The 69,066-nt window shown below is 49.3% G+C and overlaps 4 protein-coding genes and 1 long non-coding RNA gene across 7 annotated transcripts; 4 read left to right on the top strand and 1 right to left on the bottom strand.

Moving 5' to 3' along the window:
- The first annotated feature begins 1,695 nt into the window (after window positions 1-1,695).
- Window positions 1,696-7,442, top strand: Fam83c (family with sequence similarity 83 member C). The gene is made up of 4 exons (XM_052722389.1): window positions 1,696-2,166; window positions 4,636-4,803; window positions 5,233-5,357; window positions 5,677-7,442. Exons 1-4 carry the CDS (start codon window positions 1,696-1,698, stop codon window positions 7,112-7,114), a joined length of 2,202 nt encoding a protein of 733 aa, XP_052578349.1. The 3' UTR covers window positions 7,115-7,442.
- A 2,126-nt stretch (window positions 7,443-9,568) lies between these two features.
- On the top strand, window positions 9,569-16,217 carry Eif6 (eukaryotic translation initiation factor 6). 2 transcript variants are annotated; one of them, XM_052722608.1, is made up of 7 exons: window positions 9,569-9,693; window positions 9,875-10,013; window positions 10,137-10,222; window positions 11,839-12,014; window positions 12,503-12,679; window positions 12,873-13,054; window positions 15,948-16,217. In XM_052722608.1, exons 2-7 carry the CDS (start codon window positions 9,907-9,909, stop codon window positions 15,955-15,957), a joined length of 738 nt encoding a protein of 245 aa, XP_052578568.1. In that variant the 5' UTR covers window positions 9,569-9,693; window positions 9,875-9,906; the 3' UTR covers window positions 15,958-16,217. The 2 variants fall into 2 exon arrangements, with proteins under 2 accessions (XP_052578568.1, XP_052578569.1); XM_052722609.1 differs by having other exon boundaries at window positions 9,629-9,722.
- Window positions 16,218-16,703: 486 nt separating this feature from the next.
- Window positions 16,704-17,674, top strand: Mmp24os (MMP24 opposite strand). The gene is made up of 2 exons (XM_052722610.1): window positions 16,704-16,837; window positions 16,916-17,674. Exon 2 carries the CDS (start codon window positions 16,919-16,921, stop codon window positions 17,072-17,074), a length of 156 nt encoding a protein of 51 aa, XP_052578570.1. The 5' UTR covers window positions 16,704-16,837; window positions 16,916-16,918; the 3' UTR covers window positions 17,075-17,674.
- Mmp24 (matrix metallopeptidase 24) lies at window positions 17,620-60,961 on the bottom strand. Of its 2 annotated transcripts, none has more exons than XM_052722606.1 (9): window positions 60,782-60,961; window positions 44,262-44,410; window positions 39,285-39,401; window positions 37,149-37,453; window positions 28,546-28,707; window positions 25,881-26,095; window positions 23,713-23,851; window positions 21,834-22,100; window positions 17,620-20,276 (listed from the first exon to the last, which is right to left on the bottom strand). In XM_052722606.1, exons 1-9 carry the CDS (start codon window positions 60,944-60,946, stop codon window positions 19,939-19,941), a joined length of 1,857 nt encoding a protein of 618 aa, XP_052578566.1. In that variant the 5' UTR covers window positions 60,947-60,961; the 3' UTR covers window positions 17,620-19,938. The 2 variants fall into 2 exon arrangements, with proteins under 2 accessions (XP_052578566.1, XP_052578567.1); XM_052722607.1 differs by having other exon boundaries at window positions 20,095-20,276; window positions 21,817-22,100.
- On the top strand, window positions 29,464-33,969 carry LOC128100444 (uncharacterized). The gene is made up of 2 exons (XR_008214794.1): window positions 29,464-33,337; window positions 33,652-33,969. It is a non-coding gene; the product is annotated as an uncharacterized LOC128100444 (long non-coding RNA).
- Window positions 60,962-69,066: the final 8,105 nt, after the last annotated feature.

Raw genomic sequence — 69,066 nt, 5'->3', positions numbered from 1 at the left:
CCTTGCTGTGTGTCTGCCCATTCTCTGAAAGGACCTTTGAATACTCAGCCCCAGTGGAGGGGAGCCTGGCTTTTACCAGGCTCAGAGCTTCCCTGGAGTTCAGTGTGCTGGAAATGCAGCTGTCTACCTTAGCCCACCCCTCCTGGTGCAGGGGCGCAGCTGTTAAAACACTGGCTAAAAAGGCAAGTTCCAAGCATGGCTGCTGATGTGGTTCAGTGGGTAGAGCGTTTGTCTAACGAAGCCCTGGGTTAGAACCTCAGCACTGTATAAACTGGGCATAGTGATGCATGCTGTAATCCCAGCACCGGGGAGGTGGAGGACTGAGGACCAGTAGTCCATGGTCATCCTTGGCTACACAATGAGTTTAAGGCTAGCCTGGGCTACATGAGACTTTTTTATTTAATGTATTTTGCCAGCCTATCTGCATGTCTGGTTCCCACAGAGGCCGTAAGAGGATGTTAAACCTCCCGGAACTGGGAGTTACAAATGTGCCACCATGTGGGTGCTGGGAAATGAACCCTGGCCTTCTGCTAGAGTAACAAGTGTTCTTAACCTCTAAGCTAACACTCCAGGCCCAAGACTCTCTTTTAACAAAAAAGGCACACTCCCATTTAAATGAAAATGTCTTTACAAAACCCAGTACCACGTAAAATGACTATGTGCCAATTAAAAAATCATATTAATAAAATAGAAAAAAAGTCAAGCTCCAACTCTGCCAGTCCCGGAACTTCTGGTATATTCAGAGTGGATGGAGCATGCAAGGTATGTATTTTTACAGTTTCTACTGGGGGTCAGAGTGAGGACTCCTAATCCAGGTCCTTGGAGGATGGGCTCAGAATTGGATTGAGGATGCTGTGAGCACCATGGTTATGGCAGGAGAGGGGGACGTGGTAGGAGATAGAGACCCAGGTGGGAGACAGATGGGTGTTGATGCTCCTGGAGTTCTTATACATCATTCCACCCTCACTGGGGGTCTTACATGTCTGTGGACCAAGGCGTGTACACTACCTACGGTGGTATGTTTGAGGGTTATGGCCAGTTTCTATGTTAGTGTTGGGTTTGTTTTCATGTATTTGGTTGAAATGTGTGTGTGAACCTGTAATCTACATCTGCATGCTGGTCAGTTGTCTGTGTGTTAGCAGATCTGCGTGTGTGTCTCGAGTCATTCGTCTACCATGGTCTGTGTGTGTGTGAATGTGTGTGTCCTTGAACACCCCTAACCCGTGTGTGTGTGTGTGTGTGTGTGTGTGTGTGTGTGTGTGTGTGTGAGAGAGAGAGAGAGAGAGAGAGACAGACAGACAGACAGACAGACAGATGTAACCTCTGCTGGTGGCCGAGGGTCAAGGTCGCAGGTTTGTGCTGTGTTCCCCTGTAAGGAGTGCCTGGAGAAGAGCCAGCAGTATGCTCTAAGGGCCTGGCACTGCCACTTCCCCGAGCGGGCGAGTCCCAACAGCAGACAGACAGGTGGGGCTGACCCAACAGGTTCCTAAGGCCAGGGGCGATGGGGCGGAGCATGGTTCAGACTTAGGGTGGCAACAGTTTGGGGGCCCTGCCACACACTTGGGGCTGGCAAGCTGGAGGCAGTACCTTCTTTCTACAGCAGCCAACCCAGGTGCAAGCCATGGAGCCTCGGGTGGGTAGGGCACTAGATGGACGCACACATTCGGCAGCCTAGTGCCCGGAGGGACCCAGGGCATGGCAGGACCCCTGCGGAGCCGGGTGGAGGAGCTGAAGCGGCCCTGGTGGAGGGAGAGCTCGCCCCTGGTGCTCCAGCACAGTGAGGCTGCAAGGCTTGCTGCGGATGCCCTCCTAGAGAGGGGTGAGGCTGCCTACCTTCAGGTCATCTCTGAAGAGCGGGAACTGCCCTTCCTGAGTGCCCTGGACGTGGACTACATGATCAGCCATGTGCGTGGAGTTCCCGAGCTCAGTGAGGCCCAGGGGTCCGAGACCTTAGGGCATGACCGCCTCAGCATGCTCTCTGAAGTTACCTCAGGCACCTACTTCCCCATGGCTTCTGACTTAGATCCCCCAGACCTGGACCTGGGCTGGCCCGAAGTGCCACAGGCCACAGGTTTCAGCCCCACCCAGGCGGTGGTTCATTTCCAGAGGGACAAGGGCAAGAGCATCAAGGACCTGCTGCGATTCCTCTTCAGCCAGGCCCACACGGTAAGGGCCTCACCTCTTCCTTCATTTCACAGACACGGATGTGGCTCACAGGGGAAAGGGGATCAGTTTGAACCACACAAAAGCTTAAGTGGGGAACTGGGACTAGTCTCTGGCCTCTGTTAGATCCCCAGCTGCTAGAGGATGGGCGGGCGCTTTCTTTTCCATTGGCACTCATGAACATTATTAATTAAGCATAGAACAGGGCATAGGACTCTGGGACTTCACCCCTGGGAGTGCAGGTGAAATTATTGGAAGGAAAGAAAGAGAAAGGAGTCTATCACCTTCATCAGATTCTCAAAATAAATACATTAATTAATTACAATTTATTTTTTGTTTGTTTGTTTATTTATTTTTGAGACAGGGTTTCTCTGTGGAATGGCCCTGGCTATCCTGAAACTTCTTTTGTAGACCAGGCTGGCCCTGAACTCACAGAGATCCACCTGCTTCTGCCTCCTGAGTGCTGGGATTAAAGGCATGCGCCACCACCACGCAGTTTTAAGATTTGTTTTTATTTAATGTTCGTGAGTGTTTTGCCTGTCTGCATGTATGTGCACCATATACATGCCTGGAGTCAGTGAAGGCCAGAGGAAGGTGTTGAATCCCATGCAACTAGAACTACCTACTGTTGTGAGCTACCATGAATGCTGGGAATCGAACCCCAGTCCTCTGGAAGAGCAGCCAGTGCTTGTTCTTAAGCACTGAACTAAGTTTTATGATCTCCCAGACTAAGAACTCAACCATGGTAAACATCTGAGCTACAGCCTTGACTTACAAAGAAAGAAGCTGAGGCCAGAGAGGGGCTAGAAGAAAGTATCCTAGAGAGGTTGTGGAGGTCTGGGAGGGAGGTTTCTGACTCTACCCGGCATGGCTCAGCTTATCCCCAGATGCCTATCAACCCCTGCGCTGCAGCAACAGCTGGGCCTGAAGCAGGGCCTTGGGCACTGGCACATGGGTTTTGGCATGGGCTAAGCTTTTAGTTTGGCACTAAGGAGGACTGAAGAGTGAAAGCCGCTGGGCTTGGGGACATTAGGAAGGGGCAATCACATCTGGGAAGCCCCTGGCCTCGGAGCAATATAGCTTCACTGGTGGAGGCCTGGCTCCTACTCAGATGAGGGAATAGCTATGAAAACCCCTGGCAGGGTTTGAGATGAGTTAGACTCCTGCTGCAGAGACGAAGAGCCAGGGTCCCACCAGCACCTCCAAAGCCCTGCTAGCAAGCTTGCCTGTGCCCGAGGCACAGGAGGGCTGAGTTTGATTGGCATCGAGCACGGGGTAATTAGCGAGGTTGTTGCTGTTGTCATCGCTGTCCCCCTTTGATCTGCTTCCCCCCACACTGGCTAGACCTGTGCTTCATACGAGAGAATCCCCAGTGCCCTGCCTGCTCACCTCCAATTAGACTTTCTGCCCCTGGGCTAAGAGTCGGGCTGCTGGACTGAGCTGCCACCCGCTCTGAGTGACCTCCGAAGTGTCTTCTCTCCCCGTAGCCCGTAGCCCGGTGTTGTCCGTTTGCTGAGAAGGCAGCAGGAGAGGGGGAGGCATGGTTAGTGAGCTTCTGCTGGGTGTCCAGTCCAGCGTCTTCACATTTATCTCTTGTAACTATGAGATACGCTCCATTTAGCAGACAAGGAAGCTGAGGCTCCCTAGGTGAGCCCAGGACTCTACTTCTAGGAAGTGGAGGAATGTGGATTTGAACCCACTTCCTTTTGGCTCCAAGCTGCAGGGGTAGGCTCTGACCCTCCTGCTCCTAGGCCCTTTGTAGGACAGAAGACTCCCACAGTAGACGCACACGATGGGAAGAAGGGGTGCCTGGAGGCTTAAGGAATACCCTGTATGTTGGAGGCACACGCCCCAGCCCTCAAGTGAGTGGAAAGCCTGGGTCCCCTTAGCGCAAGCGGAAGTAAAGGAGCCTGTGAATATATAGTACACTCGAGACCTCTGCAGCTTCACAAGCAACTGAGGTTTGGTAAAAGACACAGAAATCCAAGGACTGGATTGCAGCTTTCTCTGTTGTAGGAGAGCCTCAGACAGTCCTAGGCCAGAGCAGAGCTGGTACCAATGAGGATTATGGGGGAACAGGCCTGGAAACTGGGGTCTGCTTCTGACTCCTGCCTTCTCTGATCCTCCAAAGAGCAGAGCTTTAGACTAACATAGTTGATCTATGGACATCTCTGAGAATCTGTTACCATGTCCACAGGAAAAATCCTCAAAGACTTTCAAACAACCATCGGTTCAAGACAGTCAGTTTTCCCTGTGCCCAAGCTAAGAATGCCAGGGTAAGGCAGGCATGGTGGCACATTCCTGTAACCCCAATAATCAGGGGGCTAAGACAGGAGTGAGCTCAAGGCCAGCTTGGATTACTAGGTTACAGAATTTGACCCTGTCAAAAAAAAAAAAGAATCCAATTCCGGTGTTGCGTCCTGGCTTTCAACCCCATACTTTTCCTGGGACCGAACATTCTGCCTCCTTCAGGTGGTGGCTGTGGTGATGGACATATTCACTGACATGGAGCTTCTGTGTGACCTGATGGAGGCCTCCAGCCGACGTGGCGTCCCTGTCTACCTCCTTCTGGCTCAGGAGCACCTGAAGTACTTCCTGGAGATGTGTTATAAGATGGACCTCAATGGGGGGCACCTGGTGGTGAGTATGGGCTGAGGGCTTCAAACATGGGAAGAGGAGGGAATTGGGAGCGCAGGAGGACCAGCTCGTAGTCAGTGAGCAATAGGGGAGTCAGCTGGAGCTGCTGGTAACAGTTCCTTTAACTGTGTGGGACCAGACACCCTTGGGTCACAGACACGGCCTGAGCGCCGCTTTATACTTTGTTCTTCAATTTATTTTTATTATTTTAAATTGTGGGTATGTGCGTGTGAGCGCAGGTGCTCATGGAGGCCAGAGGCGTCAGACTGCCCTTGTGCCGAAGTCCTAGGGAGCTGTGAGCCACGTCACAGGAAGAATCTGGAATAGAACTCAAGGCTTCTGAAAGAGTGCTCTTAACTACTGAGTCTTCTCTCCAGCCCGAGTTCCACTTCCCTTCCTAAGCTCACCAGCCTCCCTCTGCTCTTGGCCCAGAACATGCGTGTGCGGAGCACGTGTGGAGACACATACTGCAGCAAGGCCGGCCGCCGATTCACCGGGCAGGCCCTGGAGAAGTTCGTCATCATTGACTGTGAGCAGGTGGTGGCAGGCAGTTACAGGTGAGGTGATTAAAGGGCGAGGGGCCTGGGGCTGTGCCATGCTCTAGTAAGGGCATCGCAGACCTGCCTGCTTTGAATTTCTTCCATCTATCCCTTCAAACATGTATGAGGCACCTGCTGCTGTGTGCTAGGCACCCTGCAGGGCAAGGGGTAGATGGGAGCCCACTCTACTTAATGCCTTGGCATAGAAAGTAGCTACTGCACATGGGAAGCAGAAGGACTTCGGAGACCCTCATCCCTGACCCAGCTCTAGTTATGACTCCTGCTGAGCCCTGGACTCTATGCTTTGACTCCTGACTCTGGCCCCCTCTGTCCCTAGCTTCACCTGGCTTTGCAGTCAGGCCCACACCAGCATGGTGCTGCAGCTGAGGGGCCACATTGTGGAAGACTTTGATCGCGAGTTCCGGTGTCTGTATGCTGAGTCACAGCCTGTGGAAGGCTTCTGTGGCAATGAGGATCCACTGTCTTCCCGGCTACCTCGTCCTCAGCCTGTGACCCTGGCCTTTGGACCTGGAATTCCAAGTGCGACAGGCTCCTCCCCCTCCAGCAACAGCCTCAGCAGCATCAAGCACTCGCCTCTTCTGGGCCGTTCTTCCTATCTGGCTCTACCAGGAGGTGGTGGCTGCAGTGACATGGGTATGGGGTCTTCATCTCCAGGTCCTGCCCACCATGAAGCTGGCGGCCCACCATCCTTGTACCGTCAGCTTTCAGATCCCAACCATAGCTCCACTCCTGGACCCTACAGGGCCAACCTGAGCAAGCTGGGGGCATCTCCATGGTCCCAGTCTTCTCCTGCCCTCAACCACTGTAGTGCCAGTCCCTTGACCCTGGCAGTGGGGTCACCTCTGCTCCCATGTTCCCGCCCCCTCCTCCACTTTACTAGGGGGGTCCCAGCACTGTCCCGGCTTCCAGAGAATGGGCTCCCAGCAAGTCAAGAGCCCATTCTTCCACGAGGTCGCTGGGTACCTGGCACAGCTCTGGAGACTGTGGAAGAGAAGAAGATGATATCTTTGAGTCAGAGCCATGATCACCTGGATCTCCTTGTCCCCTTCCCTAAAGCAGGAGAAGCAGGAGGTCCCAATTCTAGAGTTACCCCCAATTCAGGTTCCCTTCAGCATGGTGAGCAGGCCCTAGATGATAGGAGATTGTCCCTGAGCCACAGCTACAGCCAGCTGGATCTCCTGTCCCAGGGCCAGGGTGTCCTTGAGTCAGGTTCCCTCAGACAGGGTGATCTGGGTCAGGAGGATGACAGGAAGCTGTCCTTAAACCACAACCATGGCCAACTGGACCTTCTGCCACAAAACCCCAAGGCCCAGGCCTCTAAAATACCCCCTGATGCCAATTCTTCAGCCAGGCCTGGCAAGCAGAGTCTAGATGAACGACGGCAGACCCTAGGTCACAGTCAGCTGGACCTCATCACCAAATTTGGCCCATTCCGGAGTGAGGGGCCTGGACCCAATGGTCCCCCAGAACCAAGCCCAGTTCGCATTGCCGGAGTAGGCTCTGCAGATGAGAAGCGGCTGACTCTGGGCCACAGCAAACTGGACCTCATCACCAAGTATCATCAACTACAGGGTGCCAGGCAGAGACCTGAGCCAGGCCTCCCGGGAGCTCCCATAAGTGGCCATCAAAATGGTAATAACAATGACCTATTTGCACCTGAGAAACGGCTGACCTTGGGCCACAGCAAACTGGACCTCATCACTAAGTATAACAAGTCCAAATTCAAGCAGCTCCGAAGTCGCTTTGAGTCCTAACTCTGGTCCTAGCAGGGACAGACCCTCCCTCCATCCACAGAGTTGACATGTTCAGGTTCAAGACGGCAGCATGAGAGTATAAAGCTGGGGTGCCACATAAGGAAGTCAGGCATCTAGCAGCCCAGGTCAGACACTCCCTGGGCTCAAGACTCTTCTACACACACCATAGGCATACATACAAACAGAACCCAGAGTTACCGAGTGTTTTCTGTATGTCACTGGGGCTGGGCACTTCACACCTTATTCTCATTCTCCATATCCTCTACATGGACCTCTTGTGGGCATATAGCTATACTAAGTATTATCTCCTCCTCGATTTTTTTTTTAAAGTTTTGGAAACCAGAACATTTATCCTATGACTGACTGAAATCTTCTAGAATAACTGGATGCTGCAACAGCTGCCCTCTTGGCTTTTGGTGTTGTGCTTTCACAGAATCCGTATCTGAATCTTCACTAGACAATTTTTGGGTGCCTCATCCACCTAGTCCCGGTAGCATGCCATCTCTTAGCCTTGGCACTCCGGCTGTCCTTTCTTCTGCACCTGGCAGCGGAGCCGCATTCACCACAGGTGATTTCTGAAGGTGGCAGGCTTCAGAGCCACAGCAGCAGTACAGTGTGTGCACCTTATTGTGATGCTTTCCAAAGGATGACCTTCCTTTCCTCGTCTTCTTTCTGCCACAGAGGCCAGAGAGTCTGGAAGGTATTCTTCCCGATTTATAAGTATGGGAGCTGAAGTCCAGAATTTGGATGGTTAATTTGGAGGCAGAGCTAAGTAAAGGACAGGGTGGGGAACTCTCCCAGTCCAGGTGCCCCTGGCTTTTAACATGTATTTTGTTTGCACAGACCCAACACACAGTATCTGTAGTTCCTGTACACAAAATACAGACACTACAAGGATGCCCCAGGTGCCCATACAGTGTACACAGAACAGTGACTAGGTATAACCATAGATGCACAGTGAGTACACACAGCTCTAGGTGATGAGCTCAGACAGAACTTCAGTTGCAAGCACTTAGCCTCGTTTGCCTAAATGAATGGCCACAGAAAATACATGCATTCAGTACACACTGCTGAAACCCCTTGAGATTCACAAACTACAAATACACGTGACCCCCATCCTAGCTCTGCTTGTAAAGCCCTGCTCTGAACTTGCTACAGAGCTGAGAGATTGCAATCTTGAGGGCTACAGCTTATATGCACAAACCACAGAAAACATGGCAGAGATGTATCATATGACGGAGAGTCATGGAGATGGTGGAGCAATGGGGAAAGTTTCTCAGAGAGAAGCTGACTTTGAGGCAGGTCTTGAAGGATGGGGTTAGGGACAGAGGCAGACGCGGGAGAGAGTTAGAATTCTTGGTAGAGTAAGTCGGATGGAAAGAGGGCTCAGTGAGCTAGTCTGGGGTAAACTGAGGAAGATAAGCAGAGCATGTGGACGGACACTTAGGACACAAAAACAGGCCACCTTGCTGAACGTCTCTTGAAGCTCAGGTTGCAATTGGTCGTGGGCCTTTCTCCTGAACTCACCACCCGCCTGAGACAGGGCATGCTACCAATCAATAAAGGCAGATGTGGTTAGACCCAGTAGCGACCTGATGTGTTCGAAGTTGTGGGATTACATGATGGGGATGGGGGAAAGGCAACATTCAGGCCCTTTTCGGATTAATAGCGTTCCTTGGAGAAGACTGAAAGGCATTCGGGTCTGAGGTAAGGGGTTCTTAGCTTCTTCCTTCTTTGCTGTGGCATTCTGGGACACCCTGAGGATGTCTGTAGATTCTACAATAGATGAGTCAAGTTTAATCTGTCTATGAAAACGGGCCACACCACTATCCCCAGGGCAGATGGTGGCTGCTGGGGTGTGTGTGTGTGTGTGTGTGTGTGTGCGCGCGCGCGCGCTAAACTTCGTAAGAACACATCAAGGAAGCAAGTCATAACTCACATCTTTGTCCACCCTAGACCCCCTTCTCCAGTCTCCCCAACACCCAGCTTCACACATCTCCCCCTCTTTCCTATATCTTCTTCAGTCTGTTTCCTATGGCTCTCGGCATGCCCTCTCCAACCACTTTGTCCTGGTCTTGGTTCTCCCTACTGGACGATCTCCTGGGTGATTTAATCCTCGGGATTTAATCCTCAGCCCCTGACTCTCGCCTCTGCTCCAGCTTCTCATTTCCGTCCGCGTGGCCAGGCTGGGATCATCCCCTTTCCCAAACCGGCCCCTTCTCCCTCCGGCCTTATTCGGTAAACACATCCCTCATCAACCCATCTTCAGCCAGACAACACTGGTTCCTCTCCCTCGAACATTCATCTGCCCAGCCTCAAGTCTGGTTGATTATTCCTTCTAAAAGACCCACTAGCGAGGGAAGCCAACAGCCGACGGCGAGAACACCATGCATAGGAGGGTTGGGCGGAGCCAAACCAAACCACTAGCAACCATAGAGTCCTCCTAAAGGGTGGGGCTAGAGAGGCCGCCAGCTTGGCTTGGCTCCCGCGCGCTCCCGGAAGCCCGCCCCGGGAGGAGGCGGAAACGGAAAGCTAGTACGGGAGAAGTAGTTCCAGCGTGTGGAGATTGGAGTCGTTTGGTGAGCTGGTGGGACGCTGGGCGGCAAGGGTCAGTTCGGGGCCCCGAGGCGGGAGGATTTGGGGCAGGAGAGTCAGGAGGGATCCCGTGGGCGCGACCCGGGGTCCGAGGGGCCTGAGAGGGCGGGGGTCTGAGGAAGCGAGGTGGGTTGAGCCGGCTCCTGAGACGACCTGTCGCCCCAGATCCCGCAGTCGCGCTGCCCCCAGCTTCTTTCATGGCGGTCAGAGCGTCGTTCGAGAACAACTGTGAGGTCGGTTGTTTCGCCAAGCTCACGAACACCTACTGCCTGGTGGCCATCGGAGGGTCGGAGAACTTCTACAGGTGAGACGAGAGCTCCTGGTCCTGTGGCGGGGTGGGGGGAGGGAGGGAAGGGAAGGGGTGCTGGGGGCGAGAGGTCCGGCAGAGTGAGGGACCCCAGGAACCAGCGACTCCGTGTTTCTGCAGTGTGTTCGAGGGCGAGCTCTCCGAAACCATTCCCGTGGTGCATGCATCCATCGCCGGCTGCCGAATCATCGGGCGCATGTGTGTGGGTAAGGCAGGTGGAAGACGCCGAGGGACGAGTGGAGCCTCGAAGCACTATGAGTCAATCATTAACTCCTGGACCTTACTTACCCCAGTGATCCAGGGATTTCCAGGCTTTCAATCTCGGTGGACTCTGGAGTCTGTCAGGGGTGGGTGGGACTCAGTCTAATTGCAGATCAAGAATGCTAGACTTCGTGAGAGGAGTCATAGCAAAATAATATTAAGTGCTTTGATTCTTGATCTCATTTTTCCTTCACAGTAATACTGGAAAGTAGGGATTGCTTTAGTTAGACTATTGAGGAGACACACTCAGAGGTATGTGACTCACCGTGTTCCACTCCTAGGGTGGAGGAGGATTTGAATCCCGTCTCTTTCATGCCTCTGGTTATACACAAGTTGCTTCATGGTTTTGAGCATTAATTTCTGCCTCAGCAAAATCCCTAAGATTCCCAGGTCATCCTGTTTCCAGCTACATTTAAATCTTGCATCTCTGAATATGTCTCTTGAATGGCACTTTCACACTTTGACCTCCAAGAACCGCTGAATGGCCTCCAACCTTCATTTCTTTTTCTTTCCCTTCCATGTTGGCCTCGGTTGCACTGTCCCTGTAGCTGAGAATGACCTAGAACTCCTGATATACTTGCATCTGAAGCGTGATCCTAACAAGTTTTGGGATTAGTATGTGTGTTTCATTGTGCCTAAGCAGTCCTTTCTTTAACCTGCCTGTCCACCTTTTTTTTTTGATTCTACACGTTGGGGCTATCCAGACCTTTATTTACCTTTAAAAAATGTTTAAGCATAGCATGGATGATGACTCTACTTAGTTTCTTATTTACTTCAGCACTCAGATCTTTAATAATGAGAACCTTTAGCCATGTCCTTTGGATATGAAACAAATTCTGACACGATTTGGGAAATTTTACCTGGTCTTTGGTCTGAGTTAATGAAAGTAACTTGAAGTTCAGAACTGTGGTTCCTAAGGCTAGGCAGAAGTTTAACTGTAGATGTCATAATGTGGTGTAGTTCCTTCACGTTGTTGAATGCTTTGTATAAACATTCTAGTATAAGGAGTATTTAGACAGTTTTTAGTTTGGTGTCTTACGAATAGTACTACTCTGTAAATATGAACATACGTACATATTTCTATTGGATATATAATACCCATGAGTGGAATGAAATAGTCACAGGGTGTGTGACAGTTTAGTGTCGTAGATGATACCAGTAATTATCTGAAGTAGATGGCCATTCATTGTACACTCCTGTCAGCATAGAGTTCTGGTTGTTCCATGTATTATTGCTATCACTTGATGGTCTTTGAACAATTTTAGCTATCCAGGTGGTATGTAATGGTAGCACAATAATGCCAAGAGCCTTCCTTGCTAGTCCTGAACTCCCCACCCCCATAGTAGATAATGATAAGGTGGGTGATGTTTGTTGGGATAGATTCTCAGCCATCTGAGGCCTGTCCAGGGGACCTGTGGTTCATATGTGGATCTGTAGGTTGGGGTTTGAGCTTAGAGCTCTCCTAGAAAAGCTAATTGGGTTAGAATGGGAGATATCCCAGGAAGCAGCTCCTATGCTCATGGTTTATCTTTATCCCACCTTACAATTTTGTTCTCTTTAGGGAACAGGCATGGGCTACTGGTACCCAACAACACCACGGACCAGGAGCTGCAGCATATCCGAAACAGCCTTCCAGATTCGGTGCAGATACGGAGGGTGGAGGAGCGGCTCTCAGCCCTGGGCAATGTCACCACCTGCAATGACTATGTGGCCTTGGTCCACCCAGACTTGGACAGGGTGAGGTGGCAGCTTGGTCTGGAAGTTACAGGACTAGCCTAGCTAATAATGGTTAGCCATTATTCCTCCAAGGCAGGAATTAAGGGTTTCACTTGTATATTTCCTGTTATCTCAGCACTCAAGTTTCTTACTCTCATGGGAATAGTATAAGGGCCTTTATCAGTATCAGGCTGGGGAGGGCATTAATCCTTCAGCGTTGGGGAGAGTGGCCTATTCAGTCTTGGACCATGGGCCATGAGAGTTGGTTGACAGTTGAGCTAGGGTATGTATTAGTGAAAAGGGTGACATGGAGCCAAGACTCATGTTTCTCAGGGCTTGCCTAGGTTTTAGGAGCTCCAGGCTAGGCCTAGACTCTTAGCCATACCCATGTCTTACTCAGTGAGGCTTCCACGTGCAAATGTGTAGTAAAGACTCAGGGTTGCTTAGAGAGCCCCTGGATGTTTGGCTTACATGTTCTGGATCCTGGGCACAGTACCTTTGGTCAGCAGGAGACAGAAGAAATCCTGGCTGATGTGCTCAAGGTGGAAGTCTTCAGACAGACCGTTGCTGACCAGGTGTTAGTAGGAAGCTACTGTGTCTTCAGTAATCAAGGAGGTCTGGTGCACCCTAAGACTTCAATCGAGGACCAGGACGAGCTGTCCTCCCTTCTTCAGGTTCCCCTTGTGGTAAGCATTCCTGCCTTCTGACCCCTGTCTACTAGATGCAATCTCTTTTGTCAGTCCTTGGGAGTCTGGGTCATTATCTTCCCTGGTTTGGGACTGGGGCCTTGAGACACGAAACTTTGGGAGAAGAGTCCTCACTTGAAGCAAGAGAATTTGCTTTGGTGCCATGACTTATATTGAGCTCAAACCTCTGCAGGCAGGCACTGTGAACCGAGGGAGTGAGGTGATTGCTGCTGGGATGGTAGTGAATGATTGGTGTGCTTTCTGTGGTCTGGACACAACCAGCACAGAGCTGTCGGTGGTGGAGAGCGTTTTCAAGCTGAACGATTCCAAGCCTAGTACCATTGCCACCAGCATGCGGGATTCCCTCATTGACAGGTAACTTTGCCTTGTTTTGTTTTTGTCTTTCGAGGCAGGGTTTCTCTGTGTAACCCTGGCTATCCTGGAACTCAGAGATTCACCTGCCTCTGCCTCCCAAATGCTGGGATTCAAGGTATGCGCCACCATGCTCAGCTCACTCTGTCTTTGAGAGGAGAGGAAGAAGCATCCTTGAATGAGAGCCATGTTGTGTTTGGGAGGTTTTCCCCAAATCTCGAGTGAATGTGCATACCGACTTAGAGCATCTGCTCATACTCAGTCTTCCTTGAAGACTGGGCTCTCTAGGCAGACCTTTCCTGTATTCATCTCTTTTGATTTCTGACCATGTTTTTGCATTTGAATTTACCTATGTGTCCGTTGTCTCCAACTGGTGGCCTAAGCCCTGAGATAGAAAAGAGCTGTTGGCTAGGAAAGCTTCCTCTTAATCACTGGGGAGACCCTAGATTGCTAAGGGTGCGCTTAAACAGGTTGCAGGTGGATTTTTGTATCGAAATCATGGTTTAGACCAGTGGTTCTCAATCTGTATTTTTGTATCGAAATCATGGTTTAGACAAAGGGTTCTCAACCCCTTTGGAGGTTGAATGACCCTTTCCCAGGATTGCATATCAGACACCCCCCCACCCCCAGCCCCCGAGAGACAGGGTCTCTCTTTGTAGCTTTGGCGCCTTTCCTGGAACTCACTCTGTAGCCCAGGCTGGCCTCAGACTCAGAGATCCACTGCCTCCCGAGTGCTGGGATTAAAGGCGTGCGCTACCACTGCCTGGCGAGTATCAGATATCTTGCATATCAGATATTTTTATTATGATTCATAACAGTAGCAAAATTACAGTCTTGAAATAGTAACGAAATAGTTTTAGAGTTGGGGGTCACCACAACATGAGGATTTTTAAGGGTCACAGCGTTAGGGAGGTTGAGAACCACTGGTCTAGACTTGTGGATTAAAAAGCTAACCAAGCTAGGCATGGTTGCTCACTGTCATCACTTGGGAGGCTGGGCCGAGACTTGACTCTTATCTGGAAGAGCAGCAGGGGCAGGTGCTGGGTACTTTGGCCTCCTTTCTTTCAGCCTGCCAGGGACCTTTCTTAGGGCATGCCATGCCCAACTAACAGACACATCTATGAGAATAGAAAGCTTACCTCGGAAGGACTTTTACCCTTTATCCTGTTGCATCTGTTTGCACTGATGCCCACGGATAAGGCTGCATGGGGGTAATCAGGTAGGGTAGTTCTGTATCCTGTCCCTGAGGGGTTCACAGTGTACATGGGAGATATGTTTGCTATCTGTAACTTCTAGCTGTTAAATGAGAAACAAACAGTTCCTTAATTGTCCCCATATGGGCAGCTTGTGAAACTGGTGGGAAGTCTTCTGGGATTTATAGAGGTTTTATGAGTGATATTTAGTCTGCTTCAGGGGATAAGGATGTGTTTAAATATGGAGAAAAGAGTGAGGAAGAAGAACCTCATACAGATAGAGAGATGGGAAAATACTGAGTATGTGAAGGATAAACGTTTCCCTAGAGGCTGAGGGCTTTAGATTCCAGTATCAGCAAGTTTTGATTGTTAACCTGAGATTTTGAGCTTTAGTGGATGTTGGGTTGCTTGTTTATGTAGATTCTTAGTGCAAGTCTCTCAGAGGTTCTGACTGTACATGGAATACAGTCCAACTCTGTGTTTGGTTCTTTAAAAGATGGTGTCATGTGACCCAGGCTGGTGATGTGGTGTGGCTAGAGGTATGTGCCACCACACCTGGCTGTGTGCATGTGTTTAAATAAGCTACTTTGAGAAATGATGAGGACATTTTGGTACTCCCTCTGACTAACTGCTGTCAGAGCTGTTGAACAATTGAGAGCTTATGCACTCTAGGCAAATGCTGTACTGTTGAGCTACACCCCAGCCTGAGAAGTTGTTCCACAGCGTTTTATGTGCCAGAATATTAACTTGATGATCAAAACACGCCCTGTCCTTTGGAACATATAGCAAAAAACGATAGCAAAATATTGTCAATTATAGAAACGGTATTAAAGTTAAGCAGAACTGCTAGCTGCAGGCTAGTGTGTTCTGGTCGTCCTGCCTATGCTATTAGACAGTAGAAAGAGAAGGGCATTGGGAAGGAAGGGAAGCCTCCATAGTCAGTTTCCTTTGGTTTTTGGACATGTTTTGGGGAGCCCATAAGATGCCAGGTTGGCATGGGGAGGTAGTATAGTGGGTAATACTTGCTGGGTAAGCAGTATTCCCAGCACCCACATAAAAACTGGGCCTGTGCCACATGTCTGGAACTCTAGTGCTGGGGGCTCACTGGCCAGACAGTCTAGCAGAAGTAATGAGCTCCAGGTTCAGTGAGAGACCCTGTCTCAAAAAAATAAATTGGAAAGACAACTGAGAAAGACACATGACGTCAACCTCTGTACATGGCTGCGTACACAATAAGCATTCCGGTTTCATTATCAGGCAATGATTACCACCTCCAATAGGAGTGAGTTCACTTAGCCCTTGTAGAGCAGATCTGTTTTCCAGTCTAGTATTTGTGGCCTTTTGTATTAGCAGTTCTGGAAAAGGAGGCCAAAGTTTTGGCCTCAGCCTGGCCTCTGCGAGACTGGTCTGGGCACATCTTGTTCTCACCGACCTTCCTTGCTTCTATCTCTTATGTTCTGAAGCTCGAGTTTATGATCAGTAACTGAATAAATTGGAGAAAGGTGGCCCAATGAGGAAAGAATTGGTTTTACTTTTCGTACCTGGAGAGTTTAGGCTAGACCTTCATATACAGGATTTGTTGGAATCTGGAAACTTGGTGGGGACAGGTGTAGCTTCTCAACGACTGAACTAGAACAAGTCAAAGGGTGGGGCAGCATGTATCCTGTAAAACAGCTACTGACAATACACTTTTCTCTCTTCAGCCTCACATGAGTCACCTTCCATGCTGTTGTGTGGGCTCCTGCCTCTGGACTTCGGCTCATTTTTCATGCCTGAGCTAGTCTGTAACAAATACTGGCAGCAGGGCATGGCAGAGCTCACCAGAGCTGAGTAGTTGAGTGCCCAGCCCTTCTTCACCTGTGCCATCTCTTACTATTGCTACAGAAAGCCTGCCGTGTCACGCTGCTTTTGTGGCTCCTGGATGGAAGTGTGCTGTCTTGTGTCCCGCCCCATTAAAGGACTGCCTCCGACCACCCTCGGTGTGCTGTTTGTGGACATTCTGTTTGCAACACCTTTTCCAGCTCTTCCTGGGTCATGGGGAAGTTGGGTGGGATTGACATGCAGTGCTCTCCCTCAAGACGGGAGACCTGAGAGTGTGGTAGTACACACCGTTAATCCCAGAGGCAAAGGCAAGTGGATCTGTGAGATGGAGCCGGCCTGGTTACAGAGCGAGTTCAAAGACAACCAGGTATATATACCTAGTCTGGGGTTCCGTTTTAACCCATCGTCTGCCTTGCTTTCCCTGGCCTCAGAAGAATCCCTGCTCTTCTCTCTGCCTGGGCGAGCACCTTGTGAAGCCACAGGCACACAGCTTCAGTGTATTATATCCCTGTCTGACCTTGAGGAAGCTGGAGAGCGATAAGGCCAGGCTGCCTCCTGTGGTTGGCTCCAATGGAGCCTTGCTGTGCGTGGGGCGGGGCCTGGGGCCCTGGGCGGGGCTGGCCTGTCGCAGGCCGTCTCATGCTCAGCAGGCCCGCCCCTGGCGTGCGAAGGCTTCACTACGGCTCTGCGGCTGCGTCATAAAGCTGCTCCTCCCAGGCCAGGCTGCCCAGGCTGAGCTTCCGGCAAATCCGCTTTCACTTCGCTGCCTAAGGTGAGGGTGCGGTAGGGTGTTGGTGGTGGGTGGGGTGTCGCCAGCTTTGGCCTGATGCCTGATGGGCTTCTGTTACAGACCATGGGCGCTCTCCTGAGTGGTGGCCAGGATGGCCCGGAGCCTGCGCAGCCCCAGCCTCCGGCGCCAGAGGGTCCGCAGCAGCCTCTGCCCGAGCCCGGCCCCTGGGGACCACTGGATGATGTGCGCTTTCTAATCGCCTGCACATCCTGGTATTGACCCGGTTACCCCTGGCCTCTGCTCTCTTGGGCCTGGCCTGGCTTTTGTCTCTTCACCCCATGATTTCCTGTCTCACTTCCTCACTCTGGGCAGGGATTTAAGAAAGATCCTGGAGACTGGAAGTCCCACAGGGCGACCTTAGGGGACTGCTTCCCGACCCCAGACTTGTTCCCTTCCTCACCAGCCCCTAAACCAGATCATCTCCAAGCCCCTTTCCAGCTCCGCCCTGGGGCAGCCTTCCTGAACCAGAAGAACCAGGACCAGATGCAGGCCTCCTGGCTGGATCCTGATGTTGTCCAACTCTGGTTTCCCCTTCGCTAGAGCTGAGCTGCTGCAGGTGTCCCAGGTCATGGCCCCGTGTGCCCTGTCTCCAGAGAAGCCTTGTCACAGTGACCCTCCCATACTCCCGAGGTACCTGGGGGTAGGACATGTGATTGCTGAGATGCATGAGGCAACTGCAGAATACCCCAATGCACCCTTTTCTCCCTGAAGCTTCTTAAGGGCACACTTAGGCCCTGGTCCTTGTTCCCATACCCCAGGGAAAAGACACTGTATTTCTGTTTTATTTAGAAATGATTTAAAAAACATTATACAAAGGCTGATCAGTTTAAAATGTGACCGACACTAAAATGCTGTGATGTCATCCAGGCTGAGGGGAAGCTGAGCTCTGGTGGCCCCTGGTGCTTTGCCCCTCTGACTGCTCTGGCCTGGGGTGATGGACAAACAGATGATTGCAGGCAGAAGAATCCAAGATTGGAAGCCTCTAGGCTGAGCCCTCTGGGCCCGGCCCTGCATCCCTCACATTTGCAACCTGGGCTGCCTGCCTCCATCTCCTGCTCTTTCTCAACTGGTCTTGGAGTACCAGGAGCCAACAGGGAGCCTGCGGGGCCTAGAGCTTTCAAGAAGTGAGAGCACCAACCTGAGGAGAGGGAGGCCCAGAAGATAGGAATAGAAAAGATGTTATCTCAGACCCTAGAAGGGCCCCACAGATGGGAACACAGACCAGCCAGGGCCACTAGATGGCAGGGGCAGACAAGACCTCCCTGTGCTTCACCTGAGGGCAAGATGAGTGTAACCCTCAGCCTCTTAGGGCCTTCATGTGAGTGGACAGACGTGAGCTAATAAAGTGCTTCGCAAAGTATAAAACACTGTACAAACCTATGAATCACTAAATCTCTGCAGTTGTTCCCCGCCTGCCCCAGGGAGCCTGCCCTTGGCTGAAATGAGAAGAAACAGGATGATGACGGGACACATCCATACAGATAGATGCTTCTGGGACAAGAGTTTTTACTCAACAGCTCCCAGGGCAGCAGGAGTCCCTGTCTGTGCTACAGGGTAAGCTGACCCAAGTCCCAGAGGCCACAGGGCAGGGCAAGGCCCATGCAGGCTCAGAGGGCAGGGTTGGCGACCCACTAGCACCCTGAAGGCTGCCTCTTACCGCTTTTGGACTTTGGCAGCGAGCCAGCGAGCATTACTGCACCCATTGGTCATGACAAGCATGCCAGACTGGAGCAAGTCGAGTCAAAGCCTAGGAACTCCTGTCAGTGTGAAGAAGGGTCTCAGGTTCAAAAAAGAAAAAGAAAAAGAAAAGCGGGGTGGGGTAGGGAGTGAGGGGAAGCCCCAAGCTTGGGGCTGCTACCAGCTAGGAGTACCCCTTTCCTAAGAGCAGTGCAGGAAGATGGACCCAGTGAGCTGGGCTGCCAGGGTCAAGACTGGAGCACAAACACCATCTCCAGGCTGAGAGATTGAGTTACCTCAGGGTCACTGGGGATGTGGATGGAGTACTTAAAGGGCTGCCCTGGTCCTTTACTCTGAGGCTATGACAATGGTGGCCCTAGACAGAGCCATCTCTGCTTCACCTAACTAGTCAGGTTGAGTCCCCATGCCATAAAAGACAGGCTGGAGCAGGGCTGGGGACATGAATGGAAAGGGAGTAGAGGTTGGTCACAAACTCGGATCTGCCTCCAGAACCAGGAGCAGCTCCTGCTCCAGCTGTGGAGCCTCCTGAACAGGACCCCTGCTAGTATCAGGATCCTAGAGTGGCCTTGGCAGCACCGTGGTCCTTAATGCCCGGGGAAGGGCCATCACACTGGCCTCATCACCAAGACAGTCACCTCTAATTGACCTAAAGCCTCAAGTAGCCTTTGCAAAATGGGACTTTAAACAGTAGTGACAGGACATTTAAATATTCACGACATGACAGCTGGGTCCTTGGGAGACCCAGCCGGGCCACAGCCTTGCCTGCAGCATGTGACCCTAAATCCTGGGTCCCAGGGGAGACCTGACAAGTGGGCAGGTTTCCTGAGGAATCTGCTATTGGCTAGCAGGGGAAACCCAGGCTTTTGCCCACTGTGTTGGCAGCAGGGGCACTGCAGCCCTGGAGGAGAGTTGGGGAGGGGTGAGGAGACATCTGACCAGCAGGTGTTGGCAGAGGAGACGGATTGGTGGCATCTTGGGGAAGGGGGTGGGGTGAGAACTAGCGCTGGCCTGCCTCAGAGGGCCGGGTCCAGCCAGGCTTGCAGCTTCAGTACCTTCAGACACCATAGGATGCAGTGACCTCAGGGGCACCTCCTGGCATGATCCTTGCCTCCTGACAGGGCCTGGCCTATTCCTTTGAGTAGAGAGTGATCTACCCAGGCCAGCAGGCTGGCAACCGGGTGTCAGCTACCCAACTTGGGGCACAGCCACCACCACTCCCTGCCCCACACTCATCCTAGACCAATGCACCCACCACTTCAGCTACACACGAACCTGGCCTAGGGCCCTGCTGGCCCCGGTGGGCAGTGGCTAGAGCTGCCCCTCAGACCCTGGTGAGGAAGGGCCTGGCTGGCCAGACTGGGTAGACAGAGAGGGCTCTGGGCTGCTCATACCCATTCCTGGACTGGCCGCTTATAGTAGGTGACGGGCTGAGGACCCGCCTTGTTCTTGAACTGGAAGATCGTGTAGAGCAGCACCAGGAGGCAGAGGGACAGGGTGCAGGGGACAACCACAGCCACGGCATTCACGGAGCCCGGCACATCGTCGATGGTCACCATGATGTCCACATCATCCTGGGGCAGCCTCCGCTCCTTACGCCGCTCTACCTCCTTCTGCTTGCAGCCCATCCAGTCACGCAGGATGTTGCGTGGGTAGCCTGGCTCCACGCTCAGTTTCTGGTTGTCAAACTTCCAGTAGTCCCGACCTTTGTAGAAGTAGGTGTAATCTGCAGGAAAGGGAAGGGCTCAGCACCACCACTCCCGGACACTCCCCAGCACCTGCTCTGGACTAGTGTAGATCTGGGGTGCTGTGTCAAGAGAGAAACTCCACGTGGAATGGGGGGGGGGGGAGCGAGTGGCCTGCTGGCACCGAGGTGGTCGGTGAGTGCAGTACTCCCCTGATAGTGCAGTAACTAAGAAAGCAGAGGGGGCCCCAGGACATGGAGCATACCACCTGTTAGTTCAAAGGTGCCGGGAACCCTCTAAGGGATTTTGAGTAGAGCTGACAAACGCTTTAATTTATACTGCCCAGGCTGGATCATTCTTAGTCTGGAAACAGCTCTGTCATGCTGTGCCCCAGGCTTCCTATAAGGGTCAGATCAAGCCCCCAGTTTAAGGCTTGTACAGTGCCATCTCCATAGCTCCAGGGCCTCAGTTTAACTCTTGCCCCAAGCCAATGGGAGTTAAGGGGCAAAATTTCTTCTTCTGGCAGCAGACACCATCGCTCCACAATTACAGACTGGGGGGGGGGGCGCTTGATATATATCACTTTGTAACACAGATACAAGTTCTTAGGACACTTCGAGTGGCTTTGATGGCTGAAAGGAAAGAAGGCATGCAGCAGGGCCAGGCAACTCGCCAATTACTCCCAAGGCAGCTCCCTCAAGGCTCCCAGCAACAGCCTTAGCAACTCAGCCAGCCAAGCAGCTCATAGACTCTCCTCATTGGCTGGCTCCCCGGGACTTTCATTGGTCAAGGTCTTTGGTGTCACCTGTCTCTGAGGCTCCCCACCCCCCAAAGCATCCTGTTTTGAAGCCACTAAGCAGTGGTGTCTGTCCCCTGCCTTCTTTATTTCTCTTTTAGCTCTGTTGTGATGTAACTTGCTGTCACTGGACTGAGAAGAATGCAAGCCTTACAGCTTCTGTCCTGAGCCCTCCCACACAAACTGGCTCTCAGTAATGACCATGCAGCAAATGACTGAGTCCTGTCATCTTACACAAACTGAAACACTAATGAGAGGGTGAGGACAGCTATAACTTGTACATGGCATAGACCATGTGGTGGCCTTTAGGCTAGGTGCTCTCTGTAATTTACCTTATCAGTCTTTTATTGATCATTCCCATTTCACGGACAGTAGAGTGAGAAGAGTTCGATGACTTGCCCAATCTTATGAGTGGTGGAGGAGGGGTCTGTGAACCCAGCCAGCCCTGTTCAAGAGTCAGTGCTTTTAGCCAGACCAACAGGCAGTTTTGGGTGCTTGCTCAGCATCTGGTAAAGACTGACCCTCCTTTGAGTAGCTTCTAATCTGGTAGGTAGACAGACTGGGAGCTTCCTGATAGCACATGGTGAGCAATTGCCAGCCTAGCCTTCAAACCCCATGAAAAAGCACCTTTGAACCACCCCTGTCCATCACTGCAAGTTAATTTACTATATGAACATGGTCCATTTGGGGCAGTTGTGTGTTATCAAGTTACATTACTCAAATCTGGATACCCAGAGAATATGTCTGGGCCCTGAGAACCACTAAAATTAACTCCCCATTCCCACCTCAGCTTGGTCCTTACATCCTTCCTTGCTGATGAAGGCCCCTTGTGGAGCCTGCGGGATGCCCTTCCACACGGTGATGGGCTTGGGGTAGCCAGGGTCTGTGGCTCGCCGCTCCTCGCTGTAGCGCCAGTACCGTTCGCCTTTGAAAAAGTAGGTTTTGCCCACAGGTTCCCAGCGCAGAGCTGTGTCGATTCCTTCACGGGGCAGGCAGCTTCCCAACTCTCCCAAGCTGTGGGGGTACCCAGGCTCCACGGTCACTTCTTTGAACACCCAGTACTTGTCGCCTGCGGGAAAAGTACAGAATCAGCTTTCAGGAGCCACCCAGTGCTAGAAGTGCTGGCCCCCTTGCCCATCTTCATTCATAAAGTCAGAATGTATGTGTTCTTAGCCCCTGACCCAACCAATTTGGGGAGCGAGAAGCCAATCATAGATTTTGGGCAGTGGGTGCCATACATGCTACGTAGGCTCTCTGTCCTGCCGTCTTGGTTTTGTGACTCCTTTTTGAGACAGTCTTGTTTTTTATCCTTGACTAGCCTGGAATTCATTATGTCGGTCGGTCTGGTCTCAAACTTTCAGGGGTCTGCCTCCTAAGTGCTGGGATTATGGGAGTAATCACCACACTTGGCTACCCTCTTTCATTTTTGGTGATCCCTGCTGTTCTGATGGAGCAGTACCTACTCCTGCAACAACCCGGAACCTCGGTGTCTTCATTATGTTCGGAACCGGGAAGGAGCTAGTGTCAGTGGAAGTCTCCATAGACGAGCAGTCTCGGATGGAGGAAGCCACAGTTTTTGCACACATTGGTCAACTGTTAACAAACATTCCCACCTGGACCACAACAAGGCTTTACCAACCTAAGCCTGACCCCTGTGGGGAAGGTTGCCCGTTTCCCATGGGTCCACGTTCCTTTGTCCTTGACATGGCTTTCTTATGTCAGACAGTACACACCCACTCAGGACTTCAGCCACTCTTTACACATCCGCTCAGGGCTCTCCCGGAGCCTCACACTGCTATACAGACACCTGCCTCTGAGGACATAGCCCCTCACACATTTGACCTGAGCCCCACCCCCTCACATCCTGTGCTCTTCCATGGTCCCTAGCTCCTCAAGTGGGTTTTCAGAGCTCCTCAGTCTACCAGAAAGGCTCCTTTTTCTTCATCTTTCTACCTCCCAGCATCCCTAAGAAGTGCTGGCATCGTTTCTGAGTCTCTTTCCTTCTTCCTCTCTCAGTACTCAGCCACTCGTGAGGCCCCGAAACTTCTCACAGCCATCCTGTTCTCTAGCTGTGCTGCTCCTCTCTGGCCTGGGCCTCATGGGGAATGTTGTCCTCTGAAACACCCTCCCTGCCTCCCCGCATGCCACCTCTCCCATGGTTCTGTTACTCGGAAACCTGCAGTGAGTTTCCGGCCTTGGCCTGGCTTCCACGCTCCACTACATTCAGCCACGATGTTCAGTTCCCCGTATGCTAGCCTTGCATTTCACTGTAAGCTGTATCTTACCCAGCTTCGGTGGGGCCAAGTCAGGGTTACCAATGTGAAACAACTCAGAAGTGGGCTAGCCCAGGCTGGGCATGTCAGCCTCCTTTCCCTCCCCCCTTATCTCTGCCCTGTGTGGCCTGCTCTGTCTGGGCTCTTACAGAACTGAGAGCATGACCTTCCAGTGGAGTGCTTGGTGGTCTTTGTCTTACCCTGTACTTCATGTGCATGGATTTTTTTTTTTTACCCCATTTACGTTGGCACTTTCTTGACTTGTTTTCCCCAGATGATATACTTCCTACCTGCAGGGATCTGACCCTTCAGAAGTCAGTGTCTGCCCATCTGCTTCCCACGCCACCTCTTCTGGTGTAGATGGGAAAAACGAAGCTTCAAAAGGGGCACAGAAATGCCCCATGTTACCTTTGAAGAAGACAAATCTTCCATCCGCCCTTTCATAGGCTGCATCTATACGGGCAGGCAGGCCCTTCCAGAACTGCTCAATCTGCATGGGGTATCCCTCCTGTACCCGGTTATTGCGCAGGCGCCAGAACCAGCGATCCTGGGGGGAGGGTGGATGAGAAAGGCAGGTGGCAGGTCTTACCTCTGAATTTAGTGATCTCAGCCCCAGGGCTCAGGCCCAGCAACCCAACACCAACCCTGGGGCTCAGCCTCACAACCTCCCATAGAGTCTGTCCATCTGCTGCTTCCAACTCTTAAAAGAAGACAGGATGTAACTCTTCATTTAAACCTCCTGCTGTCCAAGGACTATGAGACACACAGAGCAGATGGGTGTGGGAGAGGTGTGGAAAGGCTAGAAAGGCAACTGCCAAGACCTGGAGTGGCCACAGGAGGGCAGCAGAAAGCCACTGATATCAGCTGGGCTGGGTGGGACTGGTCCGTGGGATCCAGTGTGGTAAAGGGGAGGATAAAACCCACACTTGCCTGTGAACACTTTATTGGGAGGCTCAAGGAAATACGAGTGCTGCAGTAGGAATATGGCTCACAGAAGATAGTACAGAACTAGGATATTTTTAAAAATTCATTTATGTATATGGGTGTGCCTGAGTATGTATGTGCATCATTTATGTATACGGGTGTGTGCCTGAGTGTATGTATGTGCATCATTTATGTATACGGGTGTGTGCCTGAGTGTATGTATGTGCTTCATTTATGTATACGGGTGTGTGCCTGAGTGTGTGTGTGTGTGTGTGTGTGTGTGTGTGCATGAGTCTACAGACATCAAAAGAGGGCATTGGATTCTCTGGAACTAAAAGTTAGAGGTAGTTGTGAGCCACCATGTAGGTACTGGGAACCGAACACAGGTCCTCTGCAAGAGCAGTAAGTGCTCTTAACCACTGAGGCATGGCTCCAACATTTCAAAACTTTCAGGTCCAGTTATTTTTTTTGTTTTGTTCTGTTTTTGTTTTTGTTTGTTTTGTTTTTGTTTTGAGACAGGGTTTCTCTGTGTAGTTTTGGTGCCTGTCCTCGATCTTGCTCTGTAAACCAGGCTGTCCTCGAACTCACAGAGATCTGCCTGGCTCTGCCTCCCGAGTGCTGGGATTAAAGGTGTGTGTTACCACTGCCTGGCTCAGGTCCAGTTTTTAAAATACTTTATTCTGACTTGCACAACTCTGTCTAGTCAATCTGACACATTCAGAGTCTTCAGGAAGGCCAAAGACCATGCCTAGAAACAACCAATTAGTGAGAGGCAGAACTGGGCTAGCTTACATGGCCTGATTTTGACTTAGTGCTTGAAGCTTCCTGGGGACACCTTAGGAAGGGAAATGGGTGGCCTTTCTCTGCCCCCAGTGTCATGGAGACCTGTTGTCCCGCTCCCATTTGGTAGAGGGTATTCACCAGTGGCTGGAAGTGTACGAGCAGTCAGCTTTCCGTTCTTTTGAGATGGCTTCAACTTCATTTTGCATCCAACATGGAATGACTCTGATGGGCCATTCTAGCTCCAGAACTTTCCATGAGGGGCTGAGTTGGCACTAGGTCTGTGTCTCCTCAGCTTCTTCCTCTGTCCTGACCCGCTTCCTGCTCCTCCTGCCCACAACTGTTGATTCTAAAGGTCCTTAACCAGAACCCTCCTTCCAGACTCTAGCCTGCCATGCACCATGCTCAGGTAGTCTTGGCTCCCATGGCAGGCTCAGGACAGGGAACATGATACAGCCTGGCAGTACCCGTCACTCATGCCCTGGAAGGAGCTGTAGACTCTCCCACCCCTGACCAGGCCCTGCATCTTCCTAGCCATAAATCTTCACACATCCTTTATCAGAGGAATGACTACCCCAGGTTGGGTAGCTGAGGTCTGGAGAAGGAGGGTGACTTATCCAAGGTCATAGACCAGAAACCGTCTCTAGCATTTTCCTGAGCATTGATTGGCTCCTTAGAAGCTGTCAGCTCACCAATCTTTCCTTGTCACCTTGTAGAACCAAGTTGATTAACCTGTCAGCACCAGAGAGAGACTCGGGGTCCTAGCCACTAGACTAGCTCCTGTCCAGGCCCCACAGCAGCCTGGCGATAGAGCAGGCGCCTCCATTGTGGGGAAAGGGACATCCTAGGTGGCACTGGTCCACCAGCCGTACCTTAAACACAAACATCTCGCCCCGGAAGAGGGCCACCGTGTTGAAATTGCCATCGCAGATGTTGGGCTTGGCACCTGGAGTGGATGGTCGGTCCCCCAGAGGTGGCCGAGGGGGCCTGGGCTGCCGCTCATGTTTCCTCTCAGACGGTGAGTGGATCCTGCGGACCGGGAGTGTAGGAAGGGGCCTTGTGGGCTCCAGGGGTTCGGCTGGGGGTCCTGGAGAGAGGGGCTGTGTCTTAGAGAGGGCCCAGCTCTTCCCTGCTGTCATCTACCCTTGCCCCATCACTACATAGGCAGTTCCAGGTCAAGTCTGTCCCTTCTGACTTCCTGTCTGCTCTCCTTGATTTAACTCCACCGTCTTTGAGAAAACAGATGGACAGAGCCACTAGATAGGGACCTTGGCTTTCCCATCCCCAGTCTGGAATCTTTCCCTTTTTAAGAAGAAGCTTGTCCTTCCTGAGGGCCAGTGGCGCACACCCTCCTTTCTGCTCTCCTTCACATAGTCTGAACTCTAAATTCGAACCACTTCCATTCTTCAGCCAACTTCAACAGAGCGTCAGCTCCGTTTTCCACCCAAATCACTTGCCAAGATCACCAATGACCTCTGTATTTCGGAATCCAACAGTTATCAACTCGAGCTTTGTTGACTGAGTGAATCATCTTGGTAATGCAGGTTGTGACTCAGAGGACCTGGACTGGATCCCGAGACAGTATGTCTTCAGGGTCTCAGGTGAAGCCCATGTCCCTGGTCTGAGGGCCACACATTGGAGAGTAAGATTCTGGAAACAATTTGCTTTGAACCATGTTCCTCCTTTTCCAGGGCCCTGCACTCTTGGTTCGTCTGCCCCTTGGGCCTGCATTGTTAGAAGTGCCCACCCTGCTCCAGAGACTGGGTACCCTTACAGGTCGCTTTTCTTCCTTTGTAATGCCTCTCAACTTGGGCAGCTCATAGGGGAGTTCTACAACTCCAGATCTTCAGGGAGCTCCCAGATGGACTCACTCAGATCTCTGGAGTGAGGGCTGGATGTCAGTGTTTTTTGTTTTTTTTGTAAGAATCCCAAGATGAGTCCCAAGAGCAACCCAGTTGAGCGTCACTGCTGTAAGGGCTCATCTGGGTTGCTGACTTTAAAGACCCTCAGAGTGTCCTCGGACATACTGTGTGGTGACAGAATCGTTCCATGTCTGCGCTGTCAACATAGTCGCTGCTGGCCACATGCACACATGGCTACTGAGGACTTGAAGTAAGGGACTAGTTCTTAATGGCTGAGGAACTGAAGCTTCAGTTTAACTATTATACATTTCAATTCCAATAGCCATTTGTAACTAGTAACTATGTAGTGTACACTGAAGACACCACGTGACTATCCCAGCTTTGGTCTATGGGCTGCAGACTGAGAAATCCTATTATTCTACAATTACAAAGACCAGAGCATGCCCTCGCCCCCGCCATTTTTTAAAGACAGGGTCTCATGTACCACTGGCTGGCCTCAAACACCTAATGTATATAGCAAAGGGGATGAATTTGAACTCCTGATCCTCTTGATTCTACCTCTAGAAGGCTGGAATTACAGGTGTATGCTACCATGCCTGGTTCATGTGGTTCTGGGGATCAAAGTAGGGTTTCATGTGTACCAGGTGAACACTCAGCTGCTGAGCTCCACCCCTGCAAAGTCAGAACTCTTGGCATTAGCTTGACCTGTTCCTTCTGTCCCTCATCCCCACATCTGATCGGTCAGCAGATCTCGTCCGTGCCACCTTTGAAATAACTTCTAATATTGGCTACCCACCCTACCCCTGCTGCTTCACCGGCTGGGATGCAGGGCCCTGGCTGCTGCACCTTCCCCAGAAGGTGCCTCCACTCCTGTGCTATGTTGACCAGCATTTGCTCAAGAACTGGTCTCCCATTTCAATGAACCCGAGTAGACCCTCCATGCCAGCATGACTTGTACATGGTAGCATGGTAGGCTTTCCTATCTTATTAAGACAGCAAGCTAGCTTCACATTTTCCCTAAGATCACAGATTCTGTGATCTTATTCTGATTCTAGATCTGATTCTAATACTTATCACCATTACTCAGGCAGATGTGTGACTTTCCTAGGTTAGAGGCACCCCGCAGGGTGCCTGGTCCCCATCTGGGAAAGGGAGGTCACGAGAACAGGAGGTAACAAGGAGGTGGGTGGAAAAGGGTAGAAAAGAGGGAATGAGTGGGCCTCACCTCACTTTGCCCTTCCCAGTCACAGCTCGAACCCCCTCCTTCCCCAAGGTTTCCCAGTGTGCTGGGGGACCTTATAAAAGTCAACACGGAGACACAGCAGCAACGCTGGCAATGGGCAAAGGGCCCAACCCCACACCTGCCACAGCCCATGCTCACATTAACTACAGTGGCCCACACACCTGCCACAGCCCATGCTCACATTAACTACAGTGGCCCACACACCTGCCACAGCCCATGCTCACATTAACAACAGTGGCCCACACACCTGCCACAGCCCATGTTCACATTAACAACAGTAGCCCCCACATCTGACATCGTCCATGCTCACATTAACAACAGTGGCCCCCACATCTGACATCGTCCATGCTCACATTAACAACAGTGGCCCCCACACCTAACATAGCACATGCTCACATTAACAACAGTGCCCCCCCCCACCACTACACACACCGTAAATCTTCTGGATACCCTGGAGGTCATCCTGGGGAAGTTTGAAGTTGTGCGTCTCCATGTATTGGTAGAAGGGTGCCATGATGGCACTGGGGTCATTAGAGTGCTCCAGTCCCAGTGCATGGCCCAGTTCATGCACAGCCACCAGGAAGAGGTCGTTGCCTGTAGAGAGGGACATAGGAGATACCCAGGGCACCCACCACTTAGTATTTAGTCAGTCCATTACTTAGCATATCAAACACTTAGCATATCCCCTGCTCCTGCCCCTCTGTTGGACACTGGTGACATAGAGAAATCAAACATAGTCTTTGCCTAGGTACCTCTTAGTACAGAGGGGTATATGGAAAAAAATGCAAAAGCTACACAGTATCCAGGCACTGGGGTGCTTTAACAACAGATGTGTGTAAAGATTGAGAGCTTTCTTTTTTAAAGGTACCTTTGGGTCTTGCATATACCACTGAGCAATATTTTTTTTAAAAGGTTTATTTATTATGTATAGTGTTCTGCCTGCATGTATCCCTGCAGGCCATAAGAGGGCACCAGATCTCATTACAGATGGTTGTGAGCCACCATGTGGTTGCTGGGAATTGAACTCAGGATCTCTGGAAGAGCAGCTGATGCTCTTAACCTTTGAGCCATCTCTCCAGCCCCCTCTTTTAATTTTTATTAATAGGGGCCTTGAACTTGCAACTCTCCTGCCTCAGCCTCCAAGTACCTGGGACTACATGTCTGTGCTACTAAGTCCCACTGGATTGGAGGAAGATGCTCAGGGAGGACCCCCCATGGGGGAAGCGTAAGTCTTTAGTCTGAAGAATGGATTCAGGGTTAGAGAGGAAGAGGGTGGAGTAGCATTCCTGGCAGAGATACTGCTGTAAACCAGGTCCAGGGACAAGCAGTTCATTCCACTTGGCTCTAGAACAAAGCACAAAGGGAGGGCCAGGGAGAGATGAGGTCAGCCAGGCTGGCAAGCCGGGCTCTGTGATGCCCTACAAAGGAATTTGGATCAGTTTCTTGGTCATGGGTGGGGGAGCAGGGATAGCAGGAGAGGAGGTGGGGCATGATGAAGTCACCCTGGTTACCATTGGAGAAAGGATTAGAGGCAAAGGAGACCTGAGGCAGGTAGATCAGTGGGATCAGTTCAGAAGGTGGGGTGCAGGTACTGGGGTGCCGGTGGGCAGAATCAAGGAAGCTATGGCAAGACGAGAAGTAAGTCCTTGGGGTGGCTGTTGGGTAGTCATCTTCAGGAGGTCTGGTGTGTACAGGGCTCTGTGTGGGGCAGCAGGACCCTAGTTCTGGAACTACTGGCTAAAATCAAGGTTGAGGGGTCAAGAACAGGTGGGAACCTGGTGCTGAGATTGGGACCCAGGATCCTGAACACGGAACTGAGGGGCAGGGAGGTGTGGTGGTTTTGAGCACCCTGAGATGGGACAGGTCACCTTCACTTCCAGTGCCACACCCGCAAGCTTTGTGAACTCGGGCCAACACCTCAACCTCAGTGTCCTGGTTTGTGGAAAGGAAACACCAGACCTAACTCATTGGCTGGATGAGGACTGAATAGCAAACAGGTGTGAAATGTACGGCATAGCAGGAACAGTTGCTTGGTTGCTACGGCCCAAAAGACATGAGCTAGACCACACAGAGCAAGGCCCTAGCCAGAAAGGTTGGTGGGGTTTCAGCAACCAGATTCTCTTAAAGCTAGCTCCCTTCAACTTCCATTTTAAGCCTTGGGTAGGTCAAGGCCTGACTTTGTAGATATTAAGTAACCGTAGTATTGGGAAAGAAATTGGCCAAGGAGTTGGGCAGGGCATTGGATCTGGTGCTTCTCTGTGCAGTTAGGGACTCCTTCTTATATCTCTGGCATTTGTTCTCCCCTGAGATCTGCCTCTTATCTCCCAGTCTTAGGCATTTCTGCCATCTCAAAGTCTAGGGAGGCCACCAGAATTCAGAACCTTACTGCCCATTCTGGGTCGAGTATTCCTGGTAGAGCTGCCCTACCTAAGCCCATCAAGGCCCCCAGGAGAGTCAGATGAGGATGAGAGTTATCTGGCCTTTTGAGTAAGGTCTTGGGAAAAGAGAAGAATTCTACAGGCCAGACTCAGACTGACTCTCCACTGACACCAGCAGCGTCATCCATGAAGCCACCTTTGAGCGATGGAGAGGAATGGGGGATGGGCAAGATCACTGCAAGGTTGGCCAAAAGCCTGGGTTGGCCTTCTGCTGAGAAAGGCAGGCTGACAGGAGAAAGCCAGGTTGCCCCCAGCTCCTTCCTCAGGTCCTGGTCCCTCCAGCAGCAGGGAAGCGGTGAGCTCATCGTTTAGCATCACTCCAAACAAAGGTGGTGGTTGGGGCTGGCAGAAGGCAGCTCAGCTTCCTGCGGCCTGGCCTGGCTCTGCTCCTGGCCTGCTGCTCCACCTGGACAAGCTGTTCAGGGTCTCTCTCCTGACCAGGCCTCTCCTTGGGACCATCCACAGGGACCTCAGCAGGGAGCCAGGGAGCCCCTGGGTATTCTCAGCCATTGTCCTTGGCTTGTGCCCATTGTGTGAGTAGTGAAATCCCTTAAAGGAAAGAGGCCTGTGGGTTTCTTCCCAGGACCAAAAGGAAGAGAAGAGCTGAGAAGCCAGCATCCTACTACACAGAATCAGGAGAGCTTTGGGGACCAGAGGGAAGGAGAGGGGAGGGCAGCCAGACTGAGCTTGTGAGGGAACACAGAGGGATGGGGAAGGAAGTGGTCAGCTATGGAGAAGAGCCTGGTGCCTCATGGAGAGAAGGCTTTTGGGGTCTTCACTCCCCAAAGGGTGGGAGGCAGAAAGCAGATTGGCTTCTGCAGCTCTGCCATGTCCTAGCAGTGTGGCATTTTAAGAGCTCTTCTCTGCAGCCAAGAAAATAATGGCTGCCTTCCTCATAAAAACAGGGACAAGGATTAATGAGTCAAGGTAAACAAAGTGCCATACCAGGTCCTGGCCCAGGCGGATCATTACTCATTACCACTGTTGTGTTGAGCTGTGTGAGAGGACCAGCGTCCCCAATTGTGGAAGTCTCTGGGCCCTGTAGCATGACAGACTGCTTGGCTTCTCCAGTGGACCTTGCCTCTTAGGATGGACTTCTTCGTTGGGGACCCCCATCTTCCTGACTCCAGCAGCACCCCCACAAGGCATCTCTCTTCCCCTCTGCCTTCTCATCAGCGGTGTCCCCTGCACCTAGAAGACCCTCCTTCCTCTGAAGTTCACCCCGGTGCTCATCTCCCAGGAAACCAGCCTGGCTCTCCCAGCTGGCCGAGAATGCTGCCTTCTCCACTCTGCCAGCATTTTAATCTCAGGCAGCTTTAGGTGCTGGCCACTTTCCAATTTTCATTAATTACAGCCATGGGTACGTATTCCGCCCCAAGACTGAGTTTCTTGGGGGCAGTAGCCCCAGAAAGTGGCTCAAAGTTGCCCGAGTCTGACATGGCAAGGTGACAGCATCCGGGAGGGAAAGCACCAAAACTACTGTTTTCCAAGTACTGTCCCTGGACCACCTGCTGCAGACCCCGTGGGGACTGTTAAAGATGTGGCATCTCGCTTTCACATCTGGCTCTGCCGCCTTCCAACTGTGTGACTTTCTCAATACCCCCAGCAGAGGGTCATGTTGTCATTTGTAAACCGGAAGATTATAATCCCTCCCTTCCCCACCTCCCCCGTGGGGGATGAGTTAGTGAGCTAAGTGTGGAAAGGCTCTGTCCCGTGAAGCAAGGTATGGTCATGAAGGCTCTTTCTCTAGGAAGGAATACTGAGAGCTGGGTCCCCCCTGGCAGAACTGAGTGGGTATCTGCTGACTTCACTGGTTGACTCATTTGAAAAAAATGGGGACAGAGAAAGTTCAATGAAAATGGCTTTAAGGTGTGGTGGGCTAGACTGCCCCTTTGTACACTTCAGTGGAGTAGGGAATGAGAACCACATGCACAATTCAGTGGCAATCTGGAGAGGGGTGTGTGTGTGTGTGTGTGTGTGTGTGTGTGTGTGTGTGTGTGTGTGTGTGGTGTGTGTTGTATGCATGTGTGCAGGCATGCTTACCTATGGGGGCATGCCTGTAGAAGAATTCTATTGCTCTCTACACTTTCATGTATTTACTTGAAACAGTGTCTCTCAGTAAACCCAGTGTTTGCTGTTTTGGTTAGACCAGCTAGCCAGGGAGCCCATAGTATCTGCATAATTCTGTCCCCGGTTTGGGGTTACAGACACACATTGCTACAGCTGGCTTTTATGTGGGTGTTAGGCCTCAAAACTGAGGTCCTCATGCTCGCACAGGAGCGCTTCTCCCACTGAGCCACCCCGGACAGGGTCTCTGGATCTCCAGCTGGTCTGGAACTTACTGCGTAGCCCAGGCTGGCTTCAGAACTACAACAGTCTTCCTGCCGCCTCATTCTCGTGAGTGCTGGAATTACAGGTGTGAGTCTCGGAAATCTTTTAAACCCGGGGGCAGTGAGGACTGTGATTCAGGAGGTTTGCGTCCAGATGTAGACTACACTGTTTCCTTCCTTCCTTCCCTCCTTCCTTCCTTCCTTCCTTCCTTCCTTCCTTCCTTCCTTCCTTCCTTCCTTCTTCCTTCCTTCCTTCCTTCCTTCCTTCCTTCCTTCCTTCCTTTCTTCCTTTCTATTTTTAAACAGGACAGCTTGAATCATACGTGTTTCTGATGTAGTGAACAGAACATATCAATACTACCAAGGAAAGATCCTGTCCAAAAGTGAACCTACGCCTCATCAGGCTTGCTTTGTTCTGCAATACTCAGGAATCATGAGGAGAGAGACAGGTGAAAGGTGAACTTGAGTCTTATCAAGTCAAATGACTACACTTAAGACGATGTCTTCCATGCAAGACAGGGAAATGTGGGGGTGGGCTATATTTTAAATTACAAGACTTTAAAAGAGCCATGTGTGATGTGGATCTTGTTTGGATCCTGATGCAAGCCAACAACTGTAAAAGACACTTTGAGGTAATTGGGGACACTGCCACTGGGTATTAGATTGTGAGTGTGTGTGTGTGTGTTTGTGTGTGTGCCTACAAGAGTGTGTGGGTATGTGGAGGCCAGAAGCCAACCTTGGGCATTGTTGCATCTTGTGTTTTGAGACAGGGTCTCTCCTTGGACCTGGAGCTTCCTGACTAGGCTAGGCTGCTTTGCCAGCAAGTCCCAGGCATCCCCCTGTCTCTGCCTCTCCAGTGCTGGGATTACAAGCGATTGACACCCTACCTGGCTTTTTTGTATGAGTTCTGGGAATCAAACTCAGGCCTTCAAGCTTACATGACAAGCACTTTACCAATGCTCTGGCATTAGATTTTAAGAAGTTGTTAACTTTGTTGAGTTTGATACTGATTTTGTGGTTATATTAAAATTCCATCTTTGTTAGAGTAGCAAACTAAAGTAGCCATATATAAAATGATATTATACCTGGGTCTTTCTTTCTTTAAAATACATCAGCCATGGGGCTGGAAAGATAGCTGGGTGGTTAAGAGCACTTGTTGCTCTTGTAAAGGACCAGGGTTCATTTGCAAGCACCCACATGGCAGCCCACAACCATCTGTAACTCCAGTTCCAGAAGATCTGACAACCTCTTCTGGTCCCCAGGGCACTGCTTGTGGTGCACTTGGATGTAGACAAAACACATACACATAAAATAAAGACAAAACAAAAAACCTCAGTCCCCAAATAAACGTGGAAGGGGTAGGCACAGTACGGACATTAGTGTTGATCACTGAAGCCCTCCTCAGTCTCCCTCCTTCAGAGAGTTTGAAATAATTCCATAAAGAAAGTCAACGATCAGACCGAAGTTCCCAGGAGAGTCTCCTCCCTCCTTCACTGAGTCTGTGTGGGAATCAAATGTCACATTATCCAGGTGCTCACTAAATTGCAGATCCTTTCCCCTCACTGAAGCCTGTCTTGGGGCAGTGCTCACAGCTGACCCCCCCATCAGCCAGAGATCTATGGCTGGGCTTCTAAGTGGTACCTGGTTCATCTCTGTTTTTACAGAGCAATGTCCTGACTCCTGTAAAGAGAAGACATTAACTCTCTTGGAATTTCTGTCAGAGCTGGAGGTTGTTCATTAAAGATAGGATGATCAGGCAGGAGAATATAACAATGGTGTCCATTCACAGACTCTAGGTCCTTCCCACATGCCACACACACCAGTTCTTGGGACTGGAGGCTGAGCCTAGCAAGCTCCTCAAAAGCAAGGAGTGGGCATGACTGTGGAGACCCTGGAGTTTGGCAGAAAGCGAGGCAGAGGCGTTTCTTCCTAGCACCTCCATAGGAAAATAACCCTTTGAAAATTCAGTTGAGTTTACCAGAACTAAAACTAAAACCCTTGAGCTGGTGATGCCTGGCACACAGCAGGGCCTGAAAATGATAGATTTTTTTCCCCTGACGCCTTATCAGTCGTGTCAGTCAGTCGTTTGTTGACACCACTCCAAAAATAAGAATAAGATAAAGCATGGGTATACAGAGGGCCAGGGAAGTTATCTAGGACATAGGAGAGATGACGCCTAGCCAGAGGAAATGGAGCTTCACAGGAAACAGCAGAAATCGGAAGAGGGAAGAGAACAAAGAAGCTGAACAGTCTCATAACACCCTGGGCAGCACCTTGGCCAAACCAGCTCCTGGACCAGTGCTGGACAGATGCTGGGAGAGGTGAACCCCGATTCACACAGTGGTCTGGAGTGTCCTCAGGGGAGCAGCCCACCTACGGACACCAGACATGGCTTCTGAGGGAGGAGCCGCAAACAGCCTGCCACACCCATAAACTGCACCAAGGCAAGAACAGGTGTCCTCTGTTTCCCAATCTTGATCCAGATTAAGGATCAGGATCTCCAGGGACAGCAATCCATGTTTCTGAAAAGACCCTTGGTAGTTCTCATGATCAGGCTGAGTAGAGAAACTTCAAGGACAGAGATGTTCCTCAAGACTGGGCTCTGCATTCTTAAGTTTCTAGGTGATTCTCATCGTTTGAGATCCACAGAAGCTCAGCATGGTGGCTGAGGGTGTGGAATCCAGGGTTATAATATCCACATTCAAAGCCTTGTATAACTGCTCCCTAACTCTGGGGCCTTGAATAGAATAATGTTTCTCTATGCTTTTGTTTGACTCGCTGTGAAATGGGGATGATAATACCTACTTACGTGCTGTGTGGGAGGCACTTGATAAGGACCTCGGGACCTTAACGTCCATTCGTTACTATCTGCCATAATCTGAAGGCTGAATCTCCTGCCTCTCCGTCCCTTTGACTCCTGTTGCATTTTCATGGCACCTGAGCTGCAGCCTCCAGCAGGGTCTGCCTTACGGCAGGGCTCCTTATTTAGAGCCCTGACTCTGGGTTTCGGCAGGCAGACTCTGCCTGTGCCCTTAATTAAATAGTCACATACCCCTTGGTGATTGCAGGACTCTGTACCGTGTCACACCTACATTGGAAGAGACCTTAGAGATTACTTACTCGGTCGCCCTTGTGTGCACTTCCTGTAGGCTAGGAGTACAGGCATGTACCACCACTCCTTGCTTATGCTGGGGATTGAACCCAGGGCTTTATGAATGCTAGGCAGAGACTCTACCAATTGAGCTACATCCTTAGCCCTTTCATAGCTCCTGTTGAACTAGGGTTTGAGCTCCAGCACTGCCACCTACCATTGAGCCCTGAGCTCTTCATCTTAAAAATGGACCTAACAGTTGGCACGATGGCTCAGTGGATAAAGACAGTTGCTACCAAGCCCAATGACCCACGTTCGAGCCCTTGGACCTACCTGGTGGAAGGGGTGAAAGGACTCCCATAAGTTGTCCTCCGAACTCTCCATATACACACTCACCCCACAAATAATAACTAAAGAATGTGATAAATAGATTATTGGGCCAGTGAGAAGGCTCAAGGCAGAGAAGTACCTGCCACCAGACATGACCCCCGGAGTCTGATTCCCAAGACCTACACAATGGAAGGAGAAAACTGACCTCCCCAAGTTGTCTTCTGACCTCTACATGAGAGCTGTGGCATGTGCACACCAACACAACATACACTCATACAAATCAATGAATGTAATACAAAAAATTTAAATGGGCACAACACTGTGTCCATTGCCATTTGCTAAGCAAGTGTCTTCGTTCATATGGATGAACTCTGTAATGACGAGTGGCCATCACTGCCCGATACTGACCGCTGCTCTGCGAATATCCGCAGAATCGGTGGTGCAGGGCAAGTTATCTGAGGATGCTAGAAAGGCTAGGCCACGGCTTAGAGTGACTTTGGGACCAGAACCCAACAGAGCTCAAGTTCTATTTTAAAGCCTTCTAACCTGTTTCTTCAGCCTCTGGCACATCATTTTCTTATTCATGGTGCAATCCTGCCTCAGCCCAATTACACCAACTTCTAGGTGGTCTCACCCATCTTTATGGCCCTGGTCCTGGTGGATCAAGTGTTGAATATTAACAGAGACCACAGTTCTCACTCTTTTGAGTCCTTAGTTCTTAGACAAGAAGCTCTGGAAAGTAGGTCTCTCATCAATGGTGTCTCCAAATGCATCCTTGGCACATCTTTCCCTGATAATTGAACAGCCCAGCACTGACTCCCCCACGCCATCCTCTCTTGTCCTTACCATCATGGTTGGCATTTCCTAGTGTCCAGGGCTCATCTGAATCAAAGTGAGTGTCTCCTCCAATCCCTGGGCCAGGAAAGTAGGCATGGGCGAGGAAGCCCCCTTCCCCATCAAATGGGGAGCTGTCACCATGGAAGCCAGAGGCAAAGAAGATCATGATGTCTGCCTCCTTCCGATCACTTTTGATCTCATGGTATGGCACCTCTTCAAAAGTCAGAGGGGTCACCTTCTGCCACACATCGAAAGCCTGACGAATAGCTTTCCGCGTGTCCAGCTCACCCACCTTTGGGGTATAGTTGTGAATGCTGGTGAGAGAGAGAAGGATCATTGGAAAAGAGTACAAAATCAGAGACCAGTGGGGCTGAAAGGGATGTCAGAGCCAGTATGGTCCAGTGGCCTTCACATTTTGAGTCCTAGAATTCTATTGAGAGGCCTGGGGTGGGGGGCGCTGAAGAATAGGCTGACTAGGAAGCTCATCACCCCCTCCCCCCATCACAATAGCTTGTTTTCATCAGAGTTTTATTCCTGACAAGGCTTGTGTTGCATAAGGGATTCCATCCAATGTGTAATAGAAAACTGATAGGTAGACTCCTTTAAATTTAGCTCTTTCTCTCCCAACACAGAAAATACATACATTTGTAAAAGTCACAGATATACTCCAATAGTACAGAGGCATCACAGTGGAAAAGAACTAGTCATTGCTGGGTTATCAGCAGCTGGTGTAGGGCAGCACATGACTTCATCCAACGCCTGACTTAGTTCTTTACGGTAACTGTATCTGGTGCACGGTTTTCCACAATGGAACACTACTACTTATGCGTGCTCTGTCCCAAGAAGGCCTGGGGCATGGATCATCTTACCCATTCCACGGGAAGGGAGCAGAGGTCTAGGAGGGTGGGTAATGGGAGGTAAGGTCAGAGTTGGGTTAGAAACTTTTCCCCTTCCTCTTGATCCATTCCTCGTCTTTGGAAGACCCGAGTCTTCTAACCTAGATTCCTCTTAAGTTTCCTTCTCTTTTTGAAAAAAAAAAAAAAAATCCTGTTCTGATACCTACATCTTGTCAGTAAGGAACGCCCTTACTTTAACCCTGTAATCTCTGCCTCAGTTTCTTTTACTGTACCCCAGGAACCGATCTGAGACAGAGTCAGAGTTCTGAGAGGTGCCAAGCAGAGCCCTTTCCTAGCCTGGTCCTTGCCCAAGTCTCTGTGAACCCTGGTGTCTGGCCCTGCTGTGCTGGGTTCATTATCCTTGTCTCAGCCACTGTGGGGCTTTGAGACGGCTTTGGTCTGCCCTGACTTTCCCAGGCACGGAATGACTGTTGTGACCCATGTCTTCATTCCTTACTCTCCTTAAGAAACAGCAGGCCGGGCGGTGGTGGCGCACGCCTTTAATCCCAGCACTCGGGAGGCAGAGCCAGGCGGATCTCTGTGAGTTCGAGGCCAGCCTGGGCTACCAAGTGAGTTCCAGGAAAGGCGCAAAGCTACACAGAGAAACCCTGTCTCGAAAAACCAAAAAAAAAAAAAAAGAAACAGCAGAGGCCGGGCGGTGGTGGCGCACGCCTTTAATCCCAGCACTCGGAAGGCAGAGCCAGGCGGATCTCTGTGAGCTCGAGGCCAGCCTGGTCTACAGAGCGAGTTCCAGGAAAGGCGCAAAACTACATAGAGAAACTCTGTCTCGAAAACAAAAACAAACAAACAAAAAAAAGACAAGAAACAGCAGAGACTCCGCATTGGGCATCTTGGGTGAAGTCTGTCAGGATGAAATTGGGAATCCTGCAGAGGCAGGGAAGTTTTAAGTATGAACAGTGAGCTCTGCCTTGGGTCTTTATACAGCAGAATCCTACTAAACAATTCATACCCCGTGTTCAGTAACTAAAAACTGTAGGTGTCTAGACGGAACACAACTAATTCCCAAAGGACCAGGCAAACCAGGAAACCTGAAGCCAGAGTCACCTGTGGAGGCCACAAGGAAGAAAGGGTCACAGGCTCTCAGCCTCTGGTCCTGATGTCCACAGGCCTGGCCTTTGTCCTGACCACACCCCACCCCCAGACACACCTACCACGTGAACCTCAGAGACTTGGGCAGGAAAAACAGGGTGAGCATGGGGGTCAAACCGGGGGAGGAAGCAAGGGGCACCTGTAGGTGATGTGCTTCTGCCTCCACTTCTGTCCAGTCAGGGCATAGCGCTTATTTCTCCGCCTCCTGCTCAAGTGGGGATGATCGGGGACGCCGCATCGGGGTTTCTTCATCCACCTGGGCAGAGAGAAGGCACACACACACACACACACATACACACACACACACACACACACACACACACACATTATGGTCACTGAACACTCTAGGAGGACGTTGCCCAGTCCACAACTCCAGTCTGAATGGCAGTGCACATAAGGCATTCATTTGATAGACTGACCGATTCATTAATTCATTCACTCCCAAGGGGAAACACTTGAGTTTAAGAAACACTTAAGACCCTGGAGTCAAGAGACACTTGTATGTTCTGGTTCTACCAAGGGAGGACCCCAGGCCAGGGATGAAGTCAACATGAACCCCAGTTTCCTCATCAGCATCATAACTGCAATAAAATTCTAACCCCCAGCTCAGTCTGCGGTGCTCCACATGGTCTAGCCTCTGCCCACGTGTCCAGCAGCTTGTTACCCTTCTCCTGTCAGCCAGCCACAGTGGTGTCGCACTGCTTGCTGACTGTGGTCACCATTCCTGCTCTAGAGTCTTTGCAGTGGAGGTCTGCTTTGCTTGCAGTCCTCTGTCTACAGGCGTTTGTTCCTTTACTTCATTTAGGTCTCTGCCCTTCCGAGAGAGCGTCCCTGATGAACTGCTACACATCTACAACAAGGCGATCCCAATACGACTTAACTTGTTTAACGTTTCCTTCTAGCGGTTCTCCCTCCTGGGAATGTGTACATCTGCTTTCTTGTAGACTCTTTGCTTTTCTCACCAGATTCTGAGCTGCATGAGGATAGGAGAGTTGCCTGTCTCCCTAGCGCTGGCACAGTGCCTCACATAGAAGGGGGTCGATAGTGATTTCTTAACCAACGATGGACTGACTGAGTGAGTGAATGAGAACTCTTCGACACTACCGCAGAAGAGCATGAGAGACAGGAAATGTCCTCGTGCTACAGGTGTTTAAGAAGTGGCTCGACACCCAGGTGCTCTGTAAAAACAGGTCTTGAGAGGCTGAGGCAGGAGGAACAAAAGTTGCAGGCCAGCCTAGTCTACACAGTGAGACCCTGACTCAAAAGAAAAGACGTCTCTGAGCAGATGTAGGATGTAATTTTCTGTAGCACTTGTTACATTGTATTGTGGTTTTAGATATTACTTTGTTGCTTCTAACAATGGCAGATTCTTTGAGGACAGGAAACATGTTACATTTGTCATTGTGCCCCAAAGTTAGTCTAGTGTTTGGGACTTAGTCAGTCTTGATAAACTTGTTGGTTATCAGGTAAAGGCACAGGGAACAAGCCTGGGACGTCACTGGGGATTTAAGATGGGCCCAGGTAGGAGATTTAAAAAGCCACAACTGACTAGGGCCAGACAGACCATCCTGCAGTTTATGTTCTACACCGGCCCAACAACTGACCCACTGAACTTGGCATCGCTGGAAGGGAGAATGTCTGACCTCATTCACAGCTGTTAAAAGCAGTTGCCATTGGCAATGGAGAAAAGACGGAAGGCTGTTTTAACCACATATGAAAAGCCCCTAGGGGGAACGAACTAGGTCTTACTCATCTTGGTGTGCCCCACTCACTCAGAGAGTGACCTACACTCATGGCAGTCGTGAATCTCCATGACAGCAGCAGCACACATCTGTGTAAACATCTGCAGTGCCCGCACATTCGTGTGCTCTTACAATTCTTTGATTTGAGATTGAGCTTGCTAGGTAGCCCAGGCTAGCTTCAAATTCACGATCCTTCTGCCCCCATCTCTTATGTGTTAGGATTATAAGCAGATACAACTCCACCTGGATCGCTTTTAGAATTTTTATTTTAAAGGTTTTTAATTATTTCTTTATTATTTCTGCGTGTACACGATGTGTTTGGGAGTGCTGTATGCAATGGCATGCATGGAGCCCAGAGGATGCACATGGAATCGGCCCTCTTCTACCTTGACATGGGTTCTAGGGATCAGACTCAGGTTGTCAGGATTGCGTGGCCAAATCAGGTTGTTTGGAAAGCAGAAGTCAGGGAGGCAGGCCCACCGCTGCACTGACTGGGAGGCCTGTCAATGCAGTGTAGTGAAGGAAGCCCGGGCTCATTTCCCCCTCTCAACACTTAGTACAAAGTTGAATTGGAGGAGCTATGTGGCTGGATGAATGAGTGAAGGAATAAATGTGTGACATTTTCCAAGGTAAACACTCAAAAATAGTACTTAAAATTGCGAATCAAACTTCCTTTTACTAACACACCCTGCACAGAGAAGCAAGAGCCACCCCTGATACTGCAAGGCTGAGTAATATCTGAGAGCCCTACGTCAGAAAATGGGCCCAGTGAAAGGCAGCGATTGCCCAAAGGCACAGAGCTAAGGTGGAGCCCTCTGAATTCTACCCACCCCGCTCCCATCTTGGACTAAGTGTGAACAGCTTTTTCCTTCTGTGTGTCCAGATTACTGTTCCCGTCTTCCTAAAAGAGGTGCGGGAGAACTGTGGGTAGGCAGTGCTGCCTCTTTCCTCAGTTCATTCCCTTTGTCTCCTCTTTTCCCATCCACCTGCTGGGGTTTGAACCCTGTCCAGCAGGCCTGGGGCTTTCTGGAACAGAGGAACATCCAAGGCCAGGTGGTGCCTCAGCAGAGACACCAGTGCTCCTGGCCCAGGATGCACTACTATGAAGCCTGTACAAATGCCTCAAAATAACACTGTCCTGGGAAGGAGGCTAGGACCGATAAGCCACTCACCCATAAGGCCAGGGACCAAGGATTCTGCTCACAGCCTCCTAGGAGCCTTCGGATGTACTGTCTCTGAATTTCACAGTAAGAGACGGAAGGACCAGGAAATGTTTGGATAGAATCACGGATCGCCAAGTTTTAAGTTTTGCAGCTTGGAATAATGGACTCAAGAACTTGATAGTCAAGCTCAGCACTCCAAGTCTCCCAGAGATGATTCCATCCCAGAGTAACTTGTCTGAGGGATGAACTGCTTCTTGAGCCACCATTGTGTGCATTTCCCATCCTGCCTTCTGCCAGTTCTCCGGTGTCCTCAACCAGCCCTGCCATCTGCTGCCGCCCTCACGTGGGCTCCATCTCCCCCTTTAGAAACTCATTTCTGCTCTTTCTCTGCCTTCCTGGCCTGAATGCCTCTCCCGAAACAGTTCCAATGGCTTTGTGGAGATTTTCTTTTTAGTTCAAAATTTTTTTTACTTATTTACATTTATTATTATTATTAGTGTGTATATGCCCACACACAAGGTCAGAAAACAACTTTTAGGAGATGGTTCTCTTCTTTCAGTGTGGGATCTAGGGATTGAACTGAGGTCATTAGGTTGTGTGGCAAGCATTTTTACCTGCTGGGCTCATCTTACCAGCCTATGGTTATTTCTAAAACAACAACAACAACAACAAAAAACAGCTAGGCATAATGGCCAGATACCTTTAATCCCAGTACTTGGGAGGCAGAAGAATCTCTTTGAGTTCAAGGCCAACCTGGTCTAAATCCTGAGTTCCAGGACAGCCAGGACTATGTAGAGAGATCCTGTCTTAAACAAAGCAAAACCAAACCAAAACATAATCAAGCTAGACTCATCTTTTAACATTTCTATTTATTTCTATTTTAAATATTTGTTTTATTTTTGATGGGTATGTATATGCCTGAGTGTATGTTTGTGCAGCAGGTGCATGCAGGAGACCTCAGAAGTCAGCAGAAGGTATCAGACCCTGGAACTGGGGTCACAGGAAGTTGTGAGCCACCATGTGGGTGTCAGGAATTGAACCTGGGTCTTATGCAAAAGCAATATGAGGTCCTAAATGCCGAGCCATTTCTCCAGCCCCCTACTTGTGTGTGTGTGTGTCTGTCTGTCTGTCTGCACACATGCATGCAGAATATCGTAGAGCTGGTCCTCTCCTCCCACCTTTACATGGGTTCTGGGGACCTAACACATGGCTGGTGCAACACGCTCCTTTACCCAGTGAGCCACTTCACTGGCCCAACTTTCTCCCATGAGAAACAAATAAAAACATGTCCTTTTCTGGCCACCGCCCAGTTCTTCCCCTTCCCTTTGTCCTCAGGCTTCTCAAACATCTTCCCACCACTTGCCATCTCAGCTGCTCATGTCTCCTCCCCTCATCCCCTCTGTCTGTGTTCCCACCATCCCCCTGAGCTTGGCCACAACCTCTTGATTCCTAAGCCCAGCAAAGCCTTTCAGCCACCTTTCTGTTTGAACACTCAGCAGCTAGCCCAGCTGGCCACACCCCCTCCCTTCCCCCTCTCTGGCCACTCCTTCTAGGCTGGCTTTGGGACCCTCTCCTCTCTATCCTCTTTTCGATGTCCCTCTTCTCATGGCTGGATTTATGTTCCTGCCTCCTCAGCATCTCCCTGGGGTTGGTGTGTTTCTGAGCCCTAGGATGGCGTGGCCAGATGACTGTGTTTTTCACAAAACAGCTGAGTAGGAGGCTGGGGCTAAGCACAGTGCCTGGCACATGCGGGCACCCAGCAGGTGTTTGGTAGATGGGGAAAGTGGGACAAGAACTGCCAGCCTGCAATTGCTCCACAGTTCTCTGCATCCAGTGAGCCATGCACACACATCTTAGGGCACCCCATAGGGTGCCAGAGAGAGCTCTTAGTTACTGGGGCCTGATAAGACTAGAGAGACCTTCTATAACCCACTCCCTCACTGTACTGACAAGGAAACTGAGGCCCAGAAGGGTTAAGTGACTTGTCTCCAGTCACACAGCATAAAGTTAATAGCAGAGATATGGGGGGTGGGATGGGGGTGAAGAATGAACCAGAGCTGGACCCATGAAAGGGCACTCTTTGGTATTATCTCCCAAGGAGGCATTAAAATATAGAAATCTAGGGAGGGAGGATGGGCATAGTATGACCACGACAGATGTGAACAGAGAGTTCAGAGAATTCAAAGGCACAATGTCCTATGCGAATCTTACTCGATTGTTGTCTGATCCAACACACCGGTGACTGGGATTCCGTAAAACTGCTGCATCGTGGACACTGCTGACTGCAGGGCCTTCCCGGAATGCAACGCAGATGCCCGTGACTCATAGGGAAGTAGATAGCCATAGGATTTTAACCAATTCTAAAAGACATGTGAAAGAAAACGGTGCATTAGGCTGGAGGAGGCTCCGTTCCACATGGCGGAGATTTAAACTGGGGATCATTTTACCCAAAGTACATATGGACCCACACTCTGACTGACTCCTCCACTTCACCCTGCAGATGTGGTCACGTTAACCTCCAGAATACGTACCTCTGATTGGCTCACTCCCCCACGGTCACCCTCTCATTGGCTGTCCACTCCAGAATGACGCTAACTTTGTATTCAGAGCTCTTCCCTGCCCTTTCTATTCACGACTTTGGTGCTTCCTACTGACACGAGCCCAACATGCAAGAGCACAGGGACAGCTAACTCACTGAGGTAGGACAGCCCGTGGATACCTTCCCTCCTAAAACACGCTGTGCCTGGAGTCAATCTGACAGAGCTTCACACTGCACCATATCTGTTAGCAGGAGAATACATATAGTCTTCATTGCTAAACCATCTCGCTGCAAAGCAATCCATTATAAACAATTATAAATAAGCAAAGAAACATATTCCATATATATATATAAATAATAAATGCATAGAAAAATCTATTATGTAAGAGAATTTCTTGCCTTTCAGAAATACACATTTGAAGGCTTACATAAGAATGTGTGGTATCTGCCACTGGTGCTTAATGGGCTCCAAAATAAATGCATAAATATATTTTGAGAGAGAGAAAGATAGCTAGATGAAGGAACTGCAGTCACATGCTAACAGTTGAAGATTCAGGTGAAGGGCTGTCAGTTCTTTGTCCTGGTCCTGTCAATTTCCTGAAAGGCTTAGTTGATGTCAACAGTGTGTGCGTGTGCATATGCATGTGTCTGCGTGTGTGTGTGTGTGTGTGTGTGTGTGTATGTGTGTGCATGCACACATGTGCGGAGGATTGAACCCAGACTTCTTATATTCATCTACAGCCTCAGCTCCCTCCAAAATTAAACAACAGCAACAATAAAAACCAACCTAGCTTAATATCTCTTGGTTAGAGAGTACCATGGAGGACTTCTTTTGTGCTTTTCCGCTTTCCAAGTTTTTGTTTTTAATGGAATCATTTTCTAAAAAGGGAAAAAAATGGCTGAGGATGTGACTCAGTAGTTGGGCTCTTGACTAGTGGGCACAAAGGCCCTGAGCTCAATGTCAAACACTACAGAGACTAGAAGAAGTTTGGGTGAAGAGGATCTGTGGAGGCCCAAATTACTCAAGGTCAGAGAATCTGAGCTTCCTTTACCCAGCAGAGTTGCACAAGGGGATGATTTGACCACAGGGCGTGAATACCAGGTGTTTGGAAGGGTCTGCACTTGGCTGTATCTAGCAAGGGGGAGGTCTTTTGCCTCACCCCTTGACCTTATTATAAAAGCCCTTTTGAATAAAGTTCTGGGCCGTTGGGTATTGACCCAAGTCCTCCTGAAGCCATCCGGTGTTTCTGTCTTCTCATCAACTAGGTCTCTCTTTCTACCTGATACTTTTTTATCTATCTCTCCCCAAGAGTACCCAGGATAAAATGGGGGCTGGTCCCCCACAAAGGTCAAGAGAGCAGTGAGACTGCAGGATAGCAAGGTAAAGGAGCTTACCCCACCCCCAAAGGTGAGAAGGGATGGAAATCCAAAGAAATGAGAACACCCAGGGTCCCTGTGTCACCTACAGGAAAATGAATGAAACTTCCACATTCTTAATGTGTCAGGAACACCCTCAATGCCAGACTTGCAGCCACAAAACTCAATTCTCTGCCCATCTTCAGAGGGTCATCCTGAGAACTGATGAGTGAGTGTAGGGGAGGCACCTTGGGAATGGAACTATTCCCTTCTCATGTACTCTTTGAACTTACTACATAGTCGATGATGACTTTGAACTTTCTGATCCTCCTGCTAAGATGTGCTAAGATTGTAGGCATGTGCTACCATGCCCAGTTTTATTGGGTGCTAGGGAATCAAACCCAAAGCTTTATGCATGCTAGGTAAGCACTCTATCAACTGAGTTATATCTTTAGCCCAAGAGCTTTTGTGTTTTGTTTCTATACAAACAACTTTATTGTGACTATGTCCCTTATTGTAAGCCAAATCAAATCACTTTTAGAAGGTAGCTGCCAGAACTATAAGTAAGTTTCTCTTTATTTTCACCAAAGGCAACTATAACATCTTCACTGCCTTGTGATAAAACTGATTAAAAGCCAAATTGCCAGAATAATAGTCTTGGAACATCTGCAAAAGAGCGACAACTTTACTCCTCTCATATTTGGTGTCTAAAACATGTTTTCCCTTCAGAATGATGCTGCAGAGTGTCAATACTCACAGTCCCCCACACCATTTCTCTTCTATGCCTCTGCACATACGTTTCTCTCTGCCGAGTATTCTTAGTTTGGCAAAAGCCTTTCATATTTTAATGTTCAATCCATAAATTACTACCCCTGGAAGACTTCCCAGGCTAAGTGAGTTCTCTCTCCTCGGTGCTCTCTAAACTCCTATTACAGATATTACGGATCTTATAACATTGGGCTCCAATCATTGCATATCACCATCCACCAGATTCTAAGCTCCTTGTGGGAAGGCTCCCTCCATCTCTGTATAGCCAATGCCGAGTTGGACATGCTTTAGTTGTTCATTATGTCCAGCCAACAAACGTTATCAAACACTTAATACATGCTAGGCACTGTGCAAGGTTTGGGGGTACAACGATGACTAAGGAATTCACAAACTGACAAGTGACCCTATGATGAAAATAGGTATGGAGAGGGTTCTGTGGGAGAAAAGGGGGGCGAAGGGATAGAGGGAAAGGTGAGGTCATGGAAGACGTCCAGGTGGAGATGAGATTCGAACTGTCCAGCAGGTATGGGTGGCACATTCTGGGAAATATGTAAAAATGACTGGAACTTTGGGTGAGAGTAGGTGAAGAGGTTGGAAGGTGGGAAATGGAGAGAGGTGGCATACAGTCATCTATCTCAAAGTGGCCATGTTACAAAGAATCATTTGGGACTTGACCCTCGGCCCATGATCAGCCATAAAACTCAAATACTGCCAGGTAGGAATGTCCGGGAAGCTGACGAGTCACTCAGTCATTCACCTGCTCTAACATCTATTCCCAGGTTAAATCCTGTCGTCAAAGCATTAAGTCTCTGTGCCATATTCTCTCTGCTAAGGAACATGGATCAGAGACTAGTCAACTCCTGACTCCACTGCTTACCGCTTCTCTGCCACTCACGTGCTCCTCTGACTTCTCTAGGGAGAAGCCTCTGCTCACACTGAACACACACCAACTCCCAAACATTCCTTGCTCTTGTACACTTCCAGGCTCTTCCTGGTGGCTGCAAACCCCATTCTCTTGATACATGGTAGCACACTCCTACTCATCCTTCAATGTCCCCACTTTCCTTATACTTTCCTTAAAACCCCCTGGTAGAGCTAGGTGGCCTTCTTTATTCCTGAAGTAACTTGTATACACTGCTAAATGTTGTTACTGCCATGCGTCGTACCTGTTCACTGATTGTATCTGTTTCTCCAACTACATTGAGTTCCTGGGGAACAGAAGCCGCCATTGTTTTTAAACCTGCTATGGTATTTAGCACAGTGTCTGATTCAATAGTCACCAAGTTCATGAATGAGTAAATGAATGAAGAGTTGGCTTGGGAGGCACTGTCTGAGTACCAAGGAAAGGAATTCATCTTGAGGAGGCTTAATAAGTAATGTACATGAAGACATGCAGCATAAATCCTGGTATCTAGTAAAGGCCGAAGAAAAGTATTTGCTGAAATTTATCAGTTATGCTTTGGCTTTCCAGCTTGATGAGGTAACGGGGTCTATTGTCCTTTCTGAAGGAAAAAAAAAAGATAAACGCACTGAAAGAAGCAAGTCTCCTTCAGTTTTAAAAGGAATGACTTATCTTCCATCTTTTTACACCTTGACCTATTAATCAATCATCAGCCACGTCAGAAGCCTAACCCTGACAGCAGTTAACTAACTCTAAGACGTCTGACACCTTCCAAGTGCCGAAAGAGGTGTAAAACCCAGAGGAAAGTGAGAAGTAGTGCAGGTACAGCAGACCGAAATAGCTGAACCAAAGATGTGGAGATCATGGACAGGACAGTGTGATTGGTCTGCTGGCCACAGGGCGGGATTTCAGTCCCTGAGGAGCCAGAGCTGAGTAATGAATGACAGGGAAAGGAGAACAGAGGCTAAGGAGAGAGGAAAAAAAAATGTGGCCCTAAGAGAAGAGACGGCAGACAGCAGAGGCGGTGGTGAGATTAGAGGGGGTGGGGTGGGAAGAGCCAATCACTGGTGCGGCTAAGGAGCGCTCTTGGAAAACCAAGATGGCCTGGGGAGGAGAGAGAAGCTGCATCAGTTACAGCAGATGGTCCCGAGGCATTCGAGAGCATCACATCTATTCGGATGGGCCAGCAGAAGGAAAGACTCGGGAGGATGGTCGGGTGTCCGAGCAGGAGTGAAGCGCCTGCTGGTATTGCTGGAGAGGCTAGTGAGGAAGTCTATCGAGAAAGACCCGACAGTCAGGTGTCTGATCTGGAAATCTGGATTGGAATGAGGAAGAGAGAACCAAAGACTGTGATCAAAGAGTCTGGGGTCCAGGCAGATAGGGTGCTCCGTCAGTAAAGTGCAGCAGGGGGACTTGAGTTAGATTCCTAGAACCCAAGTGCAAATGCTGGGTGTGGTGATGCATGCTTCTAATCCCAGTACTGAGGAGACAGACCCAGGCGGGTCTCCAGGACTCTGTGACCAACCAGCCTCACCTAATTGGCAAGCACCAGGCTAGTGAGAAACTCTGTCTCAAAAAACAAGATAGATAGCTCCTAAGGAACGATTCCCTAAGTTGGTCTCTGACCTCTATTGCATATTACACACATGCATACATGCTAACACATACACACACACACACACACGCACATGCGCGCGCGCGCGCACACACACATACACACACACACACACACACACACACACACACACACACACACACACACACTGTCTGGGCAATCAAATTCATAACTTAGGTGCCGATGTGAGCAATAGGAACAAAGCACAGCATGAAAAGAGTTTTAAGTCCCATCTCAGGGCTTTGTCTGTGGAGTAGACGAGACAGTGGAACTCCCCAAAGGAAAGCAAGCAACCCGGGACCGTCTTGCAAGGACACATGAGAGATGTTCAGGCTGGTGGAGAAGGGCGTCAAGAAGAATGAGGCAAGAAGGAGAGCTACCCTGTGGGTACAGAGTGCAGAATGAGAGATCTCAGGACACAGATCTTGACTCTAGAAGACACAACTTTTTGGAAGGCAGAGATGATCTAATTACAATAATGACCACAGATGTTATTATCAGAGTGCCTACGCTGCCCTTGGCATTGTGTTCAGCACTCAGAAGGTAACCACCTACGAGGGAGGAATGGTGATTCCCAATTGCAGATGAGGAAACTCGGGTTTAGACAGATTCAATGATTATTCAGAGGTACAAAACTGGAAAACGGCAGGATTTAGGCTGCCCACGTGGTCAGGCAGCCTTCCCCCTTCCTGGGACTTTCTGCTTCTCACACGCCTAGCATGCTCAGATCACAGCACGCACATTTGTGCTATGGCTCCTGTGCTGTGAGGTTTTTTTTTTTTTTTTTTGTTAACTTGACACGAGCTAGAGTCATCTGAGAAGAGGGAAATTCAATTGAGGAAGTGCCTGCATCCTATTAACCTGTAGGGAAGTCGGGGGGGGGGGGCATTTTCTTGATTAATGTTGGGTGTGGAGGGGCCAGCATACTGGAGGTGGTGCCACACCTGAGTAGGTCATGAGTTGGGTAAGAGAGCAGGCTGAGAAAGCATTGGGGCAAGTCAGTCAGCAGCAATCCCCCATGGCCTCTGTTTCAGTTCCTAACTCCAGGCTCCTGCCCTGACTTCCCTTCATAATGCATCGTGATCAGAGTGTGTAAGCGAAACAAACCTTTTCTCGAGATGCTTTTGGTCAGTGTTTGTCACAGCAACAGAAACCCCAACTAAGATGGTTCCTGTGCCAGAATACTGCGCCATCACTTCTGCAGTTTTCCAAACCACAGGCCTCATGGGACCCATGATTCCTTACTCTTCCTTACTACTCATATCCAGTGTTTTACCAAAAAGCATTGGTCCTACCTCCCTAACATCAAATCAACTTGTTCCTGCCCATTCACTCATTCAATATTCTTTATTTTTAAAATTTTAAATATTTAGGTACATATCTCTGTGTTCCTGAGGGTGTATGTATGTGCACCCCACATATGCAGGAACCCACAGAGGTCAGAAGGGGGGTCCAACACTATGGAACTGGAGTTACAGGTGAGCCACCATGTGGATGCGGGGAATCGATCCTGGGTCCTCTGCAAAATCAGTAAGCGCTCTCAACTGCTGAGCCGTCTGTCCAGCCCCATTGATACTTATTGAGCAACTTACTATAGGCCAGGCTCTGAGTACTAGGGCTGTAACAGAAGAAAACCCTTCAGCTCCTTTCTGGTTGTCATCTCGTAGGAGAATCAGTAGTAATAAGTGTGTTGAAGAGTAATGTAGCCAAGGAGACAGAGAATTCTTGGACAGCTATTTTATAGAATGTGGTCAGGGAAGGTACCAGACATTTGAATAAGAGATATTAAAGAAGTAAAGGAGTGGGCCATGTGAATACTAATTCAGGAGTATTGCAGGAGGGCTAGGGGAATGGCCCAGTGGGAGAGCATGTTCCTAGCATGCATGAGGCTCTAGATCTCAGGAAGCGTCCTCGAGAGAGTTCCATTAATTCTCTTTACACCTGTGGGCTGGATCGGGTCCTATTCGAAGATAGTTGGGACCTACAAACTTCCACATACTAAATATTGCTAACTTAGCTGAGTGCCTTTGGGCAAAGGACTTAACTTCTCTCTGCATCCTGTTCCTCATCTGGTAACCCAGAATGATTGTTAAGAGGACTCAGTGACATGGAGCATTAGGTAAGAATGGTCTTTGAAGATGTTCACATCCAAATTCCCAAAGCCTGTGAATGTCATGTAACAAGAGGGACTGTCCTGATGGGATCAAGAATCTTCCAACAGGGAGATTATCCTGGGGCACCAAGGAGAGTGCCATGGAATCACAGGAATCCCCAGAGGAGGGAGGCTGAAGAGTCAAAGTCAGAGTGTGCTGAGGGAAGCAGGGGGTCCTGGGCCAGGAAATGAAAGCAGCTGCAGGAAGCTGAGAGGCACAGAGTCTCCCCTGGAGCCTTCAGAAGAATGCAGCCATGCCACGCCTTGACTTTAGTCCCATAAGCCCATTTTGGACTTCTGATTTCCAGATTTTTTTTGTGGTGCTAGGAATCAAATTCAACGCCTTTCATACACTGTACAACTGAGCTATATGATCAGCTTTATAAATATTATTATAATTATTGAGACAAAGTCTCAATATGTAGCTCTGGCTGGCTTGGAACTTTCTATATAGACCAGGGTGCCATCAAACTCACAGAGATCCACCTGCCCCTGCCTCCCAAGTACTAGGATTAAAGGTGTGTGCCACCATGCCTGGCCAACAGCTAGATTATTTATTTAACTAAATTTGTGGCAATTTGTTGTAGCAACAATGGAAAACTAATACATGAGCACAAAGCCTTTGATCTTGACAATATTGTTACTGTGTTCTTGTGCCTACACTCTGCAACACAGTGACCACCACCCTTGGCCACTTCTGCTGTCCCAGTCTCTCTGGTGACTTCTCCAGGGTCACCTTGGTCACTGGGTTCGTTCTCTTGAATTCCTGTCCCACTAAAACTTTTCTCCTCTCACCTTGCAACTGAGGGCCCTTGCTGCTGGTCCCCCGTGTTAGAACTACTTTTTAAAAACGTCCAATGAATACAGAACCATTCAAGGGTCCAGGAAATGCGATGTTCAGGAATACTTAGAAGATCAATGTAATTTCACAGGCATGTTTTGCAGAAGAGAAAAATGAAATGCATAGAGGAGAAATCACTTATTTAAAATTGCAGAGCAAGTTGGCAGGGGGGCCAGAAAGGGAGCGCAGCATCCAGCCTCCAGGGAGGGGTCTTTCTGTTGTACTAAAACCCCTACTCTAGTTCTTCATTGCTTCCAAAAACGCTCCCTCTCTCTCTCTTTCTCTCTCTCTCTGTCTCTGTCTCTGTTTCTGTCTCTCTGTCTGTCTCTTTCTCTGTCTCTATGTCTCTCTCTCTCTCTCTCTCTCTCTCTCTCTCTCTCTCTCTCTTCCCTCTCTCTCTTCTTCTTCAGTTCCAGTCAGTCTAAAAAGGGCCCTCAGAATCGCCCACAACACCCAGCTGAGCTTCTTGACAAACACCTTAATGGTACAGCGTTGCCTGTTGGCTGCCGTTGGCTCCTGAGTGGGTGGTAAGTGCACTAACGGGAATTCCCGGGAGCTCTACACAATGTCCTTGGCCCACTCCCAAGAGGCCACCACAAGCCAGACAATCACCAGACTTGGGGAGGTGGCACATTTGGGGTTTGGGGTCAGCACTGGGATGTCCGTTTTCTAATTCTGGGAAGGCCTCTGACCAAGGCCAGGAGTGTGGCCACACTCTCATTCACTCTGAGGAGGGAGGAGGCCTGGTCTTCTTTAGTCTTTCCATTGCCTTCCTGGTTCCCTCTGCTTCCTGATGAGTTAAGGAACAAGGAGAGCAGAGACAAAGACCCATGGTTAAGGCTGTTTCTTTAATGGGAAAATGGCTGACTTAGATAACTTGTAACTAGTATGGAAGTTTCCATTATTTGAGTTCAGGTGGGTTGAGTTGTGGAGTCCATCCTCTAGTTACTCATTGCCAGTTGCAAATTCTAAGCCCAGATCTCTACAAGCTTCAAGAGCTTTCTTGTCACCTCCCCAAATACATACCCTCTAGCTCTGACTGATCTCCTATGTTGCCTGAACACACCCTGGGGAAGAGGTCAATGGGGGAGACAGGTGTTCGAAGTCTTGTTTATAGGATAGAGCGAAAGAGGCTATATTTTGTGCTGTATCGGTTTTACTTTTTACTTTTTATATTAAAATTTTACTTAGTAACTTTTATTATGTTTCCTCCCCACCCCACCCCACCTCTCTGTGTGTATGTGTATGTGTGTGTGTGTGCACACATGCCATGGCACAGGTGTGGAGGTCACAGGACAACTTGTGGCATTCTCTCTTTTGACCTTTGTGCAAGTTCTGAGGATCAGACTCATGTCATTAAATGGACATTATCAGACAGCACAGGCCTTTACCCACTGAACCATCTTGCCAGACTTTTTTTGGGGGGGGGGCAGAGGCAGGGTCTCCTATAGTCCAGGCTGGCTTCAAACTGCATGAAAGTGACCTAGAACTTCCTGATCTTCCTGCTTCCACCTCCCGAGTTCTGGGATTACAGGTGTGTGCCATTACATATAGTCTATGCAGTGCCCAGGATAGGACCCAGGGCTTCATGCATACCACACAAGCACTCTACCAGCTACAACACATTCCCCATCCCCTGTACCGGCTTTATACACAGAACCCATATAGGCTTGTTTTGTTTGTTTGTTTGTTTTTGAGGGGGAAAGGGTCTCACTCTGTAACCCTTGCTGCCCTGGAAGTTGGTATGGAGAGATATGCCTGCCTCTGTCCCCCAAGTGGAGGGGTTTAAAGGTGTGTGTCACTATACACAGCTTGAGCCATACAGATTTCTTTTTTTTTTTTTTTAAAGATTTATTTATTTATTATGTATACAGTGTTCTGTCTGCATATACACCTTCAGGCCAGAAGAGGGCACCAGATCTCATTATGGATGATTGTGAGCCACCATGTGGTTGCTGGGAATTGAACTCAGGACCTCTGGAAGAACAGCCAGTACTCTTAACCTCTGAGCCATCTCTCCAGCCCTGCAGATTTCTTTTTAAACATCCTTCTGACCCCTTCATGAAGGATTAGACGTGTGCTGTTCAGGTGGAGGTTTAAGGTTAAATAAGAGATGACAGGAGTTTAGTCTAAGATAGCTGTATAGAGAAGTGAATGGGGAAAACACGGATTCAGCACAGGGACGCTGGGCTTGGTTACTGTTAATATGAACTCAGCACAGGGAAGGCTGGGGTTGGTTACTGTTACAAGGTGGGTGGGGAGAGAAAAGGAGAAAGAACACTCTTGCTTTGGGGACACTTAGATGTTTGTGGTGCAGGACTGAGCTTAAGAAGTATTAATTGCCAGTGAAAGTTCAATAACAATGTTTGCTTTTCTCTACTTCTTTAGAGCTACATGCATAACCTTTCATAAATGTTATCTATCTATATACTTACGGGCACACAGATATCCAAGCCACATGTATACATAAATTCACACACACACACACACACACACACACACACACACACACACACACCTTTACTATCCACAAGACTGCTATTGTCATACATATTATTAAAGCGTAGATCCAAGTTGATTTTTAGAACAAATTTGTGTTGTAAAACTTATCAGAACTTGAGTGAAATGAACCCTGGGGTGCAGAAAAACCAAATGATCGGCTCTAAAAACCTCTGTGCAGGGCTGAGGTGTAGTTCGGGGTACATCACTAATATGCAGCAAGCATGAGGCCCAGGTTTTGAACTCTAGCATTGCAAATAAACAAATGAAAAAGCAAAACCCCTCAGTAAGGGTGAGGGCAGGGCCAGAGTGCATAGCTTTACCCATATACCATTCCCTACCATGGGCACTCAGGCCTAAGGCCCGTTAAGTAAGCTTCAAACACCGAGCTACAACCAGCACTCAGAGCAGCTCGGGGCGAGTGCATCCCAGCCCCTCAGCCTCCTCACAACCTCCAAACAGGCCACTTCTTGGCTCAGATGTCTTTAATGAGGCCCCTTAGCCTCTGGGTGAAAGCCAATCTTACAGTCTGCTCACAGCTTCCCTTGCCAGCCTCTTCTCCTTCCACACTCTTACTGGAAACAAGCGAGTAACTCAGTGCCCCAGATATATCCAATTATCCAGTATTTCCTAAACACGCCATGAGCTCAGGGGGAGCACGGTCCCCGGGTTTCCTTGCCTGGATTGCTGACCCACCATTCTCCACTCCTTTCCTTCGTCTGAGATTCAGCTCGGTTGCCATTTTCTCCTGAAGCATCTTCTGCCCTGGGCTCAGCCGGGCCATCTCATGCCCTCCCTCCTTAGGTCTTACCTACACCTTAATTTTTGCCTCTAGTACAAAGCTGAGTGGAATCCCAGCATTGGGGAGGCTGAAGCAGGATGATCACTGAAAGTTCAAGGGCAGTCTGGGCTCCACAGCAAGCATATATATATAATCTCCACAGCAAATATATATATATATATATATATATATATAAAATATAGTATATATTATTATATATATTATTTATTTATTTATTTATTTTGAGAAAGCTCCCTTTCTCAAAAATAAATAAATAAATAAATTATATATATATATATATATATATATATATATATATATATATATATATATATATATATATATATATTCTGGTACACTGCATTCTTCAAGAGAACTGCTGAATACTTGGGTACCAAGCGCTGTCCAAAGAATATGGTCGGGGGACACAGACAAGAGTAAAAGCATTTCTCACACTAGGTGTCAGACACTGTTTCAGTTGTTTCCTCATCGGGAGTTCACCCAATTCCATATTATCTGCAAGCCTAAGCAATTCCTAACACGAGTCTCTTGATACAATTAGGGTTTACTCCCAGCAGTATAATTTACTGATTTTCATCCAGCAGTATAATTTACTGATTTTCAAACTGTCACCTTTCAAGGTCTGGCTTGGGACATGCTTGAAAGTGGAAAATAGCGGCCCCAGGAATCCAGAGCCCGGGCAGTTTTGTGCAGAGGGAAAAGCCCTGAGCACAAGGACAGAGAATTCAGCTCTGGTCTCCACCTTATTGTTTATTAGCTGTGGGTGGGTCCCTGGAGAAGCTGACAGGAAGCCCTGTCATCTCTCTGAGCCGCTGTTTACTCATCCATGAGGTGAGCACGGCTTCCTTGGCTACTTCATGAGGCCGTTGCCAGGACCACACATACGTGACAGGGTCTGAAGAGTTCGAAGCTCCTTACACCCCCAGAGGCTGTTAGGACACCAGGAAAATCCACAATAACGCAAGAAGGCGTAGGACAAGTTTAGCTCATGTCGCAGAGAGCGGTCTAATGGCCTCTTTTTCTGCAGACAAGAGTGGGATAGACAGAAGGCTACAAAGTACCGAAGGCACTGGGGACCTGGATATGTGTCAGTGGTGTTTGATAGGGCTATCCCAGCCTCCGCCTCATCCAGGGCTCTTCACTTCCTTGACAGCAGGTGCAGACCAGAGAGTGCTCACCGTCTGCTCAGAGCACGTCACTCAAAACCAGTCTCACGGGCGGGGACTCCACTACAGCCTGAGTCTCAGAGTCAGACGTGACTCACGTGGCCTGGGCTCACTGGCTTATCTCATTTTTGTCTACTCGGATTTTCCTCAAAATCAAATTAGACCTAGGAAGGATGAAAACATAGATGGGATTCTCCTCCGCTAGCACTAAGAGAAAGGGACGCTTTAAATAACCAAAGGCAAGGAGCCAGTTAGAGACTTGGTAGCGCCCCTCCCTCACCCCACATACGAAGTACAAAAGAAGCAAGAGAAAGCAAAAGCAAGAACAGACTGAGTTTGTTGTTGTTTTTTGTTTTCGTTTTTTTTGGTGGGGCAGACTTGGTAATGAAAGACCAGAGATATGAAATCAAAAGCCAAAGACAGTAAAGAAAAACACTTTCAATTTAGGAGCCAGGAGGCCAGGGACCAGTTCTGGTCTTAGTCACTGGCAATCAAAGTTTGTGTCCTTAATGCCTCATTTAAGACAACTGAAGAAGTAACGGTTAAGAGCTGCAGTGTGTTTACTTGGTGATTGGCACGGTGACGGCCACCTCTCTCTGTCCCTCTTCCCTACGTAGGTCACCGTTATTGGATGACACCCCACCTAAGGAGGTGTGAGAGAACTCAAGGGTGAATTGTGATGCCACTGCTTACAACTAGGGGAGTAGACTCCAGTTCCAGGCCAGGAGCCCACGCAATTCATCCCTCTAGGAAATTCTTTATTTGGGTGTGTGCATGTGAGTATTTGTGTGGTAACCCCCCGCCTCTCTCTCTCTCTCTCTGTGTGTGTGTGTGTGTGTGTGTGTGTGTTAGATGTGCATGTGGAAGCCACAGATCAATCTCAGACGTTGTTTCTCATGAGCCATCCATCTTGTCTTTATTTTTTGGTTTTGGTTTTGTCTTTTCTTTTGAGACAGGGTCTCTCACTGGACCTGAGGCTTACCAATTAGGACAGGCTGGCTATTGAGCCCCGGGACCCTGTTTCCTCCTCCCCAAAATTGGGATGACAAATGAGTGCTCCCCTGGGATTTTTACATGGGTGTTGGGAATTGAACTCGGGTCACATGCTTGCACTTTAGGCCCTTTACCAGCTGAGCTGTCTCTCTATTTCCTAAAAAAGGGTTTTAGAAGGGACCTTGAAACTTACATGCCTAGGTTTGCCTATTTTAGGTGAGTGTAACCCTCAGACATAAAGAACACAGTGCTTAATGGTTAAGTATTTAAGGTTGAGGATTGTGTTAGATTTTGGTCGGGAAGAAACTTGACCAAGATCTACAACCTTTTCCTTCCCAAAACAATGTGTAAGTGTTTTCAAAAATTAAATGACACACTGACTGGGGATGCCTCTAAATGTTCCCCCGAGAGGAATAGATGATGCCGGGAGAAGGGAGGGGGCTTCCTAGAGAGGCAGGTGTGAGCCAGAACCTTAAGGAAAGATTTCTGACAAATGGGTGGAGGTACAGCAGTGAACAACACGTGACCATGTCCAGGGAACCCCGGCCCGCAGCCTGTCTTAGGCTTATCTGGAGTCAGGATGCATTATCTATGAGCAGTGGGAAAGATAGCTTTACTAATGGGAGGTAGGGAGGGGCTGGACTCCAGGGGCTTCAAGACAGAGGAGGAGTGAGCAACATTATCTGTGGGCTGAAAAGCAATGACATTTCTACAAAATTTCAGTCATGTCACCCACTAGTGTTCAGTGAAGGGGTAATTAGGTGCAAATGATCTCAAGAATTTCTAAAAGTTTTGGATAGATATTTTAAATGGACTGGGATGGCCATGTTTTCATCAAGGCCTGAGAATGCACTTAGGAATAAGGAAAGACCAGATGGAAAGAGGCAGTCACTTCTCTGAATGGAAAGGGATAAGGAGTGCAAGGGGCCCCAAGAGACCATACTGGAACCTGTCTGACTTAATTTTTTATAAGTGATCCAGAAAAAAGTAGAGCAGAGAGAAAATTCCAGGGCTGCGGTACATATTAAACCCTTTCAGGCAGGTAAATGTTATGCCAAGCGGGGAGGGGGTGGGAGAGAGGGGATGGGATGGGGGGGAGCAAAATGGCAGCTGGACATCAATGTGGAGAAGTGTAAGTCAATGCAGTCCGGTAAAAATAATCCACACACAGGGTGTTGTGTTCCAGGCTATCAGTTTTAACCCGTGAAAGGAACCAGGGTGCCCCTGTGGATAGTTTTCCAAAGGCTGTGGTCTGATATGCACAGATCAGGATATCTAACAAAAGGGTGAGCGGTAACAGGACAAGGCCCCAAAATCAAAGAAATTATCCTCTCTCTATGAAAGAACTCCACATCTGGAGACAGGGGTCAGGTGGAAAATGAACTCCTCCAGATATCCACAGAGAACAACACAAATAACCTAGGATAAATGTGACTGTTCTGGGAGGTGGCCCGTCACGATGGGAGAGCTTAGGTTGAAAATCGAGAAGGGTGCGAGAGTGGGATCATCGAAGCCAGCAAGGCTGGTAAGGAGAAGCACTGAGTAAACATAACCTTCTCTTCAAATCCTGACATATCTAAGCAAACTGTCTTCTCTTAATGTGCAAAATACCACAGGCATAAAAAGGCCTCTGACTTGAGCACATTCAGTTTCCTCTCTCAGAGATGATGAGAGCTACAGCAAAGAGACTGATCAAAGTCACAAAGCCTCCAGGGGCCAAGGCCAGCTGAGAGCCCACACACCCTAGTCTCCAGGGTAGGGCTCTCCCAACTCACCCTGCACCCATTCAGGAAGTCTGGAAGAATCCTACTTTTGCTGCGGTGGAAACCCATGAATCACATCACTTTGAAGTGTGATAGAGCTAAACCACAAACTAGAGAAAGTTTTCCTTGAAAGTCAGGTAATAATTATAAACCCTTAGGAGGCCAACGATCAGCTGGGGCATTCTAATTTTTAAAAACATATCATCTTTGGAGAGTCTGAAGAAATCTAGAGAGTCTCTCCTAGAAAATTATACATGTTCACATATAAACAGAAATTAGCAGAAAATTTCAGAGAATTTATGATCCCTTGAGTCTCTTGCCCAGTTAAAAAACTGCTGTTCCTGCAGATTCGTCTAAACAGAATGCCTACTTAACAAACACACTCTTCTCAGGATAATTCAGGCAATCACTACTTTCCTCCAGCAATGTTAACACTATTTCAACATTATTTATTAGAATTTCAGGCTTCTAGTTTGGTAGAGAGCAGAGAAATTAGTACAACTGCCCCGACCCCATGTGATATAATGTCCTGGCTTAAACACGAAGAGACTAGAGCCAACTCACTAGCTCTGTGACCTTGGGCAAATTTAAGCTCTTGGGGGTCTCTATATTCATCTGTAAAATGGGGACAGCTGCTACAGCTAGCTCACAAAATCCGTACTGGGATTAAATGAGCGAATTCCTCTCAAATGTAGCGCCAAGCCTGGCTCACAGTGCATGACTATTATTATGCATGTATCCATGCAGGCATTATGCATGCATCCATCCAATCCCCTCTTGGAGCTCCGACTTCTCATGCCAGTGATGAGCAGCTCACCGCCTCCTGGGCTGGCTGAGCACCTCCAATTGTTACAAACTTCCTGCATTGGGCCGAAATGTGCCTTCTCGCAACCCCCCACCCCCACTGTCGGTTAGCCTCAGTTCTGCCCGGTGGGGCCACGCCGATCTAGTCTATCCCGACGGTCCTTCAGCGACCAAGACAGCGATCCGGTCCGTCCTCGCCCTCCTCCCTCCCCCTTCTCCAGCTCCAACATCCTCGGCTTCTTCTCCAGCCCACAACACACTGGCTGCGCTTACTATTTACTCCGAGGCGTCGTACGCTTTCCCTCACACACAGCCTTGCAGGCCACACGTCCCGCGGCTACCGCGGCCACCCCGACCCTCCGCTCCGCCCCCGCCCGCCGCCCCTGTCCGCGGTGCTGAACGGAGCCCGGCCCGCGGGGCCCCGCCCGGCCCTAGTGCTGACCCGGCGCCAGGCCCCCCCATCTCCCCGAGAGAGGCCCGGCCGGTGCCGCCCCCCGCCCGACCCCGGCCCCGGCCCCGCGCGCCTGCTCACCTGCCCGGCGAAGGGCGCGTCCGCCCCGGCCGGCTTTCCGGCCCCCGCCGCCGCCGCGAGGCAGCAGAGCGCGGGCAGCAGCGGCAGCAGCCGCCCCGGGGCCCGCCAGGCGCTCCAGCGCGCGGCCTGGCCCGGCGCAGCGCGGCCGCCCCGGCTCCTCGGCATCCCGGCGGCGGGGGCCCAGCCGCCCGGCTGCGATGGCGGCGGCGGCGGCGGCGGCGGCGGCGGCTCCGGCCGGGTCCTCCCGCTGCAGCCGCTGCGGAGCCGCCGAGTCACGGCGCCGCGGACGCGCGCCCGGCCCGCCTGCCTTCGCCGCCGCCGCCGCCGCCGCCGCCGCCTCGACCGCCGCGCGCCCCCGCCTCCGCGCGCCCCGCCCCGGCGAGGGGCGGCCGGGGGCGCCGGGGCAGCGCCCGAGCGGGACCTGCGGGCGGCGGCGGCGGCGGGGCTGCGGGAGGCGCTCGCTCGAGGCGCCGGGTGCAAAGAGGGCAAGCCCGGAGGGAGGGCGAAGAGGCCAGATAAATAAGGCTGGCCCTGGGGTGGCCCGGCCAGGCCTGGGGTCTGCAGCCCAAGGCTCGCCCTGGAGGAGAAGGACTGAGGGGCGACAATCTGGGTTGGAAGAGAATGAGCTCAAGAAATGCTTGGCATCGGAGAAGGGGGGTCTTAGGGGCTTCCCTCGAGGGGTGGTGCTGAGAAGCAGAAAGAACAGACCTGGGCAGTGCTTAAACCGGGTTCGGGGACAGCCCTGGGAAGCTCTCTCCTTGACTCCTTAGGGGAGCGATCACCCATCCCCGAAATGTCCCTCATTGATGGAACACCTTCTACACACAATGCCCTGGGTTACTGGGGCTATGAAAGCAAAAAGGGAGGCCCATGAGCCGAGGTGTACACTGTAGAGGGTTACACCTAGTAAGAAAATGTAAACACCGAGGAAAACCGACTCCCAAGTATCACAAAGGGGTCCAGGGGTCCAGGCTCAAGGGGCCCTGAGAAAGGTATGTGGGAGGAGGTGGGATTCTGGCAAGGTCCGGAAGGAGAGGAGGAGTGGAGGGTGTACAGAATGGCATTGGGCAGATTCTGTGGAGTACATGTGGGTCCCTGTAGGGTTTCTACAGAGAGCTGCTGGGAAGTGAAGGTGGTGCGTGTTGGGATTGTCAGTCTGGGTCTTCCCTTTGGAGATGATAGCTGGAGGTTTTCTTGAGCAGGATCGTGTGTAAATTATGGTCGTTTGGTAGTTTGGAGGTATGGAGCAGGCATGTTAGAGTCAGGCCTATGTCCAAGCATTGGCTCATCTCACGTTTATGAAACGATGCACTTACTGCTGTATGCAGTTGCTCCTTGGCATTTAATAAGTGTTTCATGCTAGTCCCCTCCCAAGGTGAAGAATGGCAAGAAGATTGGGAGAAAACTTCACTAGTCCCCATAAACGGACACTCAGATCACAACAACAGTTACAGTTTATTGAATGTCTACTCCATACCAGGCACTGGGCTGAGCACTTCCCTGAGTTGTATCTCCCCCAGTCCTTGTAGACAAGCCCTGTGAAACAGGTTGTTATTGTAAACCAATTTAGGATAAGGAGGAGGCTCTGGATAAGTTGCCAAACATATATGATTCATAAGTATGCAGCTGGAGCAATCTGGCCTCAGAGCACACTTGGTTTGCTAGGATGGCAGGGGATAGGGCGTGACAAGGGGCATCGGAGGAGGAGGAGGAGGAGGGAAGAGTTTGGTGGCCAGTGCAGAAGATGAACAGTGGCATCTTCACAGAACTGGAGTCCTCATGAGGAGGATTAGCTTGGAGAGGGGACAAGGAGCTGGGAGTTAGGGTTCTGGAGATTGGAAGATCCTGCAAGGTTGTGGAGATGGGCACAAGATTGAATTGAGAAGAAGGACTATTTTGTGACCGTTCAGATAAGTGTGGCAGGTAAAGCTGAAAGAGGCAGGCAGACAAGAGCGAAGGTCCAAGGGCCCATCTGGAGACATCCAAAAGACGAGCCTTCAAAAGAGTCCAGAGTGATTAAAAAGACAGAAACAGGGCTGGAGGTGGGGAGACGGCTCAGTGGACCAAGCATTTGCCATGCAAGCATGAGACCTGAGTTCGGATCCATCACACCTATGAAAAAAGTCGGTTGTGTGTCTGTAACCTCAGCACTGGGACTGTGGGGGCATAGAAAAAGGTAGATCTCGGGGCCCCATTGGCTAGCCAGTCTAGCTAAAATAGTGAGCACTAGTGAGGGACTCTGTTTCAAAATAAATAAATAAAATGGAGACGTGATTGAGGGAGACATCTTGATGTCAAGCTCTGACAGTCAGGGTGCCCGTATGAGCAAGTGCAGCCTCCCCCACACACATATACCCTACACACCCCCGCCCTCCCGAAGAGCTAAACATCAGGATCTCCACGAGTCATGGGAAAAGGAGGAGGTTTTCCAAGAGAGAGAGAGGAGGAGTTGGCAGTCTCAGGAGTGCAAGGAGGGTGAAGACTGGCGAATAGCACCGAGCAACTTACAATCTAGGGAGGAAAAACAAGGTTATGTAAGTTATGGCAGAGACGGAACCGAAGCTTTGCAGAAACACTGAAGGAAGATAATGAATTGCTCATATTGAGGAGGTTTGGGAGGGGTGTGTTCCAGGAGGAAATAAAACACTCGGGGAAGGAAAGGGGCCGACTTCTTTGCTTAAGGCCAGATGCCCATGAACTGCTTCTGATGGATCCCAAACTGCATGTTCTGCCTTGATGGAGGGGTGGAGGGTGTGGATGGCCGTGGGCAAATGATAAAAGGATGCAGGCTGGAGAGATGGCTCAGCAGCTGAAAGCACCTGTGCCGTTCTTACAGGGGCCCAGGGTTTGGTTTCCAGCATTCATGTTGGGTGGCTCACACCTGCCTATATTTTCAGCTCCAGGGGGAGCCTTTGGCTTCTGTGGGCACCTGTACTCTCGTGCACATACACCCAGGAACAGACAAATGATTTAAAATAGAGTAAGTCTTAAGTTGGGGCGTGGGGGAAAGAGCAGATTAATGCATATAATGAATTCCTAAGATGGTCTTATTAGTAAGAGGAAGGTAGAACTGTGGTGAAGTCTGTACAGGAACAGGTGGCTTGGAGGGCTTCAGAATAATCTCTTGGGTGTCCATTGGAACGCGTGACTTTGCCTCTCACCACCGTGACAGGTGTGGGGTAATAGAAAAGGTACTTCATTTCAAGTCTGACACCTGGATTCAAGCCCCGGCCAGGTTGCTGAGTTCAGTGTGTCTTAAGGCGAGTCACTTGTCTCCTGAGCCCTGTGTTCCTTCTTTGTAACACGAGACTGGTGTTGTCTGTCACCCTCCACCCTGCCTGTCACCTGTACTTATGTATGAAGGACCACATGATGGTTCAGATTCGCTTTATGAACAATATGGTTAACTAAGTGCTAGGAAAAACTCGGAAATTGTTCATTTTTCCTTCAAGTCAGGGTCACATGTAGCCCCAACTGGCCTCATTTTCACCATGTAGTTAGGATGATCTTGATTTCCTCCGAGCACTAGGATTACAGGTGTGCCCTACCATAGCAGGTTGATAGAGTGCTAGAGATCAAAGCCAGGGCTCTGTGCTTGTTAGGCAAGTGCTCTTCTAACTGGGCCATATCCCTGGACTGATCTATTTTTTTTTAAACACTAGGTCTCTCTATGTATATCTGGCTGACCTGGAACTGGAACTCGCTCTGTAGCCCAAGCTGGTCTCGAACTCACAGAGATCTGCCTGCCTCTGCCTCCCAAGTGCTGAGATTAAAGATGTGTGCCGCCATGCCCAACTTAACCCTAAAAAAAAAACTTAGTATGTATTTATTGTACAAAATATGATTTTATTATGAGATTTTCGTATGTGTACACCTATCTGTACTGTACTTGATCGTATCATATTTACCACTCTGAAATCTTTAATCTTATGCAGAAATATTGTTTTCTGTTACTAGAGGGAGATAAGACCCCTCTTCTCCCTCTCCCCCTCTTATTTCTTCATTCCACATGCATTTATTACATAGTGTTCGACTCCCAGACACTACCAGAGGGGCTGGAAATAAAGGTTATTTGGGTATGTCGCTGTCTGGAGGAAGAAAGTTCACTGAGGATACAGACTCTAATATAGATAACAAGAGGTCAGCACAATACATGTCTTGAGAGAGAAGAGAACAATGTATCATGGGAGGAGAGGGAGGAAATGAATTGTCTAGAGGTGGCAGGAGGTGAGCCTGGCTGTGAGTGACCAGAAGGAACTCGTCGTGTAGAGTAGGAAGGAAGTGGAGGTGCAAAGCACAGTTGTATATGAATGTTTGGATTCTTACTCTCTCATGAGAGTGCTGTGTACTTTTCTAGAAGCTTCTTATCATCATAGACTCAATATGGGAGCAGGCATGGAAATACAGTTAACTCCTTTCAATCCAGATTTTCCAACAGATTCTTCAAAATGTAAATAATGCCAATCTTCTCACTATGTTTTATTTAGGAAATTACTATAGAGTTTCTTTGTGTTTACAGACTTGTGGTTATTTGATTGCTTATTTATATAGTGATTTTTGTGGTGCTAGAGACTAGGTCCAGGGCTTCATGGGCTGGGCAAGTGCTCTACTGCTGAGCTAGTCCAGAGCCCCATATTATCATCTTAAATGGATCGATATGTTCATTTTTAAATGCCTCAGTTTTAATTCCTGAGAGAATCACACACACACACACACACACACACACACACACACACACACACACACACATAATCTATATAACAAAAACTTGTTAGGGTCCTCAATGCTTTTTGAGAGTATAAAGGGTTCTTGAAAACAAAGGGTTTAAGAACTCTGTTTTGGGAATTGCCATGGAGTTCTAAATAGAGGAAAGACATAAGTTAAAAAATATTTTTTTTAGTTCAGTGAATATTAAATGCCAACTTTGCATTGAATGCTTTTGTAATACAGCGGTAAACAAATCAGACAAAACTCTGCTTTGGGGGCAACAAGATGGTTCAGTGGGCAAAAGTTCATGCTGCCAAGGCTGACAAGCCTGAGTTCGATTCCTGGGACCTACATGATGAAAGGAGAGAACTGAGTCCTGTAAGTTGTCCTCTGACCTCTACACACATTGTGACACATGCATGCCCGCCCCTAAAAATGAAAACCAGACCAAAAAAAACCCTTTAGTTTTCATAGAACTTATGCTAAAATAGGGGTGACAATAATAAGCGATATCATTAAAGTAAGTATTGATAGAGTAGTAACTGTTGAGAAAAACAGGGGGTTAGGACCTGAAATTTGAGGTGTGTGTGTTGTGCCTTTTGTGGAATTATGGATAGGGTGACTGGAGAGGACCTCTGTAAGAAGATAATGGAGGTTTTGTGTGTGCACGTGCACGTGTGTGTGTGTGTGTGTGTGTGTGTGTGTGTGTGTGTGTGTGTGTGTGAAGTTCTGAAAGAACAAAGGGATGAAGCATGGAGAAGTGACCCTGGCAGAAGGAACAGTGAGTGGACATGTTCTAAGGTGAGAAGCTGTCGGGTAAGTTTAAGGGACAGTGTGGAGGCCAGAGTGGTTGAAGTGGGAGGGTGGGGATCCTAGGAGGATCGCTCTACTGGAAGGTTCTGAAAATTGAAGAGACAGCTTAGGGCTTAGGTCTTAACAGAACCACTGGTTTTACTGGGCAGAGAACAGCTGGGAAGGCTGGAAGCAGAAAGGCCAGCGAGCTGGCTACCGCAGTAATCCAGGCACAAGATGGCGAGGCTGTGGGTCAGGATCCTTTGGAAACAGTGAGATGTGACCGGGTTCTCTAAGGATGTTGAGAGTGGAGTTGACAAAGCTTTGGATATGAAGGATGAGAGAAGAGTCTCAGTACAGAGAACTGACCCAGGCAGCCGGAACGCAGCTGCCATTATTTGACACAAAGAAGATTCCTTGAACAGCTTGAGTCAAAATATCAAGAGCCCCATCTGGGGTGTGTGAAGAGGGAGACAGCTATTAAATACTCAAGTGGATGTGGTGCACAGCCTCCTTCTATACAGGTATCAGTTCAGGAGAGAAGTTGAGTAGAGTATGGACTTGGAGAGTCTCAAAATAAAAAATATTTTTAGCCAAGGGGACAGAAGAAATGTCTTAGGGATTAAGTACATTCAGAGAGAGGAAAAGTTATAGTGAATGAGTCTTAAGACAACTGTTATTAGAAATTAAGAAAATGGAGAGGAACCAGCTAAAGATACTAAGAAGGGGCAGCCAAAATGAGGAGACAGAGAGGGAGGAGGGAGGGAGGAGGGAGGGAGGAGGGAGGGAGGAGGGAGGGAGGCGGGAGGGAGGAGGGGGGGAGGAGGGGAAGTGGCGACAGAAATAATCGAGGTATTTTATTGTAAAAGGTTTATTGACTTTATTTTACATGTATGAGTGTTTTGCCTACACGTATGTATATGCACCATGTACCTGCCTAATGCCCATGGAGGCCAGAAGAGGTCATTAGAGTCTCTGGAACTGGAGTGGCAGATGGTTGTGATGTAGGTGCTGAGAACCGAACCTGGATCCTCTAAAAGAGCAGCCAGTGTTCGTAACTGCTGAGCTATCTCTCCAGCCACAAAAGTGAAGTTTTTACTGGGAATCTGAAAGGAAACAAAAGAAGGTGAGTCAGATGCTGGTCCAGCTCAGGAAGCCTCCTTCACCTTCCTCATGCTCCCTTTGAATTCCTGTTGCAGCAGCTACAACAGAAGAAGGCTCAGTGTGTTAGGTGGAGGTAATTTATCTGTATTGTATCACCCAACCCTTACAACTCTGCTGTGTGTTGGATTCTAAGGAGGGGGCAAGACAGAAATGACTAACTAAGCACGTCTAGAAAACAAACAACAGCAGAAGTCAAGGGTCTGACGCCAAAGCACATGCCCTTAACCCCATTCCTTTGCTGGTTCATTAGTACTGCCAAAAGTCTTAAACAGGTGTTACAGGGCTTAGGGTCAGAGCCTGTGCCCCAGCAAGACAGACCTGGCCACCTGTCCTCAATAAGCCATTAATAGTGGAGAGAGAGAGAAAGAATAGGGGGGGGGGGGGATTGAGAGGATTTCATGTGGCCACTGTGAGAAGAGGGGCATAGAGACCCTGTACCCTCAAGTCTTCCCAAGGCTGCCATATTGAACACTGCTCTTTTTTTTTTTTAAGATTTATTTATTTATTATGTATACAGTATTCTGCCTGTATGTGTCCCTGCAGGCGAGAAGAGGGTACCAGATCTCATCACATGTGGTCTGTAGTCTATCTCTCCTAATTTGCACCTTTTGGGGTCTAATTTTTTGTAGCTCTATTTTATATCCTAAATAATTAATAGAATCTCCTCTTTGTATCTTTTCAGGAGCAATTTGTAATGCCCAGCAAGGCAAAATTTTTTTTACTTCTTCAAACATTCTTTCTAAAGTATCTGCATTTGAGTCAGCTAGTAAAATATCATCCATATAATGATAAATTATAGATGTAGGAAATTTTTTATGTATCACTTCCAATGGCTGTTGTACAAAATATTGGCACAGAGTTGGGCTATTCAACATTTCCTGTGGGAGGACCCTCCATTGAAATCTTTTAACCAGTTGAGAATTATTATAAGTAGGCACTGTGAAAGCAAATCTTTCTCTGTCTTTTTCTTGTAAGGGTATTGAAAAGAAACAGTCTTTTAAATCATAACTATGAAAGGCCATCCTTTTGGTAACAGAGTAGGCAAAGGAATCCCAGATTGTAGAGAGCCCATTGGCTGAATTACTTTGTTAATTGCTCTAAGGTCTGTTACCATTCTCCATTTACCAGATTTCTTTTTAATAACAAATACAGGAGAATTCCAAGGGCTGGTTGATTCTTCAGTATGCTGAGCATTTAACTGTTCTTCTACCAGCTCTTCTAAAGCCTGGAGTTTCTCTGTTGTTAAAGGCCATTGCTGAACCCATACAGGCTTATCTGTTAACCATTTTAAAGGTAGAGCTGTTGGTGTCTTTGGGAGATCATCAGTTGTTGTGCCCTGTTCTTGTATAATATGGATGGCTGGTGACCACTCAGAATAATGCCTTCTAATATTTCTCTCAGAAACATGTGCTAGTTTATGATTTGTTTCTAAGATTGGAGGGATGCTAATCTGAGTATTCCATTGTTGCAACAAGTCTCGACCCCACAGGTTCATAGCTATGTTAGCCATATATGGTTTTAATTTTCCTCTCTGTCCTTCTGGACCTATACATTAGAGCCATCTTGCACTCTGTTTCACTCGAGATAATGTCCCAATTCCTAACAGTTGAACGTTTACCTCC

This window comes from Peromyscus californicus, unplaced genomic scaffold, assembly GCF_007827085.1.
Source record: "Peromyscus californicus insignis strain IS unplaced genomic scaffold, ASM782708v3 Scaffold_7__1_contigs__length_154581171, whole genome shotgun sequence".
Lineage (NCBI taxonomy): Eukaryota > Metazoa > Chordata > Mammalia > Rodentia > Cricetidae > Peromyscus > Peromyscus californicus.
The sequence above is the reverse complement of the archived record's forward strand: the minus strand, read 5'-3'. Positions and strand labels throughout refer to the sequence as shown.

What these genes read in the sequence shown, in the direction of transcription:
- Fam83c (XM_052722389.1), top strand. Translation starts at nt 1,696, where the DNA reads ATGGCAGGACCCCTGCGGAGCCGGGTGGAGGAGCTGAAGCGGCCCTGG. An exon ending in TCTTCAGCCAGGCCCACACG is followed by an intron (nt 2,167 to 4,635) that starts GTAAGGGCCTCA and finishes TGCCTCCTTCAG; the next exon opens with GTGGTGGCTGTGGTGATGGA. An exon ending in GTGGTGGCAGGCAGTTACAG is followed by an intron (nt 5,358 to 5,676) that starts GTGAGGTGATTA and finishes CTCTGTCCCTAG; the next exon opens with CTTCACCTGGCTTTGCAGTC.
- Eif6 (XM_052722608.1), top strand. Translation starts at nt 9,907, where the DNA reads ATGGCGGTCAGAGCGTCGTTCGAGAACAACTGTGAGGTCGGTTGTTTC. An exon ending in GGGTCGGAGAACTTCTACAG is followed by an intron (nt 10,014 to 10,136) that starts GTGAGACGAGAG and finishes GTGTTTCTGCAG; the next exon opens with TGTGTTCGAGGGCGAGCTCT. An exon ending in CATCGGGCGCATGTGTGTGG is followed by an intron (nt 10,223 to 11,838) that starts GTAAGGCAGGTG and finishes TGTTCTCTTTAG; the next exon opens with GGAACAGGCATGGGCTACTG.
- Mmp24os (XM_052722610.1), top strand. Translation starts at nt 16,919, where the DNA reads ATGGGCGCTCTCCTGAGTGGTGGCCAGGATGGCCCGGAGCCTGCGCAG.
- Mmp24 (XM_052722606.1), bottom strand. Translation starts at nt 60,946, where the DNA reads ATGCCGAGGAGCCGGGGCGGCCGCGCTGCGCCGGGCCAGGCCGCGCGC. An exon ending in ACGCGCCCTTCGCCGGGCAG is followed by an intron (nt 44,411 to 60,781) that starts GTGAGCAGGCGC and finishes CATGTCTTTTAG; the next exon opens with AATTGGTTAAAATCCTATGG. An exon ending in AAGATTTGTCTTCTTCAAAG is followed by an intron (nt 22,101 to 23,712) that starts GTAACATGGGGC and finishes CTTTTCCCGCAG; the next exon opens with GCGACAAGTACTGGGTGTTC.